Genomic DNA, 72089 nt, shown 5'->3' on the forward strand with positions numbered 1-72089 from the left:
AGGTTCCCCGAATCTTCCCGCTCCACCTCAACGCCGTGCACAAAAAGCAGACGCAACGACCAACAAATGGTCCAAGTTGGCTATTGAACTGCGTGAATTATTTTTTCTACACTTGCAGAATCCCAAGGCTTGAGCCTAACCCAAACACATCGTAGAAGAGGGAAGGCATAAGTAGCATATGCAACCTGGAAGATGTTCAAGGAAGGAAACAAGGAGAAAATAGGATCATGACTGGAAGGGTTTCAAACATTGAAGTCCTATAGAACAAAAAAGTCATTCAACAGGATTTTTTTAAATGTTGTTTCTTATCCTTGCAATGTAGTATGTTCTTCAGTAAAATCCATATTCCTTATCAAAATACTTCTGGATCTATGGCCACACTTTTGAGATGATATTCAGGTGGGCAGAAGTAGAACAAAAGTAGGCCTGGAAACATCTATGTTACTTGTTTTTTTTATTTTTTTGTAATTTAAATTCCATTAATTAACATATCGTGTATTATTGGCTTCAGAGGTAGAGGTCAGTGATTTCTCAGTCTTATATAACACCCAGTGCTCATTACATCACATGCCCTCCTTAATGTCCCTCCTTTTTAAGTTAAAAAAAAAACTTACTAATAAAATTAAAAGCAGAATATTAGGAAAAATAAAATTAAATAATATGTAGTCTGTATGAGGCAGAAAATAAGCCAAATATCAAGGAAGCATAAAAAACAAGATTATAGAAGAAAGTCCTAACGTATCACTTAAGACAACAACTAATAAATGGGTTAAAATACGAAGATACTCAAAGTGATTTATGAAAACAAAACAAAATAATCTAAAAAGTGACATAAAAAGGGTGAACGAAGATGATATACACAAAATATCCAACAAAAACAAATGGGAGTTAACAATAAAAGAAACCGAACACAGAACATAAAATAGACAGAAAGCCGTTTTGTAAGGCTGTTATGCAGTCTACGAATAATCATATGTTGCATAACATATAATCAAATACGTAAATAAAAATGTTGGAAGTGAAGGAAACACAAGAATAACACCCATAATAAAATTAATGTTTATTGAGCATATTATGTACCAGACACTGCCAACTGCTGCATCACTATTACCTCTTAATCTAATGAAGTAGGAGATTATTATTTTTGCTTTGTAAATGGAGACACTAAACGTTACGGACATAAACTAAGTTGACTAAAGTGACAGAGCTGGTATAGATAGATAGACAGATGATAGGTAGGTAGCTCGATAAATACAGAAATAGGTCTGCATATATAATATAGATGTATATATGAACATATATGCAAAAAGTCTAAAGTATACTAGCAAGTTTAAGTATGACCGAGGTGCATTAAGCCTTGGTTGACTCTGGAATGCCCTTCCTCACCTGTCAGTAGTTTAGCAAGAAGCCAGCTTCTCAAGTGTAGGAGTTTTCAGTGAAAGATCAGGGGACCTCTGGCTAATTCCTGAGGCTGGGCTCCAAAGGCTCTCCTTTTCTTACAGAGCCTCTTACCCTCACTTTCAAGGCCCCTCTGTTGCATAGGCCACTGGGCATTTTCTGTCCCTTTTAACCACCCTGTAAATAGGTAAAGCAGCCAAGCAGAGGAGACCCTCTACTGGTGTGTCCAGCTGTATCATACCAGGTCCTTCTCTCATCAGGATAAGAGTCGAGGAGACGGTGGCTGTTCTCCTGCTTCTCTGATTCTAAGTGTCCATTGAACACAAATGGTGCCAGTCCACACCCCTTTGTGTGACAAAAAATTAATGTATTGTCCACCGTAACCAAGGAGAGTTCATGAAGGCTGGTGATGGGTAGTAAGGAGGGCACATATTGCATGGTGCACTGGGTGTTATGCACAAGTAATGAATCATGGAACTTTACATCAAAAACTGGGGATGTACTGTATGGTGACTAACGTAATATAATAAAAAAAATTATTAAGAAAAAAAGAAAATACATTTTAAAAATCACTTTAATAGGTTGAAGGAGAACAATAATCTCCAGGAATGCCAAAATGGCCTTCGATAAAATTCAAAGCCTATTGTTCAAGACAAATCAGGAACCAGTGAATCTTTTCTCTATAATAAAAGAAATCATGTAAGAACCACCAGTCAATACCCTAATAACGGAATGTGGATGCCTTTCATTTAAAATAGGTAATAAGGCAAAGATTTTCATTGTTGTTGTTGTTTTTAAAGAAGCTCATTGTTATTCACATTATTTAAGTTTGGGAAATTCTAGCCAACCTATAGGAAGCAGAATAAAATAATATATGAAGCAGAAATTTAAAATTACGACTACTGGCCAATAACATGATTTTGTGAAAAATTCTAGATTTCAAGTTCTTTAATTCAGCCTTGACTAAAATTAGAGGAAAAATCAGAGGCCACACAATTTTTGAGAGTTGACTCTTTCAGGGATTAAGACACTCTGGCCTACAGATCCCATTGTTCCAGAGTATAAAACACTAAGCTTGCTATTGCATTTCATGATATAGACCAGAAGAGCCAGAAGAGACTTAGACATGGTTGCCTAAACCATATAAACTATACCATATCAACCATGGTATACTCATCCATATAAACATGAGGGATGTTGGGGTGAAGGTCCTTCCTAGCAGGTTTTTTTTTTTTTTATCCTCTATCTTGTCATCAGCATTTTGAAGCAGGCCTAGTTTGTTTGCAAGAAGCTCTCCTGTGTGAAATCTATTTGAAATTCAATGAAATAATTCTCATAGAACCATTAACCTTGAAACTATAATGTTTTTTCACTTGCTTGCTATAGGAGACTGCCGTCTTTCCTGTTTTATTATGTACGTGTCATATGAAGTCAAACTTTCAGTGGTTAACATACACTTTAGCTTCAATGATCTTGTTATAATTATTAGTTAATTCAACTATTCACTAATTCAACTAGTGGAAGCCTTGTATTAATTATGGAACAAGAAAACTAGATGGTGATTATAGAATTAACATTTTAAAAATGTGAAGTAGAATCTTAAAAAATTGCTTAAAATCTTCAGCGCTGATAAGATTTCTAAAAGTCAGGCATATAAAGTTAAGTACATTTTTAAAGTATATTCTATATACCAGATGTATCCACTAATAATTTATTTTAAAGTTCTTATTCTTGTGATCGTTGCCAAAAAGATTAAATAACTAGAATAAACTTTCAAGATATGTATGCAGGAACTAACGAAAAAAAATCTTAGAAGTTTTATTGATGGCAATAGAAGAAGAATTGAGTAAATGGAGAGGCAAACCATGTTCGTGCATTGGCGAGTTTAAATAATTTAAAAATTGTTTCAGAATAATTTTTCGATGGAAATCCCAAAGTTTGTTTTTTTTCTTCTGAAATTTGACAGCGTAGAGTAATAAAGTGACATAAATACCCAAGAAAGTTTAGAAAAAGAAGAGCAGTACACGATATGGATGTACATTAGAAAGCTATAATAATTAAAACGATCCTTTCTAGAACGAAAAGCATCAGGTGGATCACTGGAGTAGAATAAGTCACAGAACCTGTTTCTATACATACAAGCTTGCGCTCTGATAAAAAAATCATTGCAGATTACTGGATGTTAAGGAAGTAAATGCTGCTGGGACAATTCATTAACCATCTAGAAAGTAATAAAAACCCCAGTATGTCAAGAAAAATTCGTAGATAGATTAAAATGTTATATGTGAAGTGTTGATTGTGTCACACGTATTTGAAAAGGCAAACGTAGAATTTATAAAAGCAAAGACCATTTGCGTATGTTGTTTTAGAACAAGGATTTTCTGAACATAAGGCAATGGATAAGATTTGACCACATGAAGACAAAAATGGGCATGTCAAAAGCTAAAAAAGAAAATGAAAAAATACAGGCAACAAGTGTGGCATGTCATATGCTTTTACAACGAGGTTTTTCAAATAAAAAAGGAAATACCCAAAAAACGTAGAATGGAGGCTTCACATAGCTCAAGTTGCTAATAAACATAATAAAAATACTCGACTTCGATAGCAAGCCAAAAAAACAAACTAAAACAAAAATGAGAGCCTATCTTTCTTTTATCAAGTTTTTTTCAGATTTGGAAATGCCGCCCACTCCAAGGGGGCCTTGGAGAAGGCGCTCGCTCACGCGCTACTGCCAACAGAGAAGTCGGCATAGACCTCCAGGAAATACATTGCTAAACCTCACAAGAGGTTAAAATAAATTCATACCCTTTCACTCAATGATTTCGGCTTGAAGAATTAAAGTTAAGTGTAGTCAAATATGTGGAAAAGAGCTACCATCAAATCATCACAGGATTGTTTATAACAGTAGAGGTGAATAAACTAGTGGTCTCCAATAATAAGGTGGTCAAATAAACCAAGATGTCTCCAGCTTATTGGCTCTCATAAAGCTATTAACAATTACTTAAAAAAAATTTGACCAAGTTCTGGAGTCATAACGTGCAAGATACAGAGCTGGATATAGAGCTTAATGCCATACATACAATATCCACTTATCATCACGCTATCTGTCATCTAAGCAAAATACTGATAATGTTTATCACTGGGAGGTAGAATTATTATATTTTTATCTACTTATCTATGACTTCCAAGCCCTCCAATGGAGTACTTTGTAGGGAGTGGGCAGAGTTTCTCACCACTACTTAGATGTGGGAAAAACAAACAGAATCAATTTTATGTTTATTCAGTCACTCGTTCACTTCTAATATTTCTTTACTATCATGTCTTCTTCCTTACAAGCTCCCCTTCCTACTGGATCATCGAGGAACTTAACTTTGTCAATGGACACTATCTCAGTGTCGTCGTCGTCATCTTCTTTTCTTTTCTTTTTAGGATTTATTTATTTATTTGAGAGACAGAGAGAGAAAAAGAGAGAGCACAAGTGGGAGGGACAGGGAGAGGGAGGGGGAATCTCAATCTCAATCTCCGTGCTCAGAAACCCAACGCAGGGCTCCATCTTGGACCCTGAGATCACGAGCCAAAACCAAGAGTCAGAGGCTCAACAGACTGCACCACCCAGGGGCCCCTCAGTGTCTTCGTTTTTAAACCATTTCCTTTTAGTTCATCATGGTTGCCTTCAGGTTAACGTTCAAGTTTTCAGAGCTGAACCTATACTTTTGTCCTTCCAAAGATGAGTCTTGGTGGGTGGGGGAGGGCCTTGTTCCCTCAGGAGGATGGAGAAGGGCCCTTGTACCTTCAGTCCAGTGCGGTCTTACTCTCTTGGAAGTGACGATTAGGTGAGTCTCTGTCAATAATAGGCAATCTCTGGAAGATGATGACCCATCTGTGGTTATTGCCTGCGGCTGGTAACATGTGGGCTGCTCTCTCCTCATGGGTTGGAGCGCTGCTTTGAGTTATATGTAACCTGAAAAGCAGCTCAGATTTGCCATTTGGCACCTATTCCTCAGCAACAGCATCTCTCCTTTGTCCTTACTACAGGGCTGCACACCCCACTTCTAGGACAACCGGTATCATCAGCCACTTTCCATATCCTTTCACAAAGCAAACAGGATTTTTTCCAGATGACTTCCAGGCTACGCAGGAGCCCAGCAAGTCTCTGAACAGATTAATTCTGGTCCCCTCTTTGCCGAAATTTGTCCTAGCATTTTACTATTCGTTAGGTAAGTGTGGGGTCCACCTGCAGGAATGGTCTAATCCCCAAATCCCAAATGGGCAGGTGGAATTCAGAAAAATAGAGAACACTTTAGGAGAATAGAAATTGTCTGACATTTCATAAGTATAATAATACCCATTATACTTTAATGTGGGGGTCCTGTTACTTCTGTTCATGTTTAAACCGCACTATGAGTTAATCTCCTTATAGATCACTATTAAAATAGTGTGTGTATTGGAATAGCTAAACTCAAAGTTCTGTCCAGGTACAAAATTCTATGAGAAGCACACATGTTTCAGTGAGAGTTATCAACTTGCTCTGGTTTTCCTGGGGCTTTACCGGTGTTAACTCTGAAAAGTCCCATGTTCTGAGAACCCTACAGAACCAGGCAGCCCAGGATGGCTGGTCACCTTGCTTTCTGCCTATATTTGAATGTTCATTCAGTGATCTAATAAAGGTAATTTCATGTTCTAAGTTCCAAGCTGGGAATCTAGGATATTGATAGCACATTCCCATCAGCACCTTCTCTAAAATTTCAGGATGAATTCCTCTCTCCCTTCCATGGACAGTAAAAAGGAACAGAAGACCCTTGGCCTTTGATGGGCAAAATTTAAGGTTACGCAACTGAACCTCGTTTTGGGATAACTCAGAGTCTTCAGTGCTCGAGGGTCACCATCTGAAACTGATATTGGAGGTTTATTAATAGATCATAGCTTTGGCTGACTTTCATAAAGTCTTCATTTTCAACTTTCTTTTCCAATTTTATTGAAGTGCAATTGACAAATAAAACCAGAATGTATTTAAAGTGTACAACATGACTATTTGATGTAGATATAACTAAGCAGAACATTTTAATAAAAATTTTAAACTTATGTTTCTTTTATTATTTGCCTCTTTTTGAAAGGACACGTAGGAAAGAGTGTTGTGAACTCTTGCTTGTTTGCTGGGAGACAATGTGGTGTCGTGGAAGAAATAATCAGCTTTAGGTTAAATATTCCTAGTTCTAATCCCACCTGTGATCTTCTGATATTTTCTGTGTGATATCTAGGAATTCTCGATCTCTTAGAACGTAATTTATTTCATCTAGAAAATGTCTCATAGCTTACTGTGTTAAGTGCTAGAAAAACTAGAAATAATATATGTAAACTGCCTAGCTCAGTGGCCGGCAAATACTATGTGCTTCATAGAAGTGGGGGCATTTATTTGTGATGTTGAATTCTTATTTAGGTTTTGGTAATTCTCCTCTTCCAAACTTCACTCAAGGCAAAATCTGTACCTTCAATATACTTTGGAAGCAAACTCAATCCCCGTTCAAGTGCTGGCTATTCAGTAAATGTGGTGTTTCGGATGTAGACCACAATATTGACCTCCTTTTCAGAATTATTTCTATTATGCAAGTGGTAATGGAAAATTAACAAGGGCAAGTTTTTGCAGTGCACTCTTCAAAGATCAGTATTAGTTCACCATGGTGGTTGGTGTGACCTAACCTGCTGGATGGAAATCTCCTTTAGACTCAACGCTTTAGTAAAAAATAAAACAGAGTACGTATGCAGTAGTGGCACGTCAAAAAAGCTTCTATTTGATATAGAATGGACCCCCGAGTCCTGATTGGAGCTGTTGGGAAGCTCGTGGGCAGGTTAAATGATGTAAATGCCAGTCAGTGCATGGATCCAGGTTTCTCACCTGGTAGGTAACGAGGTGAGTCATGTCTGTGCCTTGGGGAGGTGCTAAGGGAGGAAGTATTGGGCACCTGTGGCTCCTCACCTGTCTTTGATCTTGGGTGTATCCTTTGCCTCCTGATTATTATTTGTTTGTTTGCTTGCTTTTTGTCTTTTGAGTTTAGTTTTAGTTTTGTGTTGTTTTGTTTTGGGTTTTTTGTATTAGAACAAAGACTATGCCAGAGTTTCTCCACTCTTAAAATCTGGGCCAAACTATAGGGTCTAGTTCAACCACCTACTTACCTGTTAAGAAAAAAACTATCAAAGTGTCAGCAATTTCTTTTTTTTTTTAAAAGATTTTATTTATTTATTTGACAGAGATAGAGACAGCCAGCGAGAGAGGGAACACAAGCAGGGGGAGTGGGAGAGGAAGAAGCAGGCTCATAGCAGAGGAGCCTGATGTGGGGCTCGATCCCACAACGCCAGAATCACGCCCTGAGCCGAAGGCAGATGCTTAACCACTGTGCCACCCAGGCGCCCCCAAAGTGTCAGCAATTTCTACCAAAAAAAAAATACTAATAAAAAAATAAAGAACAAGTTAGTATCATTAGTTCTCAAGATAATAAATTATTTCACTAATTCACTTGCTAGACAGTCACATATTTCTAAAATATCTTAATTGCAAGGCCATCATAATATTTTCAGAAACATATAAGGAAGTCTGAGGGAGGAGGCCATTTTCCCGAACTTCTTACTACTCAGAATGTAAAAATATTCAGAACTAAAAGGAAGGATTCTTGAAATCTGAGCTTGAGACTTTATTTTATTGCATAATTTAGGAGAGTGACATGGTTGACTCAGTCTGGGAAAGCTTTCAGAATTCTGGTATGAGGATTCTCTCAAATCCCTCCTCCCCCTCAAGACCTAGTGTCTATGTGTTCATATCGGGGCACTTGGCAGCAGACAATGATCTAGAAGCAATCAAGGAAAGTGGCTATTAAAAGCTCACAGGCTTACTGGAGGGAGAAAAATGACTTTTGCTAAAAGCTAAATCTCTAAATATCCCCGAAGCTGTTTCCCTCTTGACCTCTACGTGTGGCCCTCTGTATGCATATTCACACTTTTCCCCTGATGTGTGTGTGCATGTGTGTGTTTTGCAATAATCTTTACACACATTTAAATTTAACACTTGGTGAGCACTTAAATGGCTGAGTTAAACAAGAAGTCACTTGAGCAATTTTGGCTCCTTGCCATTCCTCGGGATTTCATCAATTGGGGAATAATGTGCAGGACAGAAGCCAACCCCTAATTGTTTTTTTTAATTAGACCATTTAGATGGCTAAGCCAGCCTGGAGACCCTGTTTCTCTGCTTCCCCTCACCTGGATAGGATGGCTTTGTTGGAACCTATTTCTCCAGAACCTTTGTAATTTTAGACCATGGGATGGAGCCGAGGATGAACTAGGGCCTTCACACCATTTGGCTTTGATTTTCAGGAGTATTTCTCAGGTAGTCCCTTATTTTCCCTTTTGTTCTGCCCAGGATCTGTGAAAACTGATCTTCTCTTCCCTTCTGCTGTCAAGCAGAAGGTTAATGGTCACTATGAATCCATAAAAAAGCTTGTCACCTTTCAAGGGTGGTACATTTATAGATATTTTCTGAGGGCTAAGGGAATGAGTATTATTGATGGAGTCTCCTCTCTGCCACCTGCTAGACGAGAAAGTGTTCAACTGTCAAATGATCATAAACTTGCAACGACAATGGAAAACAGCATTTTGTGGCACATTAAAACTACACATGGAATTGCTCTGATAGACTGAATCTTCTGGAAGTCATTGGGTAATAACTTCCCTGCCTATTCAGGGACAGCAATGTTTGCCTTCTCCTCGCGTTGGGGATTACATTACAGGGGTGACGTGAGCCTACGCCTTCTCTGAGCTCCAATAAGAGGTGCAAATGAACAGTTGGAATACTTGCAACTTGGCTTGGTCAAATGTGATGAGTTCTTTTTATCACCATTTTAAAATAGCTCCTCGATATTCAACCAAATGTAACCTAAATGCATTTGAATATTGGAAAGGGAGCCATAGGCCTGAATGAGGCCAAATCCTCAGGCAGGTTGCTAATGAGATTAGGGAATCCAAGATCCCTCATAAATTCTACTGGCTTCTCTGTGGTGGAAACACAGATTTGGATCACAGGCTGGGAGAGGCGGAAGGGGTGTTTTGAATGAGGGTCTCTCAACAAGCCTGCCTCACCATTGCCATAGAAGCTGAAGTTTTACTTTCCAACTTGAGTGTACGCACCCGGGGTACACAAAGACGGGACCTTGGACCCTGAATCTGATTTTCATAAGGTGTCAGATTCAGCAGGGACCTTTCCCTCCACCTGGCCCAATTCCTGCCTGTTGGAGAAATGACAAGATTTGCCCAAGTGGTACAACAGAGCAAGTCAGTGGCAGGGTTGGGGCTGTGCTACAGGGCCTTCACCCACCGACTTCTCTTGTGTCCTTTTCCCACCCCCACTGGGAACCGACCGAACTACCGGTTACTTCTGCATACTGTATAGTATTCCATTGCATAAATGCCAAAGAATTGATGTAACCTCTGTTTTGCTTCCATTAAAATTTTTTTTAAAATTAGGAGTAACTTGACAGGTATTCTTAGAGCTAAATATTTATACAGGTACTGTTTTCATTGGAATAAAAGAATACGAAAGAAATGCTACATTAAAGACCATGTACTTGAAAGAAGACTTTAGAGACAAACTGTTAAAACTTCTCAGAAAGATTTACTTGTTTCCATTTTCATCAGTGGCGGGGGTTGGAGGGTGGGGGGAGGGGTGTTGTTTTCCCAAACCCTCATCAGAGACAAGCATAGTAACCACTGCTGACTTTTCCCTGTGTATTCTAGGCAGGACGTCATGCCCCTAGAGCACAGCCAGACTTCCTGGGTGGAATGGGAGCTCTGACACTTGCTACTTTGTGACCATTGGCAACTAACTTAACTTCTCTGTGTATATGAAATGGAGCCCATTATAGGAACCCAACCCTAGGGGTGCCTGTGTGGCTCAGTCGTTAAGCGTCTGCCTTTGGCTCAGGTTATGATCCCAGGGTCCTGCACCGGGCTCCCTGCTCGATGGGAAGCCTGCTTCTCCCTCTCCCACTCCTCCTGCTTGTGTTCCCTCTCTCGCTGTCTCTCTCTCTGTCAAATAAATAAATAAAATCTTAAAAAAAAAAAAAGGAACCCAACCCTAAGATTCCAATATTTAGCCCATTCTTATAGTCAAATATTCTTTTTCTTTTCTTAATTTATGAGAATACTTTATATGCTAGGAATATTACTCCTTTGCTTCTCACATATTGCAAATAATCACCATCTTTTCAAATGAGAAAATACGTCATTAAATTTGAGATGCTTTGTTACATAGCGATAGAAACAAATACACTACCCACCCTGCGTCCTCCTTTGCATAGACTGCTATTTCTTCTCTGTGCTTCCACCCAAGGTGTGTACTTTGATAATGCCCTGACCTTGTTTCATTGAAATTGTCTCACTGCAGGTTGGTCTCCCTCAGCAAACAGTGGGTTCTATGAGAGCTAGAGGCCACATTTCCTTCAACCTTTCTGTCCTTGGAGTCCAACAGGCATTTGGAGAATGCTGAACCAGACCCCCACTATCAGGATGAGAACTAGCAGAATTACGTCTCCACGGCTGGTCAAGGCTCTCTGGCCAGCAGCATCTTTCATACAGAGCTAAGAACACTTCCAAGCATTCACACAAGTCTAAACTTGGCAGTGCTACAGTAGAGGTGTGTTTTTGTTGTTGTTGCTGCTGCTGCTGCTTTGGTTTTGTTTTGTTTTGTTTTGTTTTGTTTAATTGCTTAAGCATATAGAAAGAGCACCTGACTTCCAGTGTCTTCTACCAATTCACCATGTGATCCCGGGTATGCCACCAGACCTCTCTGAGCCATACTTTACTCATCTGTAAATGAAATATGTGGAGTCCCTGGGTGATCTCTAAGGCCATTTAATTTCCAGCATTTTATACTTCCAGGAGGCTTCAAGCTGCAGAATACATATATTTGAAAGAAAAGAGGACAAAGTACCAAGAAAAGGAGTTAAATACCATACTCGGATTTAACAACCTATACCTGGGGGCTTCCTACTCAATGAAGAAGAGAAACAACAAAACCCAAAAATAATTATGAAAACAACATCAAAGTAGCCTTCCCTCAAGAGGACAGCGTGCATGATAAGAACATCTCAGGTCTCTTATTACGTGGGTTAAAACGTTCGTTACTCTGGTCATCTGTAATCTGGCTTTTTAGATACAGCCAAAGCTACAGAAGAACTGAGTTTTACAGGAAAGGATAAGAAATCAACAGAGTGCAGGTTAGAGTTATGGAGGCGATGCCTCTGTTATGTTTATTCGGAGCCAGAGTCCTGCCCACTTAGCTCATTTCTGTATGAAAGTGAAAGTCATCAGCCTCAGCGCCTGAAAGCATGAGCTGGTGCTTCAAAGCGCCGTGTTTCAGAAAGGTCACAGAGGGCCGCCCCAGCGGCAAGGGGAATTTTGCAAGTGATGTGTGTCACATTTGCATATGATAATTAGTTTCTCTATAAATACAATTTGTTCTGCAGATTAACATTTTGTGTCCTCATTAGACAGCAAACATTTCCATATTAAACCCACAAAGCTGCCAGAGTTGGCTCTGCTTGCATTGCATGATAGCATTTATACCTCTGTTTATACTGATGCCAATTAGGAGTGTTAAGTCTTGGAAGAATAAAGGAGATCACTAATGCTATTAATATAAATAGTAATAATAATGCCGAGAAGCTTTTGCAAACCTTGTTAACTTCAAAGATCATTAGCAATAAAGTAGCTCTTGCTTGTAAATGGCCGTGTTCTTAGGCACATAAAGTATCAGCGTGTCTAGAATGCTTTGCTCTGTATACTGAAGTTGGTTCCTGGCTTAGGTCATGAGTCCGTGGGCTGTAACACGGAGCCTGCAGTTAAAATACTGTTTCCTTTTGCTAAATGCTTTAGTCCAATGAGGAAGTCAGATGTGCTTTAGCCACGAGAAATAACAATTTGCCTACCTTGTTTTCAGCTCAGTGCACTACACTTTGCTCTCATTCCTGAAGCCAATTTCTTCAAGGTGATGAGGTGAGGTATTTGATGGTCCCATAAAAGGTTTTTAAAAGCAGGATGCCCCAGAATTCCTCGTGGGAGGATTTCGTGTTCACTGGACCAGAAAGAAAAGTTCTCTGGTGCGGGGAACATCCAGGGACACAGAAGACGGCGATGGACACATGGGATTGGGGACTGTGTTCCTCATCTCCTTCATCATGATTGACTTGATGCTGAATGGACAAGGCTGCTTCAAAGAAACAGTCGCTGGTGAGTTCCGGAGCCGAAATGGATGGCTGCACGGATATGAAGACTGAAGGTCACTCACCCCGGCTCAGTGACAGGGGATGGAAGATCCCACAGTCACCGTTGATAAGAACAGTTCCTGCAGAAATCAACCCACTTAACTTTTCTACATAAGGTGGTTTTGGGGGAGGGGGCACTATGATGTACTATATATACTTAGGTTCAGCAATTTTTTTTTAAAGATTTTATTTATTTATTTGACAGAAACAGAGACGGCCAGCGAGAGAGGGAACACAAGCAGGGGGAGTGGGAGAGGAAGAAGCAGGCTCATAGCAGAGGAGCCTGATGTGGGGCTCGATCCCGGAACGCCGGGATCACACCCTGAGCCGAAGGCAGACGCTTAACCGCTGTGCCACCCAGGCGCCCCTAGGTTCAGCAATTTTTTTAAAAAGCTTTGGTTAAGGCACCGAACAAATTCAATTCAAATGTAAACACTTTACTCCTGAAGTTTGGGCTGTGAGACAAGGGAATTATACTAAAATGACTGATTTTATATCATTTGAGAAGTCAGGCTTAAAGTCAGACAGAAGTCGCTTTGCTTCACAGCTCTGCCGTTTACTTGCGGTGTGATTTTGGATATGATGGATCCACTAAATTTTACTTTTCTCGTCTGGAAAATGAGAATAAGAACCCTACCTGCCTCAGAGGATTATTATGAGGATTGAATGAGTTACCCCGGTGTTAATGCAGTGCTGTGCCCATAGACAGGCTCGGTAGAGAAAAGCTAGGGTTCTCATTACGACATAATCATGTTTCCTGAGGCTGGCAAGTAACAGTAACAAAATGGCATGTCTCCTAGCAGATTTATAAGAACCGCAGGCCTCCTCGGATGCTCCCCAGAGGTATCTCCCATGCGCCAGATGCAGACCCTCTCCTCTTGGCCATCCCTCCCAGTGCACCATTTCTCCCTCCCACTCTCACTGCTCCATAAACAAACTCGCCACCCTGATACTGCTTTCCCCACCAGGCCTCCTGCTTGGCTTCTGCCCTGCTGGAAGCCCGTGCTGTCCCTTCTAGTCTGATATGATCTGATCTTCTCTCCTGCTTCTCCGTCCTGGGTGGTGGTGTCCAACACCACCCAACTTCCAAAATCGTGTTGCCTTGTAGTTTCAACGTTGACCAGAGATTTCTGTGATCTTGGCCTTTGATCCTGAGTGTTCCTTCTCCCCAAGTTTGGCACAAGTTCCTCCAGGCAGAAAACGGGATCCACAGAACGAGCTGAACCCGTGTCCCTGAACATTCCTTTCTTTGCATGCTGATTTATGGCTCCTGAAGGATGACTTTTGGTTGGTTAACTAGTTGTTTGCTGATTTCCCTATGAAGCTCTTTCGTCCTCCCCATAAACAGACACCCTGCTGGTCCGTTCCTGTTGTTCATGTTTGAATCCTCAAGGTGGATTACATGCAAGACTCCCAAGCTGGAATTTCTGCTATACGTTTCTAGGTGTAGAAAGGAACAAGGGACATTTAATATACAGAAGAGAAAGTTTAGGAGGGATGTGTTAATGTCTCAAAGTACCTGAAGGGTTGCCCTGTGGAAGGAAAGATTAATATGCTTCTGACAACTAAAACAATGGGTAAAGGCTATAGAAAAAAAAAGATATTAGCTACATTTAAGCAGGAGTAGTCTAATAGTCATGGCTGTACAGGATGGCAGCTCTGGGAGAAAATGAGCTCTCCAATTCTAGAGGTATTCAAGCAAAGGCTGAATGATAACTGGTGGGATGGCCAATAAGGGGGATTCAAGAATCAGATGGACTAAATGGCCTTGAACCATGGTGGCTCTAAATTTCCCCCTTAACAGGATCTTTAGGCACAAATACAATTTGAAAGGCATGTTAGAAAGTGAGGGAGGCTTTGGTGATTGTCTTGAAGCTATGATTTGTATAAAGCTTTACATAAGATTAACAAGTATCAAGTATCCTTATCAAAGCATGAAGTGATAGGCTGAAGGTGAATATTTACTCATTCCTCAAGCACTTTTCGAACACTTACTATGTGGCAGTCCCTTTTCTAGGTTTTGGGGTAGACTGGGGAGCAAACCAAAGTTTCTCTTGAGTTTATATTCTAGTTGGAGGCAGGGAAGGACCTGTAGAGAAAAGAAAAGTAGATGCAAGAAAAGGTGGGTATACGTTAAGACCCTCTGCCAACTTTGCTTTTTCACCACTTCTCCTGGAGTCTGTTTGTCTTTAGAGTTTCCCTGAGACACTATTCTCTAGCACCTCTCTAACCAGATAAAGGGGAAAGAGTTGATGGATGAGAGCTAAATCTCTGATCCTAAGAGATGTGATCCTACCAGCTGTTTATCTCCCTGGACTCAACAGGGGAAGAGCAAGAACTCTCTCATTCACATAGTAGATGCTTAATAAAAAAAACACACACACAGTAAAAGAACGTAGAATATGTTACTAAGGGGCCTCATATAAATCCTTCTCTGTATCACTTAAGAGGAAAAAGGATATAAAATCATCTTTCTGGGTCAGATGTGGCAGACAAGTGGGTCAGATGGTCTTTTAGTTCCTGTGAATGTCTGCAACTTTTCGAGGACCACGCCTTGCATTTCCCTTGGAGTCTCTCATGGCATTGGATCTTCTAACCCCCACAGTTTCCATCACAGAATGGATTCTTGGAAGTGAAACAGGCCTGTTAAAAAACTCTTCTTTATGCAATGAAGGATGTAAGGAAACTGGAGGAGGTTCAAAGAAGAATAACAAGAATGATTAAGGGGCTGAGAGCATGATTTATGTTGAATGATTAAAAGGATTAAACATGCAGAACTTGGCCAATGCTACATACTTAGCTATAAAAAAAAAATCAAAATTAAGTGCCAAAGCTCTCAGCTCCCATGAAAAATACAAATTTGCATATAATTTGGCACATACTTCGATATGAAGTTCAGCAGAGCCTTACTGAGGCAGCATTCACACGATGCCAAACCCCACTAGTCTGTTTGGTCAGTTTAAAGTATAGTCTGGTCACATAGTAAAAACTTACTATTTGACCTAATTGAATAGACGATTGAATCACAGTGTCCACCCAGGGCCACATCCACACGTGATGGATGTGTATAGTATATAAAACAGTGTAATACATCACCATTCTCCCAAGAGTCACAGACTGGAATCCCTGTAGGGGCAAACAGGTAGCCAGATGAGAGAATGAGCCGAGCTTGGAACGTGCACAGTCCATCGAAAGGGGGCAGCTGCTGTGGTTTCCAGCTCATTGTTGCCACGAGAAATTTTGGCCAAAGGTTGCCAGATCTTCTTGTCTATCAAATGAAACCAGTGATTCAGGGAGCTTGCAGCAAGTAAGTAATGAGAACCCAGCTCACAGAGGAGTTGCTGGTGGAGCTGGTACCCCCGAGTGACACAACTTCAGAGGGGAAAGAGGGAGCTAGAAGGGGGGGGCGGGGGGGCAGCAGATAGGAATGTATGTGAGGAGGCAACTAAGTGGCGTTCATTAGAGCTTAAAAATTCAGATGGTACCATTAAAAAAATCTACTGACTTAATTTTAAAAAGTAAACACTGCTAGGAAAGTCATTCTAGGGATCCCAGGTTGTCCCCTCTTATCTGGCTCACTTCTTCATTTCTGACTTAGAAAGCTTGAGGTCTGAAGACAGGAAAAGACACTCTCAAAAGCATAGTGAGGAAATTATCAGAACAAGATCTGAGTAGGAGTGGTAGACTGTCAGAGGATATTGGGGTTCTGTTCTGATTCTGCTGTCTGGGTAAGTTGCATCTGAGCTCAGAACTTCTAAGTTTTCCAGCTCTGTCTATCTGCTAAATAAAGAGGCTGGACAACATGGGTTTATGATTTCCTCGTGACTCTCAGCCCTGTACTCTATCAGGATCCTTGTGAGGGGAAATACATCTAAGAATTTTACAGTTATAGTCCCAGCATGCACAGGCACATAGATACATAACTTTCATTCATGTGCAAGCTGAACTTGAATGAGGCATTACTGACTATGAGGGAAGGGTATTTTTTTTTATAGGACCATGTAGGTTTGTTGAGGTTGTGCACTGCAAAATTCTAGGGGTGTCAATGTGAAGTGCATGTTCTGTATGTGGCACGGAAAGGAGATATCAGCTTAACAGTGTGAGCCCTGAAACACAGAGGAGCTCTGGTGTTGGAATTCTGACACCACGGCTCACAGTCTAATTCCATTTGCCAATTGTGGAGATTTCTTTTACATGCTTGCTGCCCCACCTGCAGCTACAATGGCTTTGAGAGAGAGAGAGAATCAGAGAAGAATTCTGATGAAAAATGGAAAATGATTACAGTTTCAAAAGAGTATTGTCCATTCTAACAGGTGGACACAATTTTGAGTAAAGGAGAGCAGTTGTCATTTTGAGAAAGGGAACATTTGGATTAAACACCCTGAAAAATTGTGACAGCGAGAATTATGAGATTGGGGAAATATGTACTAAGGGAAGTGCTGGAAACTCCGTCCCTGGAGCCATTTGAAAATCAACAGGATAAGGAACTAAAAAATCTATTCTAGGAAAGAATCCTCCATTGATTCTCCAGGGCCTGCGGGATGATATAATGGGTCTACTCCCTCTCTAATTGCTAGAGTTCTTAGCCTTTATGTATTTTCCAGGGTTTTTATAATGCTGCTGTTAGACCAGCACTGCACCCTCTCCAAAAAAGGGGGAAAAACAAACGCCAAACAAACCCTAAACTAGTTGCTCCAAGGAGCATAGAGATGCTCCCAAACGGAAATTGCGTGTCATAAAATTCTCCAGTGAGAACTTCATTATTTCCCGAAGGCAGTCTACCAAGATGAGAAACATCGTTATCATTTTACTTCATTTATCCAGTGTTCTCTTTCCGGTTTATTTTCATTTCAGGGGAGAAAAACCAATGGGACTGTAAACCTCATAGCTCTGGTTGAAAAGGATTTGTACTTTTTTTTTTTTTGCCCCTTCTGCTCACAGATATTCCACCAGGAAGAGCGGCTCTCTCGTGGTGAATTGGTAAGAGCAGGATTAGGGCACCACGAGGGGAAATAGAGGCCTCCACACCTGCCCTCTGAATGCGGGAATTGTACGAATTCCTCTGGGGCTCCAGAACTGAATTGTTGGGTTCTCTCCAGAAAGCCGGTTTAATGAGTCAGTGAGAATACGTCCTGGCTGTGTACGGAGGCGTTGGCGATGGTGCTTTATTTCCTTCTCCATACATATCATTGTGTGACCTCGTTTAGTTATGGATACAGAGATGGTAGAAATTGGAGTCTTACTGAGGGAATCTGGAGATTCCTTCTTACATAAAAAGTCTAGGATGCCCAGTTTCCACAGTCCAGGGTTCTCTCTCTATGGCCGTAGCGACAAGGGGGCTTAGTAGTATCATCCAGAATCATGTCTACAATGTGATGAGAGGAACAGATATTTCCATGAAATTTGGATGTCACACTAACTATAATTTGCCTTTTGGTTTAAAAAAAAAAAAAAAGTGGAAGGGCGCCTGGGTGGCTCAGTCAATTAAGCGTCTGACTCTTGATTTCGGCTCAGGTCATGATCTCAGGGGTGTGAGATCGAGCCCCACGTTGGGCTCGGTGCTGGCCATGGAGAGTTTACGATTCTCCCTCTCCCTCTGCCCCTCCCTTCTCTCCCTCTCTCAAAAAAAAGAAAGAAAGAAAGAAAGAAAGAAAGAAAGAAAGAAAGAAAGAAAAATCTAGTCTAACATTCACTCTCATTTTATCTGAGTCGTAGAAATGGGTCCACAGCCCGATACCCTTCAATGGTTAACAGCCATCCTTACTTTTGTCTACATATTAAGAAGCTCAGGCACCTGGGTGGCTCAGTTGGTCTGCCTTTGGCTCAGGTCATGATCCTGGAGTCATGGGATCGAGTCCCACATTGCAGGGAGCCTGCTTCTCCCTATACGCCTCACCCCGCTCTCACGCTTATCCTGTCTCTCTCAAATAAATAAATGAATAAATAAATAAAATCTTTATGAAAATGTTATAAAAAATAAAAAAAAGAAACTATAATTAGAAACCAACACTTTATTATAAAGTTTTTTTGCCCCAATTGCTTTATGTGAGTGGTAATTTGTAAACTCACAAAATTGTTTTTCTAGCAAATATTTCTTTAGAGACTTCCAGCTTTATATAGTGTGAAATGGAGAAACCACACTTGTGTCAATGAAGGCCGCAGAGCGCCCCTCGTGGCCAGAAATTCCAAAATGAAAGAATTAAGGCTCCTAAATCCAGGGCCTGGGAATCTAGAACAAATTGGGGAAGAGGGGCCTCAAGGAAGGACCAAGTTCAGTTTGGTTTTGTATGATGACAATTGACGGCTAGCACCTCTTCTTTATTGCCTCCTTTAGAGTCTGAGATAGCGAACCTCCGAAACTCTCCTGTTCATCTTGTCATTTAAAATTGAAAAAACAAACACCACGACAAAGTGCTGGTATTTGATGGGGATTTTCAAAACTGTATGATTCCGACTCAGTGTAGCCTCATTCTTGGCCCTCCTTGCCGTCCCTGTTTCTGCTCCCCTTTGGACATTTCTGGATCTGGTTTTGACTCAGGAACATTTCTCCAGGAAATTTTGGGGTCTTTCTTTTCCAATCTCCAGTCCTTCCTCCATTGCCTCCATCAATAAACATATCCCTTTGCCTCTAGTCTAGGGCCAAAGCCAGTATGTTACAGTGATGGTGTCACAAAATGCCTGGTGATGTCATAAAGCATTGGGAGATCTGGCAAAGCAGCGATTCTTGCTTTTACGTCCCCGGGAAATTATTGGTACCCAAAGGGCCATCACATCTTCTGTAAATGCACCAGTTGTTGTAGAAATAGGGCCTAGTTAACTTCGGGCATTTACATGTTTGGCTAATTTCTATAAAATGCCCTGTACAGAATACAGATTCGAGGAGACGAAGTTATAAAAATGGGGTGGGGTGAGAGGAGACATGCCAATGAAAACAGACAATGTGGATTTTAATCCTTTCCACAGGAATTCAGGCAAAAGGGGAATAAAATAATTCTATAGGGTCACTTGTAATTCAGCTTAAACTAAGCTCAGGAAACGGAATATTTCTCAGAAGGCTGATTTATGCACTTAGAGTAACTAAGTCCCAAGTGCCATAGGAAGTAATACAACTTCGAGCGATGTCCTCGCCTGTGTGCTCACACGAACTGCCTGAATCCATTTCTAACTTCTCTTTAAAACCTTTCAGAGTCAGTTCTACTGGGAATGTTCGAGTCCTAGATTCTCCGTTAGCAGAGGCTGCTGCAGGAAAGGAAGTCCAGGGACCTAGGTAGGCTCTATATTATAAACAAGTTGTGTTCCAAAGTGTGCCTGGGAAGCATTTCTTTGGAAACCTAAACACATTTTCTGTAAAGAAACAGAGGTAGACACAGTTAGGCCCTCTGGCTCTTAAAATGCTCCGAAGCCTATTTAAACCAGATGCAGGTCAAATCCCCTTTACTACATAAAAACTAGAGAGCAGTCACATAACCATACAAAACTGGGGGGGGGGGTGTCAGATTTAATAAACTTTTTTTTTTTTCATTTTTCTCTCCCCCCTTCCCTGTATCCCTTAATTAGAAAAGGGTAAGAGATGGAAGGAAATTTGATGGATTCCTGATTGCGGTTTCTCAACACTTTCAAAGATTTTAGAGACCAATGGCATAGTTTATTTATTATAATTAATTTTGCTTTGGGCACCTGGGTGGCTCAGTTGGTTCAGCATTTGACTCCATCTCAGGGTCATGAGTTCAAGCCCTGCACTGAGCTCTGCACTGGGCATGGAGCCTACTTAAAAAAAATTATATATATATTTATATACATATGTATATATACAGATGTATATATATACATATACCTCTTGGCATGTGGATTATTTTGAGCTAAGGCCATTTAGGACCAGCCTTGCAGGAAAAGCTCTAAAAGCTGGGTACAAGTTTTCCTTTAGCAAAGGAAATTCTCGTTTGTAAAAGTGCCATTCTCCCTTAACTCCAAGGGGACTCCTCACAATTTCTATCCATGGTGAAGTCCTTGACTTAAACCTGCATAACAAACCTTACTATGCAACCCTTCCTTACCATCCCTCCCTGACTTCCTTCCTCAATCCGCCAGAAGCCCAAGCCCCTTTTCCCTTTGTTTAGCCTAAAATGGTAAGCCCCAGCTGTACCCGGTCCCTTGGGTCCCTCATCACTGGGTGTCCCATGTGCATGTATGATGCAGTGTTAAAAACGTGTTTGTCTTTCTCTTGTGAAAAAAACAAAAAACAAAAAACAAAAAATAAAAACAACTACTTTTGCTTCACTATGCAGAGTTTATCTTTTCTAATAGAGAAAATAGCAAGAAAACGGATCAGCAAAGGAAGAAAAGAAACCTCTAGCAATTTCTGTGGGAAGGAGGCCCGTGTTGGGGGTAGCTGTTGTTGTCGCTAAGTCAGGGTATCTTGGAACTAAGTGTCTCAAAGTCGGACTTACTTGGAACCATCAAGCTTTGCTTTGTGCCTTGGCTCCAGAAACTTCACTCACCCAGTTCTTTATTAGGCATGCTAATAAAAAGTGAAATAAAAACATTTCTGGCAACCTAAGAATCTTTCTCTCAAAGTGCCCCGCGTGGTGGTACAGAGTGGAACTAATACATCCCAAACAAAGGGCTTGGATCCTTCACAGACTGGATAAGAAGACCTTGATAACTCAGTTGACTGTATTTGGAATTTTCCTGTTTCCTCCTGAACGGAGTTGGGGAACTGAATGGAGTGCTTATCTGAGAAGTGTCAGAACCTTTTAACAATGTTATTACAAGGATGTTGGTAAAGCAGAGTGAAGATTTTGGCAGGTACAGATGGGATTATATTTGACTGAATGTATTTTCTTGCTACGTGTTAATCTGTACTTTTCTAGTATTGAGCTTTTAAGGAGGTCAGATAAAGGCCTATCAGAAACTCTGTTAACCCTCTCCTTCGCATCCCTTGTCAGGAATCTAGCATCCCAGCTGTGACATGGGTGGAATGAAGTGATTTCTGTTGAATGTCTGGGAGAAATTACTCTACAGTAGGAATCATAGCAGAAGTCTGCCTACGAAAGAAGTCTCCAGAATATTCCACACAGGGCGAAGGGATGGGGTGATGGATGGTTTCTAACGGTTAACATCCAACTTCAAGTGAAAATCATTTGAAAGAATCCCAGCTGGGATTCACAGGCCCCTAATGAGAGAGAACGCTGAAATCAGAAGTATATCTGCATGAAAAAGTGTAATTCAGGGGGAGAGGACTCTAAAAGGGCCCAGACAGAGCAGGTTGGAGTTTTGGAGGAACAATACCATTTCCACAAGGTCTTAAATCTTCTTGGCCCACTGACAGAATTTTAAAATCTCTTTCCCCATTTAAGCCAGAGCAATTTTCTAGTACATAAATAATTTAAACTCAAAAGATGAAAAGAAAACCCTTACACAAGAGTAACTAAAATGGTCATAAAAAGAGAAGCAATTTTCTTCTCAACCAATAAGGTTGCTGTAGCAGTTCACAGCACCTGAAAACATGTCACAGTGTACTTTGTACCAAGGAGGTTTCCAATGAAGTCAGGTTTTTAAAGTATGCAGTTGAAAGGCAGAGGGGAGAGCACATGGTCAAGAACAAATGCAAAGGAATGACAGGAAACTGGGTAAGAACAGAATCAAAAGGATAACCCAGAGAAAGAGAAAAGTGATTGGAAAATGGGACACCCAAAATTAGTGATGAACAGATAATAACAAACAAGGGAAGGGTAGGGATGGTACATTGAGGACGGATGGCAGGCAGGAAACCGAGCTGTTCTACTCCCTTGGGGTTCACTTTTCAGTAATGAAGAAAAGTGTCTTCAAGCTAGAAAGAATAAAATAAGCATGGTAAAGAAGAAACTGAAGCCTAAAATAGGGGAGCTACTACAAAACGCATCTTTTATTTCATTTTTTTTAAGATTATTTATTTATTTATTTATTTGAGTGAAAAAGACAAAGACAGCGACAGACAGAAAGCACAAGCTCAAGCTGGGAGGAGAGGGAGGAGAGGGGAAAGCAGACTCCCCGCTGAGCAGGAAGCCAGACATGGGGCTGGATCCCAGGACACTGGGATCATGACCTGAGCCAAAGGCAGATGCTTAACCGACTGATCCACCCAGGTGCCCCAAAAGGCATCTAACTTTTTAACTATATCTAAATCTTTAGGTTCAGAAACATTATATCCTATGATACGGAACTTTGCAGATAGGACTTCTTTAAAAATACTTTTATTATGAAATAAGTATAGATCCATAAAAATCCACAAAGAAATTTCCAGGGAGGCCCTTAACGTTTGCAGGTGGGATTTTAAACCATTGACCACATTTCTTTTTTTTTTTTTTTTTTAAGATTTTATTTATTTATTTGACAGAGATAGAGACAGCCAGCGAGAGAGGGAACACAAGCAGGGGGAGTGGGAGAGGAAGAAGCAGGCTCCCAGCAGAGGAGCCTGATGTGGGGCTTGATCCCAGAACGCCGGGATCACGCCCTGAGCCGAAGGCAGACGCTTAACCGCTGTGCCACCCAGGGGCCCCTTTGACCACATTTCTGAAGACGTATGAGGAATGAGAAGAATGGTACCAGAAGACTGACACATGAGCAAATAATTTCAGAATCATCAAAAATGGTGGGAAGGTAATTTCTGAGATCTATTATTGGGTGAGCCTGTAATAAATCTCTTGATAAATTCTAGGAATGGTTGATCGATGTTTTCAGTATATGTGAAGCAGTGATACTGGGAATAATGCTAAGAAGAAGATGGGCCATTTCTTTTTTTCTGAAGAGAATCTCTTGACTGATAAGCCAAGGGACTATTCACCTCCAATATATGTTTTCCCTCCAGCTATTCGAAAAAGTCTTTCATTATATGTTTGTTGACAAATTGGTTTTAACTATAGTTTAGAGGATTTCATTGCTAGTACTGAGAGATCAATGAAACGGTATCAAAATGGAAGTCGTTTCCAATGACCTGCACCCCAGGGTCTTGGCACTAGCTTGGATGACTGAGTGAAGACTCAAAAATGACTTTGGCTGTTGGAATACTAGGTTGAAACCAAAATGAATTCTGGTAATTTTTAAAGAATCCTACCATAGAATTACAGGATGTGAGAAATGTGTTTTAACAGCAATAATTATGAAAAGACTTTGGAGTTCTAGTTGACATCTTAATACGAACACAAATGAGAAAAACCAGAGTAATTTTAAAATGTTATGTGTGTTAACAAAGGAGACGATAGATACTTTACACTGTCAAAACCTACCTAGAATATTGTGATCTATTGTAAGTCCCAATTTTTAGAGGGACAATGACAAGTCATTACTCATTCAGACAAAGATGAGTGTTCTGGAGACACTCATTTTAAGAGAGAGACCAAAGCAGCTGGGTTTGTCATCGCTGTCCTCATATATGGGAATGGTTACCATGGAGAGAAGGATTGGATTAATTCTCTGTGGCCTACGGTATAGAAACAGTGTTAATATGTGGAAGATACAGTATTTACCTTAAAATAAGGAAAATATTTTACTCATTAGGAACAGGGGTCAGAGACCATATTTTAATAGGTCAATGAATTTGTTTGAAGCATAAGAGGGAGACCTTGAAGGAAGATACAAGTGTGGGAATCAACAGCATGTAGCTCCAATGAGATAACCAGAAAGTGGGTCAGAACAGGCACACATTTCCTGGGATTCATTTCATCCTAGGGAGTCTTTTTTTCTGACTTCAGAGAAGCCACAGTTTGTTTGTATGTGCAATTCTCTGGAGAGATGGTCTATAACAGTCCACAGATTCCCAAAGATTCCACAGCCTTAAAACGTAAACTTTCCTTGTGTAAGATCAGAAAATAATTTTGACTAAACAGGGGACACTTTAGGAGCACAAGCTTTTAGAGTGTAGGTGAAGGAATGAGAAGAAACTGTCATCGAGACCTGAGGACAATTGGGCAAGGACATAGTGATCGCGTTCAATGGAAGGAACTTTGAAATTGTGGGAGTCAGCAGCAGTTCAAATGCTTTGGAAAGGTTTCGTAAAACAAAAATTATACCATGCCTGGAAGAGGTGTGACATACATATCGAACAAGGTAAATGATGTGCAAAGCAACAATACAAGAGCTGTCAGAAAGCCAAGTGGCAGACTAATTTAAAATACATGGTGTAGAAAAGGGCTGTAGGGTCAAATGAAGGTAAGTTTTAGTGGGGAGAGCCGGAGGTTTAAGGAGACCCTTGTGGAGGCAGCGGGACACATGCTAGATCTGAGAGTCGAAACACCCTTTCTTTCTTTCTTTTCTTTTCTTTTTTAATCCAAAATGGCCATTTCAACTTTCTTCTTATTATGTCTCCTGGGTAAAAACACATCCTTCACATGAGAAGTATCTAAGTGTTTGAAAATGACTATTAAGTCACCCCTTGATCTTCTTGCCTCTAACGTCAAGAGTTCCCAGTCTTCATGGAACAGGCTATCTCCAGTGAAGAGCCTTGCAGAACTTGATTAGGAGTCAGGATTTGACATGAGGGGAAATAAAGCCTTTGCCAGGCTCTGATTAAGAGTTCTATCATGACCCAAAAAAGAAAAGAAAATTTAAAGAAGAGCATTTTGAGTCACAACGTTGAATGTGAATAGATCGGGAAGAGGCCAACTGTCAGTCCCTCACGACTGGTCTCGGGGCAGGGCCATGCACACAGGAAGGATGGGGGGACCAGAGAAACACTGCAGAAGGAGGGTTGCAGAGCTTGGTGATGTGCAGATGTGTGATGCATGAGGTATCAGAGATTGAACTCTCCTTGACTTCGTAATGTACTTAGCAGCCCCGGTCCTCACACAGGTGCAGCTTGGAGAAAAGACTAGTCACAGCTTTTTACTACATGTGAAGTACAGATGCGCGATAGCCATGGGGGGAAATAGGGAAACCAAGGGCATGTTCCTGATGGAGAGCAAGGAAGACCAAAGGTACATCTTGACTGGATTTTGTGTTCTGGTTACTGAAATGAAAGAGACGACATCCAAGAGGGCCTGGAGGGACTGTTACAGAGTGAGACTGTGGAAGTCCTTTAAGGGTTAGCTTGTGTTCTGAGCAGAGGAAGCCTAGGGTGGAGCATGGCAACCTTCTCTCACACTCTGTATGGGGAGGGGAGAGGAGGATAGAGAAGAGGGTACTAGTTACCTGGTAAAGTAACTTAAACTATCTGACGTTTGTTGAGCCTCTATTAGATGTCAGGCACTTCATATACATTTTTTTGTCTAAACCTTAAAATAACCATAGAAGGAAGAATAAGACAAGGGGGAGGTACACTGTGGATCCAGTGAACACCCTATAGACGGTCTCCACTGTTAATTAATAGTCCTTGGAAAGGCTCCTTTCTGGGGAGAAATAGCATCCTCTCTGTGCAGGAAGTGTGTACCTTCTCTGAGACAAGGAAACACTCAAAATAAGGAATTGGGAAACTTTAGGGGAAAATGCTAGTCTTGGAATATCATCTGTGTTAAGATAAGATTTTATGATCAAAGAATATTTGATCACAGAGCAGACAGGACCACAAGAGTTCCCATAGTCTCCTCCCTCTATGAAAAGAGAGTGTTATCAGTAGACCACCTTTTACAATGGACCGGGACCCAGGTAGAAGGAGGGCTGGAACTGAGGTGGTGACATGTTCTAGGTGCTTTGGTCCTGTGGGTCTCTGACGGTTTGGGAACCCTGAGGACCCTGGAGTTCTCGCTCTGACTTCTACAAGTTACAGGAATGTTGGATGGACTGCCACCGTAAATACACAAGGTATCAACGTGCATACACAGACGTCTTCGATACCCATTTATTTGACCCTTCCTGTCCCAGGTGAGGAGACAGGACATCTACAGCCCACACTCGCTCAAGACCAGTGGAAGATTCAGATGATGGCAAGGATTGAGTAAGCCACCTTCTCTCAGGGATGTAGCCCTTGAAAGGAAAGCGGTTGCTCGCTTCCAGAACTTGCTAGAAAATAAATGTAGCTAATCCTTTCATGCTGGGTAGATTTCGCTGCATTTCCCAAGGGACTAATATTTCTTCTCAGGGTTTTTTTGTTTTGTTTTGTTTTTTTTCTTGAAATCCTTGTGAATGTCTGAGAAGAGGTCTCTACAGAGAAAACTACCTCAGTCACAGGCACAAGGGCCTCTGAATTATGTTGCAATTTCTGGTGTGAATGCTATGTTAATGTAGTGTCATGGGTGACAATGAAAATGCACCCAAGTCACAAAATTCAAATTTATGACTTTAGCAACAGTCTTTACTTCTCCCACTCTGGTGTGCTCAGTGTTTTATGTTGTTGTACTTCCAGGGAAATTTATGCCTCGATGTGCATTGTGAGTGAGTTATGGTTACTCTGAGAACCTTAATTTTGCATTTCCTGACTTCTGTGTGTTCAAAGGGACAACTTTTCAAAAATGGCCTCCAAAAAAGGCACCGCAGACCAGCTGATGCTGTGCAATTGCTGTGCCTGTGGAATGGGAGTGATGAACCTCCATGGCTGGGGCTTCTTTGAGTCTGTTTCCCGTCTGCAGTTTACAGGAGCAGAGGGAGATGGGCCAGGGTAGGGTGGGGCTTGGCAGCCTCAGGTGGATGTTCAGTCCAGGCGACAAGTCTGAGGCACTGGAAAAGGGAAAGAACATGGATTAATTGTTGTTTGTTGTTATGGGGGTTTTCATTTATTGCACACCTCCTGCAATCCAGGAATTGGTCTAAGAATTTCACTTCCGTTTTCATGCTAGCTTGCTCTTCACCCTTTAAAGTAGGTTCTACCATCCCAACCATGGACACCAGAACACTGAATGAAGTCGAAAATACATAAATCACCCAACGTCGTGTGAGCAGCACAGGCAGACCTCGGTTCTAGTTCCGTTGATCCCGGAGCCCATGTTCCACCCTGGGCTACTTCTCCAGTGACCAAGACCTGAGCCCTGATTCCAGCTCCGTCCCTGCTAGCTGCGCCGTCTTTCCCAAGACTCTAACCCTGGTTTCCTCTGGTGAAACAAGGATAGTACAGAGCTAACAGACTTCTGTTGGCTTAAGCGGGACCAAGTTTGTTATTTTGCTGTTGTTACTGGTGCTCTCTGTGCAGAACGTCCCACTCGTGGTATTGGCCTAGCCAAAAGGAAATGGTCAAGTCAGAAAAATTTACCACTATTTTTCCCTGGTTATAAGCTACACGAGGGCAGAATTTTTGCCTGTTTTGCTCATTACGTATATCCAATGCCTAGAAGAGTGCTTGGCGCGTAGACACTCGGTCTCATGTGCTGACTGACGGAGTGATTTGTATCATGCCACCTCCCACTCCAACCTCTCTCTCCTGTCTCCTACTATCTCAGGCACAGCTGTGTGCTCTGTACTTTGGACATCTTACGTCTTCTTGCAGAAACGGCTTGTCTTGCCCAATTGCTGTGGCAACTTACTTTCTATTTGGGGACTTCCGTACCACACTGGAAACAATTTAGTGTGTTTCTACTCTTGGAAGTTTGCAAAGCAATGGGGGTTTTCTGAATCCTGTGTCTAAACCCGATGCGATTCTAATGGTGGACTTTTTGATGCTGTAGGCAGGCTTTGGGAGGTAGCTTTTGGAGACTGATATTTGGGACCCCTAAAATTAAACTAGGCCTAGATCCACCCTTGTCCCTGTCCAACAGCAACTGGGCCAAACCCGCCACATCAGACTCTGTTGCCCACAGGAGACCCGGCTACCCCCACAAGCCGTGGTTTTTAAGAAGTGTTGAAGTTTGTATGTCTTAGCACCTTTGCAATTGCTTTAGTTTCTTCTGCCTCTCAGAGGATTTTTCTCATGTGCCCTTACCCTGCTAAAAGAGCTCTTCAAGTTTCTGACATTAGTTCTTGTGTTTCTAAGCCCTACAGACAGCAAACAGCCCAATGCCCTACTAATGGCGTTCATACTGATATTCTTGGGGTTTGGAGCACTGTGCTGCCCTGTGTCATCATCTCTGTTTCACTCAGCAGGAGCAAATGGTCCCAATATCATTATCCTTCTGGCTAGGTTTAAAATTCACTCCTCGTAAAACCACTGCCTGGCATTTCCATAAACAACCCATTGCCTCTAGCTCCTAAGGTCTCACTGTATGCCATGCTTCCTATTAAGGCTAACTTCCTCCAAGACAGCGTTCTTGCTCCTGATTACTCCTCAACTCCCTCGGCCCTCCCCGCTTCCTAAGGATTCTGGCTCAATTTTTCTCTGAGATTAAAAAAAGGCAAGGTTATAAACCCGGAGAAGAGGTCATTTGTAATGGTGAAAGCAAGCTCTTGGGGTTTGAATCACAACCTCGCCACTTAATATCGACGTGACAAAGACCAGACTGTTTCAGCTCTCTGAGACCCAGTTTCTCATCTGTTGAATGGATAACAATGCCTTTTGTGTAGGAATTGGCCCATTGGTGGGTAAGCACCCATTGAAAGTTCACTATCCCTCACGAAGGAGACTTATACTGTAAGTTTCCTGGAAGAAGTATTTTATTGATAGTAAGAGAAAACTTAAAAGGGGGAACTGGGTGCCTTAGTCGGCTGAGTGGCTGACTCTTGATTTTGGCTCAGGTCCTGACCTCAGCGTTGTGACTTCAAGCCCGCTTTGGGCTCCACACTGGGTGTGCAGCCTACTTGAAAAAAAAAAAAAAAAAGCTATCAGCTAGATTTCTTTTTTCTTTTTTGAAAGAACGGAGAGGGAAAAGATTGCAGAAAGAAATATTTTCATAACTGTGGGAATTACTGTGTTTATTAATTTGATTTTCTTAATGACCAGTGAAGTAAAAATTTTATTTTGGTTTTGTACCTTGTGTGTGTGTGTATGTTTCTCTTGAGCTTAAAGTTCCTTATCATGTCAGGAGCAGTGATTTCATTCGTCCCTTTCAGTAAAAACTTAGGGAGTATCTATTGTATGCCTGCTACTCTGTAAAATCCTGGCTAAAACAGAGTGCCTTGTAGTCGAACCAGAAAATCACAATAAATGATTATAATGCATTGTGACAAATGCCACCATAGTGCCTCATCCAAGTTCATTTTTGTGGCCTCCTGTTCCTGTTTCAGGAAATGGAAGCATTTATGGGAGATGTTCTGAAGGGAATTTCCCCTGGCTCTTCTCCATGTCAGAGGGGGACATTTCTTTTGAAGTGTCTCTTTTTATCGGAAGACAAAGCTATCCAGAAGGCGGCTTGCGGAAGCCTCGGGCAGTTGTAGCCACAGGAGGGAGGTCAGGAATATTGTTCTGTTGTAATTAATTAAAGAACCCTCAGAAGGTTGTCTAATGCCAGAGAGGTGTGCCATGCATTTGAGGCAAGATTTTGGGGTTTGGGGTTTTGTCTTCTCTATAAGTATATGGAGATGCAGCAGGGATGTTTGAATGTGTGATGTCAAAGGACGGGTGGTAGCAAGCACAGACGTCTGTGTAATGAATGGGCCGCGTTCCGGTCTGTCCAGCCGTTCAAAGCCAGCGTTGTTTGTTTGGGTGGCTACAGAGCCCTTTGGAACCCGAGGCTCCGCACGTACACATGGGCCCACACACACCTTTACAAGGTGACCCTGTTCCTCAGCTGAATGCAGTCACACATTCAGCAAGTGACTTGAAAAGAGCCTCAGTATGTGGAATGTCAGTGAATTTGGGGGACAGTCCCAATTCCAAATTCTAAATTTTCAGATTCCATTTCAAACCATGTGTCCTGAGTCGGGGTCACAAATACATGATCTCCACGTGAATATTGCATCTACTCAGTGTTCTTCTCCTGGCACATGAGACGCTGACTCGGTGGTGTTTCTTTGCCACCCTATAGCCCTGCTTTTCCCTTCGTCCTTGGTGGCCCCCTCCCCATGTCAGCTCTCCTGTCCAGGATGCCCTTGTGAACTCTCTGTCTGGGCTGAGGCACTTCTCATTCCCAACCTGAGGCACCATTTGCCCCTAGAGACTGCAGTGGTGTTAGGGTGGGCGAGGACAGGGCTGCGACAAGAGGTCTCTGGACATCCTCCCAGTTGCACAGTTTCAGCACCCCCAGCCCACATCCCCCCATGAGTGGAAATTAAGCGAACAGTCTGGAAGGCACAGGTTAGGCATTCCTACAACCCCGTGTCCTACTCCAGCTGTGAGTCTCCTTGTGTGCCCCTGAGTAAGTCCTTGAACTCCTCTGTGACTCAGGTCTCCTCACTGTGCTGGCTTCATAGCATGGCTGTGAGGATGAGAGTCCCTGTTATAATATATGTAATTAGAAAAGGGACTGGAAAATAGGCCACGCACAATATAAGTGTTTGCTTTTACTAGTGTGATGACTACTATTACTACAACAATTCGTTACCATTAGGGTAAGTGCTCAAACGTTCTCAGTGGAACACACAGAACCACACGTAGGCTGGGGAAGTGCCTGAGCACTGGGAAGGTAAGAAAAGTAAAGAAGCTCACTTTAAAAAAGACCAGGGGCACCTGGGTGGCTCAGTCGGTTGAGTGTCCAACTTTTGGTTCTGGCTCAGGTAATGATCTCAGGGTCATGAGATCGAGCCTGGAGACGGGCTCCACACTCAGCACAGAGTCTGCTTGAGATTCTCTCTCTCCCTCTCCCTCTGCCCCTCCCCCTGCTTGCACTCACTCTCTCTCTAAAATAAATAAATAAATAAATCTTTAAAATAAAAAATATAAAAAAGACTCAAAAAGCCCACATAAACATAAATTTAAAAGACCAGAGCCCTCTTTTCCCTGCACCGTGTAGGGCAAGTTAATGATGAGGGCTGTCAGGACGCTTGTGGATCCCACGGGGCTATTCCAGCAACTCACATCTGTTCTAGAGTCTGTTCTTGCATCTTCTTTTGTCCCAGCTTGCACTGCCACCCTCTACCCCATCACGTTGCCAGCTGTCACTCTCCACTCTGACTCAGCCAGCAGGCATCTTAAAAATCAACACAGGGAAATCCACGGCCAAGCATCACAACTTTATCTAATGTCTTTGCTCTTTGTACTCTACGGCACAAGGTTCCCTCCGGTGAAGTGTGGGCCCTTCTCAGCAACCCCCCTTTTCATTCCCCCATCAACTCCATAAGGGACCATGACGAGGAAGATGCAATTTGGCTTAGAATTTGAGCTTTGATTTTTTTTTACCCAAGAAATTATGTATTTCTAAGTATTGGTCTTTAGTTCTACTATTTGAATCTGGATGATAGGTTCATATACTTCCTGTCTATTCCGATTACTGGTAACTTAGGTGATTGTTTTTCAGGTTGTTTTGTTTTACTTAAACTCTAACCTTCTTCTCTGACCCTTGAGTTATTTTTTTCAAGGGATCAGCCAATTTGTGTTTGGTTGTCTAGAAAAAAAAAGGTGTCTTACAGCGATTAGATAGAGGCCAACTTGCTTTCAGAAAATGTAATTTTCTTAAGATACTGGAGCGTGCTGACTTCCTTTCTCTGACACAAATACTATGCCTTATCTAGACCTACTAATGAGATTAACCTAGAAAACGGATCTGCAAAACAGAGAGGTTTAAAAACTTTGATGTTTACCCAGTTAAAAAAAAAGTCTGTGAAATTGTAAATTTAAAAAAAATCTAGGTGGTAAAAAAGAATGGTTGAATAATGTTCATTACATTTAGAATTTCAGGCCAAAAATACAAAAAGGAAAAAAAAATGGGAGGGAATACCAGTCCAGAAAAAGTAAAAACAGGTTGCCATCACCAGCGCCTGCCACTGCCCAGCAAGGCTCACGCTGGCCTTTGAAGGCACATTCTAGATGTCATGGCATCAGGCAAACAACAGACAACTGCCTGATCACTGTGACTTTTGCCACGGTCCCTGCTCACGTTAGAACATACCAAGTGTGTATAATGAACGCGTGCCTGTTTTCAGGAAAGTAGAAGTTAGAACAGCAGGTGGACAGAAAGGAAAATTTTACTCTTATTCTGTTCCAAAGATACGTGATGTTTGCCTCAATCCTCTGCTCTCCGTTTATGACACATAGCCTTTTTTAGTTCTAGACACTGTCACACGTAGGCATTTATCACCATTTAGTGTACTATATCTTGTGTCTTATCTATTTTCTTTATTTTCTGCCCCCCTCCACTAGAATCAAGCACAGTGACGGTGGGGATGTTTTGTCTATTTTGTTCACCACTGTATCTCCATCCCTAAGATGGTGCCTGACACACAGTTAGGGCTCCGTAAATACTGACTGAGTGATCCTGTGATTCCCTCACAGTTCCCAAACCAAACACCACTTCCTCTAACCTCCAACAGAGAGCAGAGACACTCAGGCATAGTTACCTTTCTTAGAGTCATGGGTCTTTTGAGACTAAGAAATTAGAAGGTCACCTAGTCCAACCCCCTAATTCCACTGATAAAGAAGTGAAGGTCCAGAATATCATCAAGTTGTCCAGACACATAGTAAATTAATAAAATAACCAGGAGTAGGAATCAGGACACCTGACCCACTGCTCCCTCCCTTTCACCTGCTGGAACAGCAGTGACTCGCTCCATCGTAACAGCACAATCCTCAGGGTTTCTCTTAGGTTAAGGGCTCAGTGATGCTGAACCTGCTGGGGAGCCCCTTGGTGCTCTGTCTATTAGTGTTAGAGTTAGCTCTTTCTCCATCCAGGAGAAAGGATTCGACATGATTGAGGCCTTAGAATCAGCCAGTGGGGCTTCAGACAGACACGCATATTCTCTGTCTCCCTCCGTCAGGTTCTAGCTCAAACCCCACCCGTTCCATGATGTTTTCTCCTGTAAATCCAGCCCGTATGGATGTTGCATTTCTCCGAGGTGCTGAGGTAACATCAAATGCCTTTAGAAGCCAATGCAGTAATGCAAATGGGGAAAGAGCCCAGGGCAGGAGCAAAGGCCCAGGACCTTTCTATTTTTAGGGAAGCTGAAGTTTCTGGTTGCCACTGGCCTCTACCTTTCCACTCCTGCCTTTCAGGAATTAATAGGAAGAGTGATCTCCAGGGGCAGAGACTTGCACTCTCCATCTTGGACACCATCTCTCCTCTGGGTGCCTCACCCATGCAGCTTGTCCTATGGACTGTCCACACCACAGCTGACGGGGTCCTATCAGAATCCTTGAAGGGGAGCACAAGGGGAGCACAAGCACACTTTGAGGTGAGTAGGCAGAAGTTTCCTTACTCTCCTCCTCTTGCAGACCCAGGGGCAGTCTTAGTCCCACTCTGGAGACTGCCTTTTCACTGTATTTCCGTCTGGCTTCCATCAAGCTGGCTTTCCTAAATCCCTTGGAGAAGGGGGCTCTTTCCTTTCTGCAGTCAGGCCTGCCTCTGTTGGCCTTCAGGGTGGAACTGCTGTTCCTTCAGCCTCATTTCTCACCAATCCCACTGTTCCTTCTTCATCATTCTCTGCCCATCAATGGTTGGAAATGACATCCCAGAGAAGTCTCTGTCAGGACGGGAGACTACCACCCTCCCTGGAGCAGCTGTCCTTCACCTTCCCAACCTCATCTTGGGCCTTCTTGTTTGTTCTCTCACATTCTTTCTTGCTTTGGAGGCTTTGCCAAAAGCCTATTCTCTTAGCACCTCACTCTGGATGAAGCTTCTTCAAACTTCCTTTGGTTTGGGGGAAAAGCCACATTCCATCTTTTTTTGCTCTCTGTGATTTGAAGATGGAACTGAAGATTTCCACCTCTTTGAGCTATGAGTCTCCTCCTAAGGAATCTATGATAACCATTAGCATATGAAAAAGCTGCCACCATCGTTCTCTGAGGGGGTTATCTTTCTCTTACCAGTGAGAGAACTGTAGGGTATACACAGTCACTTTATGAAAAATCCCTGTCCCTTGGGTAGTATTTGACACGTCAGTCCCTTTGTAAGGACATCTTTAATGCAGCAAAATTTGATATTTTGTCAATGAAAATTTATGAATTACTCGTCTGGAGCTTTTCTGTGTTGACGTCTGTGGGCAAGGTCAGGTAATGATTACTAAAGACAAGATGGAGACTGAATTTGGCCTCATGGTACGGACCTAGAGCACCACGTAAAAGGTCCTGGAATTTATCCCAGAGAAAATACATTTATTTGGGTAGGAGCGCTAAGTTTTAGACTTAAATCACTGACATAGCAAGATGGGAAGATGGGTTTTAAAAAGAGATGCCAGAATTAGGAAGACTGGCTGTGGCCACAGGGATAGAAAAAAGTAACAGATTCAAGAGACATTTCAGAAAAATCATTGACAGGATTTCAGGTTAGTAAGGAAAAGGGAAGAATTACATTTTATGGTGAAAACTTAAGATATGAGAAGGAAGGGAATCCAATTTATTATGATCTTTTTAAAAAGGAAAAGTCACTGTATCCCCTGTTATTTAAAGTGATTGAACTCGATAACCTTAAGGAAAAGCACCTGTCAGCTGTCCCTGAGCCTTCTGCGTTGTACCCTACAAACATGAGGATTTCCTTTCCTCAGTAATTGACCTTCACTCTCAGAATGGCATTATTCTCACTCTGAGAACCATCCCTTTCTGACTGAGATTCTCATCTGGGCTAAACTTAGCTCTTTGTTAGCCATTGTTCCTTTAATCAAGTTGGGTTTTTTTGTTTTGTGATGCTTTTCTTTGCCTCTAGCACTCCCACCGTCCCATTCATGTATCCCTCTCTACCCTCCCACCACATTGGAGTTAAGTGTCCACACACACTTGACCTCACTTGGCCACACTTGGATTTAATATGCACAATGTGGTATTTCACCTTCATTTTTGGAGGATATAGAGTTCTAGATGGGTAACTTTGCTCTGCCAGTGCTTTAAAAATGTTGTTCCATTTTTCTAGCTTGTATTATTTTTGATGAGTAGTCTGCAAATTTCCCTTATTTGTTCTGTTTTATTATGTCTTATTGTAAAGCCTCTTCTTTCCTATGGCTGTTGTGAATATTTAATCTTTAGCTCCGATTTCTAGCAACTTGAATATGGATGTGATTATCTTCCTTGTGGTTTGTTGAACTTCTTGGAGCTGTTGGTTTATAGTTTTCAAAAGCCTTTACAATTTCTTGGCCATTATTTTTTCAATTTTTTTTCTTTCTCCATCTCTTTTTGGACTCCGATAACATACATGTTAGACTGCTGATTATTGTCACATAGGTCACTGAGTCTCTGTGAATATTTTTCAGGCTTTTTCATTTCTATTCCTCAGTTTGTATAGCTTTCCATCCATCCTGTCTTATTCTCTCTACTGATTTTGAGTGTCCTGTTTCTACAGATCCAGTACCCTCCCAGACTCGGATCTGTGGTATCTTCTCCCCAACTTCCTCCAGATCCTCCATGTTGTTAAATTGTTTTTTTAAAAAATGACTGATGTGAGCATCATAGTTTCTCTTCTTTCTCTTCTCCCTCTTTGGATTACTGACATCATTATCTTTGCTTAGTTTCTTGTCTCCCCAGCTAGTTTCCACAATATATATTGCCAAAATTTAAGCTTCCTAATGTAAACTTAGATCATATCACTTCCCTATTTAAAAATCATCCATGTTTCCTCAGAGCCTACAGATGAAATAAAAACTTTAGTTTTTCACTCAGGGTCCTCCCCAATTTAGTCACAGGCTTGCTCTCTGATCGTGTTTCTCAGTACTTCCATTTATGTACCCTAGCTTCAAGAAATTCAGAAATATTACTGAGAGCTTAAAATGCATGTCCTGAAGAGTTCTCAAACCCCTCAGATTTATTGCTTTGCTTTGTCTATTCCATTGCCTCTGTCTGAGTGTCTATACCAGTAGTTCATGTGTTCAGACCCAGTCTGTGAATTAAAATTCACTTTGATGGCTAACTTCTGTATGAGATCTTTCTCTCCTCCATTTTAAAGTTTTCTTTCTGACCACTGACAGCTTTGGCAGTTGCTCTATCCATATTGAATTGGAGCATAACACTTGTATTATAACCTTGCATTATAGTTATTTGCAAACATATATTATATTCTTGCATGTCCTGATAAATAATTTTCCTGGAGGGAGAATTCAAGTTCAACATTCTATCTTTTACATCCCTTGCATAGCACACTGTTGACTCTTGATAAATATTAACAGAATAAATATTTTACTTCTCTGAGCCCCATGATGCAATCATCTAACACTATAATTTTCCCTGCAAATAAATATATTGCTTACTAACATTTACATCTAGTATTTTTTCTTCAGTTTACCTTTTAATATTCACAGATATTCATATTTATCATGGTGAAGTTATAATCTGACATTGTTCTCAATATGATCTTGTGTATTTTAAGAAGCTTGAAATAAAAACAGTCAAAAGATCTGGAAGCCTACAGGCTCTCTTCTTAATCATGTATCTTGGCAGTGAGAGTTGCAATATGTTGCCACCTATTAATTAAATTTGTTCTCTGGTGAATTAGCCTAGAGAGAGAATATTTTCTTAAAAAAAAAATGAACCAAGTAGGATGAGGAGGATAATAAGTCTAGGAAACCGCTCAGGTAATCAGAACCTGTGATGTAGCAATGCTGGGGCCATACCATTTTCCCAGTGGCTGTGAGAAAACTGCAGGGAGGCACGGAAGCCAAGAAAGAACCTACGAATTCTGGCTGGAAAATCACCACTAAAACATTACACTGCTTCACAACATATTAATGAATAATATTGAACCAAAAGGAACAGTCAATTATGAGTTTGATCAAAATGAGAGTATTAGATACAGATGAAATTTTAGAGACCATCTAGATTCTAGAATATCACTATCTGTTACTGCACACAGATCTCTGAAATTCTGTTGACAGTTTTGTACCTTAATTCTGGAAAAAATATGCATACATACAAAATTAGCCTTAGGTCTAGACCTTTGATTCAGAACACATTTCCTCATTACAGGTAAAAACAATGCATCTCAGGAAGAGCTGGCAATTTGCTAAAATGCATATAGAAAGTTAGTGACAGAGATGTAGTATCACCACGAAGTGTCTCCAGAACTCAAGCCCCATCCTGGGTTTTATCCAACACATTTTCTCTCATGTGTAGTGTCCAACAAATAAAGTAGTTAATTTTATTTGAATAAAACTCATTTGTCTTTATGCTCTCTAGGAAGGAAAATGAAATAAAAATTGAATGTCTTTGGTGTCAGGCACTGTGCCAGGTCCTTTCACATATGTGATTTTACCTCTCCAACAACCAAAGGTATTATTCTTACTTTATATTTAAAAAATGACCCTTGGGACTCCTGGGTGGCTCAGTCAATTGAGTGTCCAACTCTTGATTTCAGCTCAGGTCATGATCTTCAGGTGGTGAGATTGAGCCCCACACTGGGCCCTGCATGATCAGCACAGAGTCTGCTTGAGTTTCTCTCTCCCTACCCCCACTCACATGCTCTCTTTCTCTCTAATAAATAAATTCCTTAAAAAAATAAAATAAAAAATGACCCTCAACAATGTAGGGACAGAGGGAACATACCTCAATGTCATGAAGGCCATATATGAAAGACCCACAGCTAATATCACCCTCAATGGGGAAAGACTGAGAGCTTTTCCTCTACAGTCCGCAACAAGGCAGGGATGTCCACTCTCACCATTCTTACTTCACATAGTACTGGAAGTCCTAGCCTCAGCAATCAGAAAACAAAAAGAAATAAAAGGCATACAATAGGCAAGGGAGAAGTCAAACTTTCACAATTGCAGATGACATGATACTCTATGTAGAAAACCTGTAAGACTCCACCAAAAACTACTGGAACTGACATACGAATTCAGCCAAGTGGCAGGATATAACATCAACATACAGAAATCTGTTGAATTTCTATATACAAATAATGAAGCAGCAGAAAAATCAAGGAATATATCCCATTTACAATTGTACAAAAAAGCCATAAGATACTTAGGAATATATCTAAACAAAGAGGTAAAAAATATGTGCTCTGGGGCGCCTGGGTGGCACAGTGGTTAAGCGTCTGCCTTCAGCTCAGGGCGTGATCCCGGCGTTGTGGGATCAAGCCCCACATCAGGCTCCTCTGCTGTGAGCCTGCTTCTTCCTCTCCCACTCCACCTGCTTGTGTTCCCTCTCTCGCTGGCTGTCTCTATCTCTGTTGAATAAATAAATAAAATCTTTAAAAAAAAAATATGTGCTCTGAAAACTATAGAACACTTCTGAAAGAAATTGAGGAAGACACAAAGAAATGGAAAAACATCCCATGCTCTTGGGTTGGAAGAACAAATTTTGTTAAAATGTCCATACTACTCAAAACAATCTATACATTTAATGCAATCCTTATCAAATGCCACCAGCATTTTTCACAGAGCTAAAACAATCCTAAAATTTGTGTGGAACCATAAAAGACCCTGAATAGCCAAAGCAATCTTGAAAAAGAAAAGCAGAGCTGTAGGCATCACAATTCCCGACTTCAAGGTGTATTACAAAGCTGTAGTCATCAAGACAGTATGGTACTGGCACAAAAACAGACACACAGATCAATGGAACAGAATAAAGAACCCAGAAAGGGACCCACAACTATATGATTGACCAATCTTTGACAAAGCAGAAAAGAATATCCAATAGAAAAAAGTATCTTCAACAAATGTTGTTGGGAAAACTGGACAACAGCATGCAGAACAATAAAACTGGACCACTTTCTTATGCCATACCATACATAAAAATAAATTCAAAATGAATGAAAGACCCAAATGTGAGATAGGAAACCATCAAAATCCTAGCGGACAGAACAGGCAGCTACCTCTTTGACCTCAGCCATAGCAACTTCTTAGTAGACACGTCTCCGGAGGCAAGGGAAACAAAAGCAAAAATGAACTATTGGGACTTAATCCAGATAAAAAGATTCTGCATGGCGAAAAAGGCAATCAACAAAACTAAAAGGCAACCTATGGCAATGGGAGAAGACATCTGCAAATGACATATCTAATAAAGGGTTAGTATCCAAAATCTATAAAGAACTTATCAAATTCAACAGCCAAAATTAAATAACCCAGTTAAGAAATGGGCAGGAACGCCTGGGTGGTGCAGTCGTTGGGCGTCTGCCTTCAGCTCAGGGCGTGATCCCGGCGTTATGGGATCGAGCCCCACATCAGGCTCCTTCGCTATGAGCCTGCCTCTTCCTCTCCCACTCCCCCTGCTTGTGTTCCCTCTCTCGCTGGCTGTGTCTATCTCTGTCAAATAAATAAATAAAATCTTAAAAAAAGAGAAAAAGAAATGGGCAGGAGACATGAACAGACATTTTTTCCAAAGAAGACATCTGGATGGCTGACAGACACATGAAAAGATGTTCAACATCACTCATCATCAGGGAAATACAAATCAAAACCACAATGAGATACCACCTCACTCCTGTCAGAGTGGCTAAAATCAACAACACAGGAAACAACAGGAGTGGCAATGTGGAGAAGGGGGAAACTTCTCGCACTGTTGGTGGGAATACAAACTAGTGCAGCCATTCTGGAAAATAGTATGGAAGTTCCTCAAAAAGTTAAAAATAGAACCCAGCAGTTGCATTACTAGGTATTTACCCAAAAGACACAAAAAATACTGATTCGAAGGGGGGACATGCACCCTGATTTTTATGGCGGCATTATCAACAATAGCCAAATTATGTAAAGAGCCCAAATGTACATTGACTGATGAATGGATGAAGAAGTTGTGGTATATATACACAATGGAATGTTACTCAACCATCAAAAAGAATGAAATCTTGCCATTTGCAATGACATGGATGAAGCTAGAGTGTATTATGCTAAGCAAAATAAGCTAGAGAAAGACAAAAGGATTTCACTCATGTGGAACTTAAGAAACAAAACACATGAACATGGGGGAAGGGGGAAAAAAAGGGGAAGCAAACCATAAGAGACTCATAACGATAGAGAACAAACTGAGGATTGATGGAGGGAGGAGGGTGGGGGATGGGCTAAATGGGTGATGAGTATTAAGGACGGCACTTGTGATGAGCACTGGGTGTTATACATAAGTGATGAGTCACTAAATTCTATACCTGAAACCAATTCTACCATATGTTAGCTAACTAGAATTTAAATAAAAAATTGAAATACAGAAAAGAAAGAGAAATCAAGTGACTTACCCAAATTTATACAGATACAAAATAGGGCTCAGATATGAATCCACAATCTTACCTCAATCCAGTGTTCTTTCTTCTATGCCTTCTTACCTTTCATTATGCTAAGCTAACTCTCTGGGAAAGCTTTTCTTAATCTGGAAAACGAGGTTTACTGATAACACTCCAGCAACTATGATTAAGTACATTTAAAGGAAAATAACTTTATAATATAGAAGACCTACCAACAGAATTTATCAGGAATGTCTGGATCTGTCCTTACCTTTTTGGCACAATTTTTCCAGTTATTATTCCAATCAAGTTTACCTACCTCTCCTCTCTTTGTTTAAAACACCAGCCCCAAAGCTGACCACACAGCTGATAGAACAATTTTGGAGAGCCACCTATCAATATATATCAAAAGTCTTAATATTTTGCCTTGTACTTTGTCTCAATAATTCTAGTTCTACCAATTTATCCTAAGGAAATTATTTCACAACAAACATCAGAAAGTGTACCATGATTTATGTCTAAAATTGTTTTTTTATTATGTTGTTAGCCACCATAGAGTATTATGATATAAAAGTTATAATATGAGACAAACTAAGTATTTAGCAATAGAAAACTATGTATGGCATGTTTAAACAATGTAAAATATGCAGCTATTAGAAATGATGTTGTAGACATATATTTATTGGCACAGAAATAGGTTCATGGTATAATTTTTGAGCTGAATGTGATTGTATTGATTGACTTATTTTTCTCATTCTTTTGAAGTCTATATATATGTTATATATATATTATATATTATTACATATTATATTTTACCTACTTTTTTTCATTTTATTTTCCCTACTTTCTTATTGACACATGCCAATTTTTTCCTTTCTTTTTCTTTTTGATATTGTTATGATTCTCATGTCCTTTTAAGAATCCAGACAACAGGGGCGCCTGGGTGGCTTAGTTGTTAAGCGTCTGCCTTAGGCTCAGGTCATGATCCCAGAATACTGGGATGAGCCCTGCACGGAGCCCCGTATCGCATTTAGGCTCCCTGCTCAGTGAGAGGCCTGCTTCTCCCTCTCCCACTCCCCCTGCTTGTGTTCCCTCTCTCGCTGTCTCTTTCTCTGTCAAATAAATAAATAAGATCGTTAAAAAATAAATGAAAATTAAAAATTAAAAAAAAAGAATCCAAGCAACATCTCTATGTTAGATACTTCTCTTCTAACTCTCTTCTTCATCCAAAGGAGGAGTGATCTATGCTTTTTCTTTCCATCTTTTGGGAACCTTTCTTACCTGGCATGTTACATTCTGCCTACAGTATGATAATAGGAAACCCCATGATCTAGGTCAGTCAGTTTAGCTCTTGAAATGTAAAGGAGAGATTGTAAAACTAGAAAACTGTTTTCTTCACTCAAAAAACTTTGGCTTTCTTTTTTTTTTTTTTTAATTTTATTTATTTATTTGACAGAGAGAGAGCACAAGTGGGTGCTGAGAGAGAGAGCCGCTGAGCAGAGAGTCTGATGCAGGGCAGGATACCAGGACCCTGGGATCATGACCTGAGCCAAACTGTGCCACCCAGGCACCTCCTCCAAACCTTGACTTTCAAGACAAATTCTTTGCTGTGGAATCAGTAATTGGGAGATGGGCATTAAGGAGGGGACTTGAAGCAATGAGCACTGTGTGTTTCAGGCAACTGATGAATCACTAAATTGTACCTCTGAAACTAATAATACAGTATATATTAGTTAAATTGAATTTAAATTAAAAAGTTAAAGAAAAAAATTATATTTTGGAAAAAATTTGTATTTTTGAAGTCAAAATCTGAATATTGCCTCTTTGTTTCCCTTTGTATCCTGCTTTAAAATTCTATTTTTTCCCAAGTCAATGGAGGCCTCTGGATGAATACAAAAGCATACTATATATTTTTAAATGTTACCCTTATTAAATATTAACTTTATAGCTTAATTTCAAAAAGAAAAGGATATTTATAATGCATTTTCCAATACAAGAACATGTTATATCGTTTAAAGCACTTAAGTTTTGTATTTCCAGAAATGTTATTTTCATAATCATCTATCTATACGTATGTTCATGATTACATTTACTGGTAAGTAGTTCATAGTAGTGGTTGCTATTTTAACTGTGATTTTTTTTAATTTTATTTTAAAATTTTTGACAGTGTTTAGAAAAGCAGTTGATTTTGTAGGTTGATCTTATGTATAAGCTACTTTGTTGAAATATTTTACCTTTTCTAATCTTTTTCTTGGAGATGGAGAGTGATTCTTCTCTTCTACGTCCTTGTCAGCAAATGGTGACAGTCCTTTCTCTTCTTTCTCGATATTCATTCCTCTTATTTCTTGTGTGTTTTGCATTAGTTAGAACCTTAAAGAAAGAAAATGTTAGAATATAGCATTGATACAAGATACCTTTCTCTCTCTTTCTCACTCTAACTTAACTGTAAATGCTTCTAATATTTTACCACTAAATGCAACATTTCTGCTAGATACCCATTCAGGCTATAGGATTTTCTTTCGGTTCCTAGTGACTAGTGGTTTCATTAATTATTTATGTTTTTATCAGGAATGGGTGACATCTATCATTGAGATGACCATGACTTTCTCCTCCTTTAATATTTGATCTAGTGAATTATATGGATTAATTTTCCAATGTTGGAAACATCTTATATTCTTCAGTAAATCCTACTTGTCATGGTATATTACTAGATTTAATTTGCAAATACTTCAGTATTTTGTATCACAATGTTGGTTGGTGACACTGGTGTATAGTTGGGAACTTGTCCATCAATTTCTATGCTTTGGAATGGTTGTAACATAAGAATTATTTTTTCCTGGATGTTTTGGCACAATATAATGCCAACGGAGAAAAGCAATTTATAGTCCATTATGTACAATATGATCTGTTTTTTGAAAATATAAATGCATATATGAAAAATCTGGATGAATATTTCAAAGATTAATAATATTTCCACAGAGCTAATTATGGTTGTTTTTCTCTTTTCTTTTTGCTAAACTATAATTTTTTACTTGTTTTTGCTGGATATGAATTTTTGGGGGAAAAATAGGGGTATGAAATTGTATGTAGGTACAAAAGCATATAAAAGCAGTGACTAGAAACCACTTAGTCTGGTAATATGCTCCCAGGCCCTCTAAGATAGTACACCTTGCACTGTTGGTTGGATTTCTCTGTGCCAAACCTTCCTGTACCCAGGTAACACATCCCTATTTCTAGAACTTTCTCTCCACATCTGTACTCATTTCCAACTTTTATCCTGGCTTCTTCTACTTTAACCTTTTCATAGACCTACTAACAATACTGTCTTTATGGATACTGTAACCTGTTTTTTCCTGATTTGGAGGCATTCTTCGTGTATGCAGTGCCTCCTATCCCCCTTATCTTCCCATGGCTTCACTCATGTCATCAAAACCATAGTTTGCCTCTGGTTTGGGAGTTGGCACTTGCTCTGCTAAAGGGAAGAGGGCTACTGAAGAGTTTCTGGGTTTCTTTTCCTTGGGTCTCTTGCTGGCTATTTCAGATACCAACTTTGCTTCATTTAGATATAAGACCCATGAGGATTCCACACTGGCCACTGACTGAAATTTACTTTTATTTTTGACTTGACAACAAAATAATCATTTTCCCAAGTGAATCTATTGACTAAGGATGAAGTAGTTACAGAGTTCCTATTTATGTTCTTTCCAAAGTTTTCTCTTATACTTTAGAGTTAGGGTTCTCAGCAGTTTTCACAGCCATTTAGAAATAACCTAAGGCAGCAAATATCATCTACTTCAATAGCCTGAACTAGCTTAGGCTTAAGCATATTGCAGCTTGGGGAATCCTCCTCACCGTATCTATTCTTTCTTTATGGGCTCCAGATACTGTCTGATGAGTAGCCTCAGAATGGCCAAATCAGCAAACACACTGCCAGCACAGAATCTCCTTGGTCAAAATGGTGTTCCTTCCCATCAGCTCACTCTTGCAGGTCTAACAAAGTTGACTTCCTGGGTGTATGGGAAATAAGTCTTCCCTTCCCTCTATCTGTTTGCCATAATGTAGTTTTAGTCTCTATTTATGTCTCATATTTAAGGACCCTCCTCTGAAATCTACCAAACTAGTCTTGATCAAGTGGATAGGTGGTTGGAGTTTCTTATGACAGTTCCAGACAGTCTTCCCACCCAGGGTCATTAGCCTCACCTAGATGGGGTTCCAAACAGAGTGACCATATTGTTTAGTGGTTAGGACTATGGGGCTGGAATAGATAACGTGGGTTCAAACTGGGCTCCACAAATTTAATCATGTGTATTTGAGCAAATTCAGCCTTCTTCACCCTCTTTCTTATTCTGTAAAATTGGAGAAAATAATGGCTTCAGGTTTTTTAGAATAGAAAGTAAGAATATGAATATAAAGCTCTTAGCAGAATGTCTGGCTGTGGCAAGTCCTCAGTAAATGCTATTATTATGGTTTGAAGTGTGCTTGAGACAATGTTCAGAAGCAGTTGCTGCTGGCTCTGGGGTTTGCTTCCCAACTTCATTGCTTGCACTGTCCAAATACATCGTATTTGTCCATTGAGTAATGCCACTTCTGGTCCACAGGTGCAGTTTTGCTCTCCATAACAACCCGTTTTTTTTTTTTTTAAACAACTATGCAGATGACACAAACATTCTGTCCTCATGGTTCATCAGTCTCCTTATTGGCAAGGATCTTCTCTTCCTCTTGTGCTTTGTTATTTGTGCTCAAGGCCACAATCCAGCTCTCATTACCGCCCCCCCCCCGCAAAGATTTATTTATTTATTTTAGAGAGAGAGAACATGCACTCGTGTAAGTGGGGGGAAGGGCAGAGGGAGAGAATCTCAAGCCAACTCCCTGCTGAGCAGGGTGCCCAACATGGAGCTTGATCTCACAACCCATGAGATCATGACCTGAGCTGAAACCAAGAGTCAGATGCTTAACTGACTGAGACACCCAGGCACCTCACTCTTTACTTCTGAAACTATTCATTATTATTCACTTCTTAATACAACCTACGCCCTTTCTCCTGACTTTTCTAACATGCCCTCACTTCCAACAATAGTTGGACCTCACCAAATCCTTTCCAATGCCATGTCCTGTCATTTTCCATTCACTGAACTATTCCTTTGTTCTCCTGTCTCTGTATTCATCCTAGGGTTCATGATCTTTCATTACAGCCTTGCCCTAGTCCATTTTTTCTCCCATTGCACTTACTCCCAAAAATGTCAGCTCTTAGACTGATCCAACCTCTAGTCTTCAGTGCTCAGAAAACCTTTATGGAAAGAAAGAAAGTTGAGATGCCTAGGGTGAACAAGAGAAAGCAAAAATCTCTCCCTGTGAGGGAGGGTATTTCAGATGATCTTGCTACAGGCTTTTCAGAGATATATGTATATTCCCTAAATGACCCAACTTCCTATTTCTTCCTAAAGCCTAAGCAAAGGGTTGTTTTATGCCTGACTGTTTGCTTATTTATGCTATTATTTATTTTTTTAAATGTAGCCATGTGGAATAAGCCAGACAAAATTGACTTCATTTAGGAAGTTATGCATTTTTATCTTCCTTAGAATGACTGTTTTTCTTTGTTTAGCTCCTTATAGTGGAGAATCCATATCCTAATATTAGAGCAATATTAATGCCTATACATATTCATATATGTATATATATATTTTGGTAATCTAGCATCATAGTCTTAAGGTTGCTGACTCATAGCATTACTTGGAAATGAATTTGAATCTTGGAAAATTATGAAGTTCCGTTTGTAATTTTCTAAACCTCTGAAGCTAAAATTTAAAATGTAAATTTTATAAGATTAGACTTCAAAAGACTTTACTGCAATATAACACTTACCAACTATTGGGGGGGTGACTATATAATGTTTTTCATAATTACATCTTAGTTCCTTTTCAAATATTCCAATAAGCCATTTGAAAAGTGTGTGTGTGTGTGTGTGTGTGTGTGTAGGCAATATTAGCAAGGAAGTCAGAATATTTCTTACGGGAAAAATAAATTCAAAGCAGCAAATAATATTGTCTACTGTGTGCCAGGTCCAGATTTCTCACTAAATTTTGAAAAAAGCTAGATCTAGCATTTTTTTTAAATAAAAGAGATAAGGCTCAAGTTTTTTTCTTTCCATACAAGCTTGCTTTCTAAATCCCAGTCATGATTTTTTTTTTTAAGGCACTTTCCAAATACCGCATAAATGGCTCGCTCTGTGCTGAGTTGTAGAATGAGGGCAGGTCAGCAGGAGACCTGTGTTTGGCAGAACTCAAACCAATCCACCTGCCTTTGTTAAGAACTTTTATTATCTGCAAAATTCATCTTTGGCACTTTCTTTTCTAGGTAAATTCATCACTCTGCTTACTTAAGAAATGAAAAAGCTAAAATGATATTCTTTGCCAGCTCTTTTCTTTTATGAATATAGTTGCACTTTTCACAAAAAAAGAATTTAATTTGGGGTGGTTCTGTCACTACCAGTAAAGAGAAGGAGAGAGGTGGAGATTAAGGGAAAGAAAGAGGTAAGAGGAGAATTGAATGCAAGAGGGAACAGCAGTAAAGCATCTACATGGCAACCCCCCACCTTATCCACGGAGGATGTGTTCTGAGACCCTCAATGGATGCCTGAAACCGCAGATCGTACAAAATCCTATATGTACTGTTTTTTCCTATACTTACATACCTGTGATAAAGTTTATTTTATAAATTAGGCACAGTAAGAGATTAACAACAATAAGTGATAAAATAGAGCAATTATAACAATATGCTGAATAAAAGTATATGAATGTGGTCTTTCTCTTTCTCAAGACATCTTTCCTGTAGCGTACTTACCCATCTTCTTGTGATGATGCTGTGAGATGATAATTGCCCACATGGTAAGAGAAGTGAGGTGAGTGTCCTGGCGTTGTGACGTGGACGCTGTGACGTGGTCGCTCTGACGTAACGTTCGGCGACCATTGACGTTCTGACTTCTGATGATTGGTCAGAAGGAGGAGCCGCTGCTCTGGGACCACGGTTGACGGTGGGTAACTGAAACCTCTGAAAGCAAAACCAAAACTGCAGATAAGAAGGAACTGCTGCTATTGTGTGCCTAGCATCATGCTCGGAGCCTTCGCGGGTGTGGAAGAAATAAAGTCAGACACTTCCACACCTGACCGTCGGCACTTCATCTCCCGTGGCCGCCATGCACAGGTAAGCAATGAGACATACCGCTGATGATTCTTGGTTTTTGTTTTTGTTTTTTTAAGCTTTTATTTATTTATTTGACAGAGACAGAGAGAGAGCCAGCGAGAGAGGGAACACAAACAGGGGGAGTGGGAGAGGAGAAGCAGGCTTCCTGCAGAGCAGGGAGCCCAACTTGGGGCTCGATCCCAGAACCCTAGGTTCATGACCTGAGCCGAAGGCAGATGCTCAATGACTGGGCCACCCAGGCGCCCCTTGGGTTGTTTTTTTGTTTTGTTTTGTTTTGTTCTTTATCAGTGCTGTTTTTGCTCACAAAATCTCCTGCAGCTTATCACATTCAGTCAAGCCAGGGAATATCACTGCTTCATTCACCTCTGTGTCCCCAGCACCTGCCTGATGGGTGCTCAAATATATGTTGAATAATAAATTGATAAGTAAAACAACCATAAGCATCCAAGTAAAGACTTGCAGTGAGGAGTCACATAAACAGGTGGAGAATTTAAAAGCGATCTGGGTGAAGAGCAAGTTGTTGAGTCTGTCCGGATTTCGCAGTTTGAATTAATTTCTGAGTGTGGTGTTGGTACAGGCTGAAGACAATACTGGTACCTTTAACTTAACTTCATTCTCCACTGCCTTTGTGATAGTCTTCAAACTATTTGTTTGCCAATTATTCAAATTCTTCCCATTTGTGAATATGTCACGTGACTATTTCTAGCTGGTGAGTTTAAGTGGACGTGATACATGTCATTTTTGAGTAGAGCAGTTAGCTGGTAAGGTAAGACCCTCCAGAGCTCTATGTTTTCTTTAGCCACAGTTACTGACAGTGTTTTCCGTAGCGACTAATCTATCAACCTAGGCCCCCAAGCAGACATTGGCAAGTAGAATGGAGGTCCCAGCTGACTTTCAATGACATGTAAAATGAGCTAGAAACAAATCTTTGTTGTTCTAAAGCTCGGAGATGTGGGTGGTGGTTTACTGTAAGATAATGTAGCCTATCTTGATGGATATACTTCCCACCTGAAGTACATAAGTAGGCCTGCCCCAAGTTTTCCCCGGTCTTCATCCTTGTTCTTTGTGTTCCCCTTACCTGATTTATTCTTTCCTTTCTTCCCACTTACTGAAATCCTAACCCTTCTTTAAAGACCCAACTTGAGAGAGTCCTACTTCCTTCAAAACTTTCCGTGACCATTTCAGTACTCAGAGCTGAGTCCTTCCTCTGAGTTCCTGAAGTCCTGTTTATAAGTGCTATTTGTTTCTTATCTATTGCTTTGCATGATAATTTTTTAAATGAGCACATATGTCCCCATTGAAATACAAAACTCTTGAAACCATCAGATGTCATGTTTATCATTCGTTGAATCACTCAAACCCCTCTTAATTTGAATGGATTACCCACAGCATTAATGTGTTCATTTATTCAGTCTGCCAATAGATATTTAATAAGTGCCTACTATGTGCGTGGAAGAGACTGGTTAGTTGTTAAACCTTTTTGCTTTTCCTCCTGTGCACATAGCTAGACCACATCTCTCAGTCTCTCTTATAGTTACATATAATCATGTGACTGAGTTTGGGCCAATGAAGTTGGGGTAGAATGATGTTGAGTGAGTTGTCTCTTGATATATTAAAGTCTCTTGCTCTATCTTTTACTTTCTTTATTGATTCTGGGACATGCTTAGAATTGACATGTTAATGATAGCAGAGCCTCCATCAGCATGACTCCCTGAATGACTATATGGGAAAGAGCTACCATCTGTCCCATCGATCTACTATTTGGAATTTGAGTGAATAAAACTTCCATTGTTGTAAACCATTGATAATCAGGATTTTATCTGTTATAGCTGCTAGCATTATCTTAACAAAGAGATTTGAGAGTGAGGGATTATCTTTTTTTTTTTAGATTTCATTTTTTTTTTTTTTGAAGAGATAGAGACGGCCAGCGAGAGAGGGAACACAAGCAGGGGGAGTGGGAGAGGAAGCAGGCTCATAGCGGAGGAGCCTGGTGTGGGGCTCGATCCCACAACGCCGGGATCACGCCCTGAGCCGAAGACAGACGCTTAACGACTGTGCCACCCAGGCGCCCCAGTCATTTTAACACCACAGTCAGGATGTTCTTATTGAGAAGGTAATATCTGAGCAGACTTGTAAGAGCAGATGGTGGGAGCCCTGTGGATACATGGAGAAAGAATGGTCTAGGCAGAAAAAACAATGTGTGCAAATGCCCCTGTGTTTCCCTGGCATGGTCAAAAGTTAGCAATTACCTCCATGTGACTGGAGCAAAGAGTGGTGGATGAAGTAAATGAGAGGGAAGGTATTGCCAGGTTTTTGAGGGCTTGAGTGCCCTAAGATACTATTCTAGGCAATCGACCTAGTCTTGTACCTCAAATGCCCATTATCTTCTTTTTCCCAAGCCCATGTTAAATTATATAACTGCTCTTGAATATCTTATCTTGAAGTAACTGTAATATAAATGAAATATCCTGATTATAATCCTCCATACCACACGTTTAAACTTCAAACTCTGTCTTAATATTCCTTTGCAGGTATTGCAAAATTCATGTGCCCCATGTAGGTTCAGAAGAAAGAGTTCATGCAGCTTGCCAATCCTGATAAATCCGGCCACAAACACAACTAAATCATGACTTTTTCTACAAGAGCACAGAACTTAAAATCAGTCCATACTTCATACAAACTCATAGGATGCTAGTGACTGCTGTCAGCTACCAGTGCAACGGGAGGTCAACCTGAGATGTCTCAATATTTTATTCCACTCTGGAATTTGTTCCAACAGTTGTCTCTCCAGGTGAGCTTCAGGTCAAAAAGATAACTAAATAGCTTTTCTTTCATTCTCTAAATATAATTAAGTCATGAGGTTTTCTAGACATGGCTATTAGTATGTCATTTTCTCTTACCTTAATATCTGAATAGCATTAAGTTTAAATGGTTTCTTTTACTATAGTTAGTAAATGACCAGTAGTAGAAAAATGAATGAGCAAATGCCAGAGAGGTAATTTATAAAAGGAAAAAGTAAAATGCCTAGTGGATATGTGGAAAATATTTAACTAACCCAGAAATAAAAATTGCATGGGTATACCATTTTTTAGAATTTATCGAATTGGTAAAGTTTTAATAAAATAAATCGTAATGATCCTTTTCTACAAACATAGAGGAAAACTTGTTTTATCATACATTAGTGGGATGATGTAAGCTAGAAAAAAAGAGAACAATTTTGCAATATATGTTGGAATCCTTAAAAATTTATGTATTTCCTAGCTCTGCCCATGAAAGGGTCTAAGATTAGTAATACCATAGTGGCAACAAACACACACGGTCCCCAGATCTTGGTTACTGAATACAATTCTCCAGTTAAAGGAATCAAGAGAAATGATTGATTACAGGGCTGGGTGTGGAAAATACCAAATAAGAACCCTGGGACATCTTGTAGTGCCAGAAGTAAGGAAGGATAAACAAAAAACATAGGAGCCAGACAGAGAAAGACAAATACTCCATGGTATCACTTACACGTAGAATCTAGGGGGAAAAAAAGTCAAATTCATAGAAACAGAGAGTAGATTGGTGGTTGCTGGGGGCTAGAGGGTGAAATAGGAAGAGGTTGGTAAAAGAGTAAACTTTCAGTTATAAGTTGAAAGAGGTCTGAGGATCTAATTTATGGCATGGTGACAATAGTTGATAATATTGTATTATATAATTGAAATTTGCTAAGAGAATAAATCCTAAGTGTTTTTACCCCCTTCCTCTAAAAAAGCTATTAAATGAGCTGATAGATGTGTTCATTAACTTGGTAGGAATCCTTTCATTATATATATGCCTATCAAATCATCATGCTGTACATGTTAAATATATTATTATTTTACTGGTGAATTATACCTCAGTAAAGCTGGAAAAACATAGAAGCCAATCTGAAAGAGTTGGCCAAAGCTAGAATACTATAAGGAAGAAATAAATAAATGTTGTATTGAATTATAATCCAAAGAATAAAACAAATGTCCATGAATCCATACAGATGTAAATCAATCAGTCAATCAGTCAATGGGGGAGAGGAAATCTTTCTTACAGGACAATTCCAAAGAATTTATGGAGGTACTATTCCCTTTGGGAGGTAGAGCTTAATGTCCCTTCCCTTGAGTGCTGACTGGACTTTGTGATTTGCTTGCAAAGAATGAAGTATGGAAAAGGAAATATAGTAACTTTACAGTGGAGACATCTGGCAGACACCACTCTTACCAAGTGGTCAAGGTTAACATCACCAGTAATAAATCATGATGATATCACATACCCTCTGATAGGATGCAATGAGAAGGGCTCCTCACCTCTCTGGTATTGTTCCCTGAAACTCATAACCCCACTCATGAGCATGAGAAAACCCCAAATGAGGGACATTCGACAAAATACTTCACAAATACCCTTCAAAAATATCAAGGTCTTGTAAAGCAAGGAAAACCTAAATGTCACAGAACTGAGGAGACAAAGGAGACATGATGACTAAAGGTAATATAGGATCTTGTACTGGCTCCTGGAACAGAAAAGGACTTTATTGGAAGAACTGGTGCAATCTAAGTAAAGTCTAAGGTTTAGTAAAAATAATGATAATAACAATAAACCAAATCACAAAAAAATCCTTTGTGCAAACAGTATCGTTCATCGGTGTTTATGCTGTGGAAACAATTATGACATGTGTCAGTGGCTCTCGAAGTTTAGCCTACAACAGACTCACCTGGAGGGACAGCTCTAACCAGATTGCGGGGCCCCTCTCCCAGAACCTCATTCAGTATGTCTGGAGGGTGGAGGGAAGTGGGGAGTGTTGGTCTTGCAACTCGTTCCCAGGTGCTGCTGCCGCCCTGGTGTGGAAACCACACATTGACAACACTGACATCTGCAGATGCTTCCTACAAGGGTGTTTACTGTAATTATCTCTTGGATTATATAATTTTTGTTTTATTATCTTTTCATTAGTGTCTTCAAATCTTTAAAAATGTTCTTAGATGTTTCAAATGTTTCCGTAATATGTATGTGTTGCTTTTGTAATAAGAGAAAACCATAGTTTTAAGTTAAAAATGTAGCTCTTTTTCACATGAGATTCTTAGTCCTGAAATGAGATTTTTGCATTCTTGAGGGCAGATTGATGCACAAGAGATGCTATTGGTGGCTGCTTTTAAAAGATTAATATTCAATTTATTAAAGTGAAAAATTGAAAAACTTCATTTTCCCTTAAGCTTTTAAGTTCAACCTAAAAATAGTATTATTATAGTTATAAATCTAGTAACATTTAACAATCGCTTCCAAGGAAACTTTGATTAATATTTTTATATTCTCCTAAATATTCTGTCCCATTAACAAACTTGGCTAAACTCTCCTAAAATGTTTTAAACTGCATTTATAAATGTAACATAATAGATTCTATTTTCACATATTTTAAATAAATGTTCAGCAAGCAAAACTTTCCCATCTACTTTGACGTTGCATGTAAATCTATTAAATTATACTTTAAAAATATAGAGAATCTAAGTTCTTCAAAAATGTTCTAATGTTATTTATAAACTAAGCCAAAAACTTATACTGTTTAACTTAAAATCCAAGTCTAAAATAATGACTCAGTTATATGTGTTACATTTTACTTGTAAGACTAATCTTTCAGAATTTCAAAATGTCAAATTTAAAAAAATATGACAATTATTTTAAATGCCAAAAACCCAAGATTATTCCTAACCCTAAAAACTGAAAATAAATCATCAGTTCTTTGGGTCTAATTTACTTCTTCCTGTAAGTACTGTTATGGGCTGGATTATATTACCTTCAAATTTATATATTGATGTTATAACCTTCAGTACCTCAGAATGTGATCTCATTTGGAGACAGAGTCTTTACAGAGTTGACTAAGTTAAAATGGGTCTGGGGTGGGGGTAATACCATAAGAAGGCAGAGAGGAGACCACGCTGACTGTTTCACAAGTTAGGGAGAGCTGATAAAATGAAAGCTAATAACTGAAAGGAAACAGTATGAGGACGTAAAAATAACTTAACTCCTCACTTGGAAGACAGACTGTGTTAGTAGGGAAACACCCTAGAGAAGTTATACATTCATCCTTTCTCACCATTAGAAACACATTCGCTTGGTCTAGCAGAGTCCACTGTTAGCCAATTCACAACGCTTGAGTAAGACAGACAAGACACAGTTTCTCTGGTCTTCAGCTGCCATACTTATAAAATGAGGACAATAATTGTAGCAAACACCGTGCATCTTTGCACCCCACTCCCATCTTTTGGGAACTCACTATTCCCCCAGGACTTCAGAAGGCAGGCACCTTCAGCTTTCTGCCTGAGGGCTTTCTGTGGCCACCCAACTATAAAACCCAGGGAGTTAACTGCTTCCAGGAACAGCTTTCAACTATTAACGGAAGTTAGTGGGTAGATACCCCTGCTAGTTCAACCCAACTCAGCTGTCTCCCAGAAATGCCCATGGATTGGATCCCAGTTACCTCCAGTGGTAATTTGCTCATCAATATGCCTTTTACTGGTTTCACTTCCCCACTTCCCTAAGGATCCTGCCTAGAATTACCTCCCAAAGACACTCTGCACTCAAGTTCTTGATATGAGGTCTATATCTGTGAGAACCCAATCTAAGACAGTAAAGTACAATTTACGAGATTATGTCAGAAGAGAGAAAACTAAACTTGGATATTTGGGGGGAGTTGAGGAGGCAGTCTTCTATTGTGTAGCGGAAAGAACAGTGAACTTGGAGTCAGAAAACTTGGATAGTCACCCTGACTCTATCCCATGTTAAATGGTAAACTTTGAAAAATGGAGGTAATAAGTGATAACGAAATGAGATTATCCATGCCAAAATGTCTAGTACTAGTAGGTACTCAAGAAGTACTAATCCTCCTCCTCTTTGTTCTTATCTTCATGTTATTAATACAGAGTTGGAAAGACAGTGAGATGTCATAGATAAAAGCTTTGTGTCAGACTGGCTTTAATCTGACTCCAATGAGCATATGATCTTGCGCCAGGTACTCAATAAAAGAAATAGTAGCTTTTTCTCTCTTCCACAACTAGGAGTATAAAAAGCCTTTGTCTTAAAAAAGATGGGGGAGGATTAATCCTCACTAACAGATGCCCTAAATATTTATGATATAATCAAAACTACAATCTGGAATTTAAACATGACTCCCACTCATCTCCAATTAAAAGCTACTTTAAAATTGTGGGATATGTAAAGTATTGGAACATAAATTCATTGCAATCTGTTAGTGTGAATTTGAATGTTAGCCACCATAGATCATTCTTCTGAAACAGATTTGTCAAGACTTGTATCTCAGTGGTCAATCAACTATACTTGATAATGTTGAACTGGCCCTAGCCATATTGTACATGCAAACATTCACACACACGTACTTGTTTACTGATTTAACATGTATGTGACTGTTTCTCAGACAGTTTTTGTTGGTCACTTTAGCCCCCAAAATTCAAAGAACTTTGCCCAATTAACCAGAACTTAATTATTATTATTATTATTATTATTATTATTTACTGGATTTTTTCAGAATAGCCTTTTTTTTTTTAAATCACTCAGTGCTCATCACAGCAAGTGTGCTCCTTAATCCCCATCACTTATTTCATCCTTCCCTCCTGCTCCTGTCCCCTCTGGTAACTATCAGTCTGACAGAATTATTATTAATGCTGAGTTTTAAAATAGTCCATTCACTGAGATTAGCAGTGTGTTCATAACAAAGAAACATCATTTATTTTACCTATTTAAGCCAATCTTAATATGGATCTAAAATTTAAATCCTTAACTTTGTTTGCCATACTCTCCATTAAGAGATGGGCTTTGTCTGGGTGTTGTGCGTAAACGATGAATCATGGAGCACTACATTGGGAACTAATGAAGTACTGTATGGTGACTAACAGAACAGAATAATAAGAAAAGAGAGAGTGAGATGGGCTTTGAGAACACCAAAACCTTAATGTGATAGTGATCTCTATGAATTCAATCTTGAGGCATCACCTGCACACGGAAAATGAAAATAAACAATAAAAAAGCACTTACTCTATGTTATTGTATTAAGTACTTTACGTACAATATACCATTATGTTCTCATAAGCAATGTATAGTAGGAGGTCATCCCCTTTTTTTAGTTGAGGAAACGGAGCCTTAGGGAAGAGAAATAATTTGATGATGGCCTTAGGCTAGTATGTGTTTGAATGAGGATTTGAAATCGATGCCTGACTTCAAAATGTGTGCTTAACTAATAGGCTGTAATGATTCATGACTACACAAAATGTTGCCTGAAATTGCAAGGGCCTCACAATCTTCTTATCTTTTGTCTGAGTCCATGAACTCTGGGTCAAGGACTCTTTATTATGGTTTCTGCCACCTGTTTAAGCCTCCAGCTTCTTAGCTTCCCCAGAGTTTTATCCCTTCATTAAAAATCGCTGATCCCTTTCATCAACAAACCTGAGATGGCCTTGTTCAGTTTGACAGAAAAGACTCTGGATAAGGACCTAGTCCCCTTTCCATTCCAGCTTCATTCCCTTATTATCCTTCTTCTCTCCACTTCACACCTACACAATCAACCAAACAGAACTTCTTGCCATTCCCACTGTGTTCATTTCCTAAACTTGTCTTTAAAAAGTACTACAAACCAGGTAACAAAAAGCAGAAATGAATTGTCTCACAGTTCTGCTGGAAGTCTGAGACCCAGAAACTAGCAGCATGGTCACAACTCTGAGGGTCATGAGGGAGAATCTGACCCAGTCCACTTCCCGAGCTTCTGTGGTTGCTGGCGATCCTGGGTGTGCCTTGGCTTCTGCTGGACCTCCCTGAGCTCTGGCTGCATCCCCACAGTGTTCTCCCTGTGTGATTGTTTTGTCCAAATTTCCCCATTATATGATGTCTACCCTGCTCCAGTATAATCTCATCCTAAATTAACTAATTACATCTGCAATGACCCTCTTTCCGGTTATGGTCACTTTCTGTGGTGCTGAGGCTAGGACTTCAACATATGAATTTTAGGGGGACACAGTTCAACCTATACCACTTCCCAATATGCCAAGTGTTTCTGTGCTTTCAACCCCAGAGAAAGCTGTTCTAGACTCTTCTTCCCCTAACTCTTTATAGTGAATTCTCAACCTTTAAGCTATGTGAAATGTAAATTATTTTATGAAGATTAACTGCCCCACATAATTGGTTGTCCTCAAACCTAGAGGATGTACTTCCTGTTGTGTACAGCCCCCCTTACATGTGGGATTGTTATTTATCTGTCTCTTTTGAAACAGTAAGCGCTTCAAGGGCCGTATTCATGTCTTAATTTACTTTGTCTCTCCAGCGCTATTATATTGTCTGGTACATAGCAAGTGTGGAGTAACTGTTGTTAATTGAGTGAATAAGGCTAACATTCTCCTGTATTCTGTTATAGTCTTCCTAATTTTCTAGCAAGAAAGAGCCATACTGAAGCTATTAATCTTGCAAAACATGAGGCTTTCTGTTAAAGGATTTTGCTATTGAAAACTTTTGTTTTCCTAATAAAATAAAAGAAAGAGCTAACATGATTTTACTGATAGAACTGGTTGGTGGCACTTTTTTTTTATTAATAATATTTTTTATTATATTATGTTAGTCACCATACATTACATCCCTAGTTTTTGATGTAAAGCTCGATGATTCATTACTTGCGTGTAACACCCAGTGCTCCATGCAATACGTGCCCTCCTTACTACCCATCACCAGCCTATCCCATTCCCCCACCCCTCTCCCCTCTGAAGCCCTCAGTTTGTTTCCCAGAGTCCGTAGTCTCTCATGGTTCATTCCCCCTTCTGTTTACCCCCTTTCTTCTTCTCTTTCTTCTCCTACCGATCTTCCTACTTCTTATGTTCCATAAATGAGTGAAACCATATGATAATTGTGTTCAGTGTCTAAAATTTACCAAGTATTGACTTTATGCTATCTCCTACTTTCTGGCTAGTGTTTCGCCATTGCAGAGGTCAACTAGATGCTTGTGCAGCAGTCTGCAGGTTCATGCACACTCCTGACAATTTCTAAACAGGCTTGGTACCAGGCATGACAAGCCGTGGATTTTCCTTGTTACTTTCCGAAGGCCTGCCATCTCCATATATGTGCCCTGCTTGTTGTGTTTCCACAGACTCATACCAGTGGGAATTGGAAAGCAAACCTAGCTGAGTACCTCTTCAGGGGTGACACTGTAATGATAAATACGTAAGAGTCTACCGAGCAGAATCTCTGATGGAAATACATGGGCCAATGCAGTTCTGCTATCTCTCAGTCCTACTAGGATGCAAGCCACTTAGCAGTCACAAATGACTTCACCATAATGCAGTCAGCATTCCCAGAGTAGTGTGTTTCCACTCCTGTCAAGAAATGTGCTATGAAGGATAAATTAGCTGCTACAAGGTGGAGAACAGAAATAGCTCCTCAAACACTTTCGTTAAGCACTTGTTTAGAACCTTTACCTTGCCTGTCTCTGTCACGGGCAGCTGTTTTATTTGCTGACTTTAATACTGATGATTTGCATTCACAGAATAAGAGCTCCGAATTACTTTACAAATATTCTCATTAAAATTTAGACTGCTGTTGTGGAATAAACATGGTTGATTTCATTTTATTCATTTTTGGGGGGTGGGATCCTGAGTCTTTGAGTTTGATTTACCTACAAAATACAGTGATTTAATAATACACAAGATCGATAAAATGACTACAAGTAATGCAGTTTATGTTCTTAATGAAAACTGTAGAAATTCTATATCGTGATCTAAAATATAAGTTATTCCGATGCTGCTGCCACTCTCAGAACTGAGATCTGGACAGCCTAAGTGGTAGAAAAATAGAAATTTTGACTTCCAAGTTTCTTTTCAAAAATAGCCAAAAAGCTTCCAGAGTCACATCTAGTGAATACAGTGGGAAAAAAAAGCCCCTGCCCAACAGAAGTTGGAGTAAAAAAATAAAAAGGTGATTTATTTTCATGTATGCCTTGTAATTTGGCTTTCTGAAAATTTCCATTTTTCCAAAAATGTTTTCAAATATAACAGCATCACTGAAAAAAGTATATAGCCTCTTAAGAGATACATGTGTTAGTCAGTATTTGAATATGTAGGTTTGAGTACATTTTCTCGCCCCCCCCAAGTTTATTGAGATATAGTTGACATATAACGTTGTGTAAGTTTAAGGAGTACAGGTGATAATTTGTTAACACATATATATTGTGAAATGATCACCACAATAAGACTAGTTAATATATCTATTATTTATTATACATCACATAGCTACCATTTTTTGTAGTAAAAACATTTAATATCTACTTTCTTAGCGTCTTTCAAGTATGTCATACAGTAGTGTTAACTGTAGTTGCCGGACTGTACATAAATCCCCAGAACCTATAACTGGAAGTATATACCCTTTGACCAACATCTCCCCTTCACCCCTCAGCCCCTGTAAACCACCATCCTACTCCTTGTTTCTGAGTTTAGCTTTTTTTTAGAGTCCACATATAAGTGAGATAATACACTATTTGTCTTTCTCTGACTGACTTATTTTACTTAGAAATAGCCTTAAGGTCCATCCATGTTGTTGCATATGGCAGGATTTACTTCTTTCTTATGGGTGGACAGCATTCCACGTGTATCTATACCCTACTTTCTTTATCCATTCATCTGTGGATAGACACTTAGGTCGTTTCCATGTCTTGGCTATCGTGAATAATATTGCAGTGAACATAGGGGTGCAGATATCTCTTCAAGACAGTGATTGTATTTCCTTCAGAGGTTGGGTATGTTTTCTCTTAACAGTCCCCAGCCCTTGACCTCCACCTCATGCTGCTACCACCAGTGATTTTGTCCTAACTCTTCCCATACCCATGAAAGGCTGTGTATATCCATCTGAGTGTTCTGCACTTTGAGAAGACAGTACATTTTCTGCTTAATTTAATTAACTACTTTTTTCTTATATCACGCTTCGGCATGGTTATCTATTATGGACTCAGAGCCGGATCAAGGACTGGGCCAACCGTCCAAAATGCCAATCTTGTGGAGCAACAGATATTACTAGAGTGATTGAATGTTTCTGAAAATGAAAGAAGATTGGGAAAATTGTAATCATCCAAATTCTTCTTCATACTCTACTAATAATAGCAAATGTTCATTTGCAGTTCAACCTGTGCCAGGCACTGTTCTAAATGTACTAAGTTTGTTAACTTCTCTAAATCTCACAGTAACCCTATGATGTAGGTAGTAGTATTATTATTCCTGCTTTACAGATTTGGAAATTAAGGGACAGAGAAGTTAAATAATTGTCCAAAGTCACACAGCTAGGAAGTGGAAGAGCCTCTATCTTGTATGGAGAAACTGTGGATATTAGATGATCCCTACTTTTCTAAGAGGTTCAGAAACCTTTTAGAAAAGGGGTTAAGACCCCCCTGGGGTCATGGTTCAGAAACAAGATGTTTATTTAACTTACTAGGAACGGTCAGCGCAGAGAAAGGTAGGGGCTTTTGTCTGGCCGAGGGTGTGTATACGTGTCTGGGGCCAGAAATGACTGTACAGAACAAGGGGGAGAGTCTGAGCACAGCTGTCTGCTGCTGGAGTCCTTCTCTGTCCTTCCCCCAGGCTACTCTCAACCTCTCCTCCAATTAAATGTGAACAAATGATCCAAGAATACAAGTTTGAAGGGGCAAGTGTATTAGCCTGCTTGGGATGTTAAATTATTAGCCTGCATGAGGGGCCTATACATCTTTGTCAGAGGTTGCTCAGATTGAGTGTATTTTAATGGAACAAGGCTCCTGAAGTAATTTAAAAAGAGAAAGAAGAAAAAGAAGGGCAGAAGGCTCAGAGCAAAGTGATGCAGGTGCTAGCATCATGTTCTGATCAGAGGATGGGCCCGTCTCCTAATCCGCGAAAGCTCCTGCCAGGAGACTGTGTAATAGACTTGGTCTGCTTGTGTTTGTCCCATTGGGAAGGTACCAGGGTTGTTGCTGTACTGTCTTATGTTGCCAGAGTTGTTGCTGTAGCAGGGAGATTGTTTCCCTCTTTCAATGAAAGGTAAGTTGTTCGCATCAAGATTTTCACTGAAGTTTGTATACTTGTAGCTAAGCCATCATTAGGCAAGAAACCACAGGAACAGAATTTTATGTTAGGAAGAGCCAGTCTTTCTTGTATTGAGAAACTTGACTCATAGGGAGTCTATGAACAGATTTTTAGAAGCACCATTAGAAAACATGCTACAGTTAGGTTGTCTGACTTCAACCCCTGTGCCTTCCAATCTATCCTGCTTTTTGCATAAAAAACTGTTCCTTAAAGTTCTGTTTCTGTTTAGGAAATGATCATGAATATCAGTTGACTACATAATATACACTATGGTATGTATTTCCAAACTTCCATCAAATGCACTACACTTTTATCTACATTTCCCAAAAGCTTAACTTTGATACCTAACCAGAAAAATGTTTGTTTGGTCCCATCAGGGCCAAGTTGTACATGGACGAGATTACCAATTAGGTAGTATGATTTTAAGCAGGTCTGGTAAGGTTTGCAGTCCCCAGATATTTCTCTCATCCACTTGGATGCAGCCTGTTCTGTCATTATTAGCATTTCTTTCCACCGGTTCAGATTTTAATGTTAAGAGTTGCTCCGCCTTTAAGAGATACGCATTTCAAACTGTTAGCAGTTTCTTTTCAGTGTGAAGGATTTTTCCGAGTATGTATAACCTATAGATCAAGATCCAGAGAACGTGAGGAGCGTGAGGTGAAACCATCACTATATTACAGGGCAATGTGCATGTATGTGGGTTTCAGATAGTCTGAAACAAAACAAAACAAAACCTATCTATCTTCCAACTTACACAAAAAATCTAAGGATGATTAATTTCAGTAAACTAATTCATGAAAACCAAGAATCCAGGGGACAGTCTGTAAGCCAGACTGCTCTTTTATTTATGTTCAGAAGGAGGAGTATTTGGCCAGAGAGCTGTGATCCGTTATCTGGGTGAATCTAGTAACTGGACAGCCTGGACTTTCAAGGATTATACTGAATTTCAAATATTCGGTCACATTTTTCCTACAAATACACTCATATCTATGGAACTACAGTTGTCCAGATTGGCGTCCAGATTGTTAGGTTACAATATGTGGGAAAGGCCAACCCTACACGGAGAATAACCCTTTTAGTTAGATCATCTACCAAGGAAGGCATATCATATGCAGAGGTTTGCCTGGTGATCCTGGAGCCAGAGAAAAAGAAATATCCTCTACTCGGATGTAGAGAATCTGCCATCTTTTTGTCCTGTGCTTTTTTATCTTAGAGAAGAGTTCTATGAACCTTGTATCATGCTGTTTCTTAAAATCAAATTCCTTTGTCCTTGACCTTTGCCTGGGATCAGGTTCCAGAAAGCTCTGATAGTCATTCTTATTCTGTGATCAATCTTATTTCAATCGAATACAATCTCTCTTTCCTGTTTCTTGGCTAGTTTTACTCATCTATAATTCACAGTAGGTAATAACATTTTACATTCATAGATGCAGGTGTGCAAAGATGTGATTTTTTTTTAAACCGAACTTAATGTAGCTTGTAAGTACCCATTTCCATTATGTAGGCAAAAACTTCATCATATCAATTCAAAGTCATGATTTCATTACCAATTAAAACTATATCTTTCTGTGTCTGTTGACTCAACCTAGAAATTTCTCTACTTTGCTCGCTTTCTCTGATGTTATGTAAATATCAAGATGGCTAACTTATTCTGACTTACTGTCCTGGGGTCAGATGAGTGCTGTCTGGCCCACTGCTACACTCTGTCCTCTTTGACCATCACTGAGGTGTAGTGTGTCTCACGTGGTCTTGGTAATCCATTTTTGGTCCTGCCATATCTGCTGTAGTTATCTGAGACCCTGGCCTGGACCTCAGAGATCATTCTGCATCACCTCAACCCAACAGAAAAGATAATTAGCACTTCTGTGCTCCTCTTTGGGGGCTGGGGAATTCTTAGCATCACTGATTCCCCCACACACACATTGGGGTGCTCACATTAATCCCTGATTCCCAGATACCTCTGTGAGCTTCCACCGGACTTGGAGCTCTTTTCTGAGGCCTTCAGTTCCTCAGGCTACACCCTGGTAGGCCGGGCGACCTAGGACCTAGGATTTCTACCAATGTTTACATAATCCATCTTCAACTGTGGATTCATTCTAAGGTACCAACCAATTATTCCTGACCCCCTGATTCTTCCTTCCTGCTTTGGATGAACCTCTGTACCTTGGGGGTAGGAAACTGCTCTTTGATCATTACTCGTAAGTCCTTTCTCTGTGGTTCATGACATAAAGGGTCTGCTATGCGTCCTTCCTGGCTGTTAGCCCTTTGGAGCTTACTAAACCTCTATCAAAAATTCTAGTTCCTACAGGAGAAGGACTTGAATTGAGGGCTTCTATTTCAGCTATTTTCAAAAATGTCTGATTTGGTATTGGAAATTCAGTAATAATTTCCTTATTTCTGACTATTTCTGACCTCCCCTGGGGGTGGTGCATATGGAGGAGCGTTTTGGTTTTCTTGGGGCTGCTGTAAATAGGCTAAATTTCCTCTTCCCTTCTTTACCTTCAAATCTTTCTCTAAGGCTTATTTCCATAACAGTCATCACAAAATAGATCATTTTGTCATCTTTTTTTTTACATGCATTGCTTGTTACATTTATTAATTTGCCAAGGTCACTTAATTTAAGGATTGTAGCCCTATGAAAGGCAAAAGGCACGGGATGATTAAGGAGGTGGGTTTTATTCAGACTATTTATCGCACTAGGGAGACCATTCATTAATAAAGATTGTCTCAAAGAAGAGGGAGAAAAGCTGGGGTTTACAGAGGCAGGCAAATAAGAGTCATGAGAAGGAGGGACAGTTGAGTCTTAACGGAATTGGAGAAGAGGGTGGAAGCTATTCTTATCTTGGAACAGGGGAGGGCAGGGTGGTCCTTTGTGGTTAGCCATTACCCAGAACACAAAGGGGTGTAGGACTAAAGTTCGTTATCATTCCCCTTTTTGTTCAAGAAGACTATCAATCTCCATTCTATAAGATTATTCACTTAAAAAAATAAGCCTTTACAATAATCCTTTAGTAAAGCAGACAAATGTAAACATAAGCTCTTTTTTGAAAATCTTATGAATAAACCCATCAAACCTTAGCTAGCTTTGACTATGGTGAATAAAATTTCCTTTCCATGAACGTTCTACATCCCTTCTGGTTTTGTCCTACAAGATAATACCCAGTCATTTTACCTTAGAACAAAATCGCTCTCTTTTTCTTTCATGGAAACACATCCCACACACGTTGCCCAAGAGGTTGTACTGTCCTGCTGCTATGGCTCCTATTAGAGTCTCACTCATATATTACTTAACCTCCGTAACTTCCATTTCACAGAGAAAACTAGGAGGCAGAGAGCTGTGAACTGTCTGTCACATGCCAGTACTTTTCAGCAGATGAGCTGAGCTCGTTAATATACTTCCCACAGCTTCTTACAGCCATACACATCCTTAGAATACAACTTCTCAAAATGGTAAAAATGAACATGTTCATTGACAAACTCAAATGTACAGTCCCTCTGTAACACATAAAATAAAAGGCAAAAAGTACATAAAATTATGCTTATATATTCATGTTTCAGTGTTCCATCTTACTTTGAAGTGATCTGGGCATTCAATTATTATCTATTAATTAACTCAATTTAGTATAAATCCAAGGTTTTAAGTTTCCTAGACATACTATAAAACATAATTACCTTTAAAATAAAGTTTGTTATTACAATGACTTTATCTGGCTAAACACAAATTTACATTTTTCATATATTAAACATTAACAATCTTAAACATTACTGATACTGGCTTAATCAATCAGTAAACCTGTGTGAGTTCATGCAGAACATTTCCAAGTAGAACAAAAATCTACGTATATATTATTCTTAACAATAATCAGAGAAGACATGGCTATTTTCATTAAATGAAAAATATTAAATGGGTTTTGTTTGCCAAAGCTTTATCTAAAATTATATGAACTTGAATTCCTAAAGCATATCCAAGTTGTTTTCTATAAAGATAACTTTTAGTGTAGCACATTCAAGTATCTGAGACACGATTTCCTTAATTTCTGGGAATATGAGGAATATTCAATTTACGTTAAGTGCTAACTTATTGCTAAGCCATCAGAATAGAGCTCCTTTAAGAAATTGTATAATCTGATTTGGTAATACCATCTTTAGGTAGAGAAGTATTATACATCACACAATGAGAGGTAAAAGCCTTTCTGAATTACAGACGCATCGTCATGCGGGCATAGCAACACCTTATAGCTTCAAATCTAAAATTTCAGCCATGAGTCAAGCACAAGCACATAATTACAAAACTCACTGGTTCATATCAAAGATCTGTTTTCTTCACAGTGGGTATGAATCTTTAATTTATTTGAGCTCTATATAGACAGGTAGACAAACAAACAGAAAAGGTCCACAAACCAGATTATTGTTGTCTCTCACCCCAGAGAGCGATCTCTATCAACCATTGATCTGTTTATTGAGATCACCAAATGGTCAAAACATGAAACCAAAGAAGCCAGAACCAGAAATCACCTGAATACTCAAAAGACTCTAAGTCAAATCCTTGGCATGCTGCCAGTGGACAAGAATGCAGAGCAAGGCATGAGAAGTCAGACTCACTGACCTCTTACCCTGGGTGGAGCAAATGGGGATATGAAAACAGGGTGCAAGACTGTCCAAAGTAATGGCACCCCAACTGTGAAAGGCACATGTACTATAAATTAAGGAGATGATTTTTTTTTCAAGCTAATGCAATAGATGTAACTATCTTTAATGAGGAACATCTCAAAGATGAAAAGAAAATCTGTGAGAAAATGTGAGGTTTTATAGTGGCAAATAAATGAAGGCATCAGGAAGAAAAATGGACAGTTAGTCTTATGGGATTCAGGAGTCAGGACATTCTTATCTTGGAATATGCAAAGGCAACATGGTCCTTTGGGGTTAGCCATTTCCCAGAATATAAAGAAATGGGGAGATTTCTTGAAACCCCAGGGCTCAGATAAAGTTCAATACTATCACTACCTCATCTTCTAGTAGATTCTAAACTGGTATGGAGGTTTAGGAGTTAGGATAGGTGTGAGGGAGCAGAGTTGTATGATTTGGAAACATTACTCAAGTAATTTTGATTACAATACCTCCCAACGAAAATCTCTTATCCTGTAATTTCCCTCGGGTCAGAAATATGTGGTCATATCCCTTAGTGACATTGAGGAAGTTGCTGAATTTCCCTCAACATCTCTCTCCTAGTCAGCAAAATTAGCAGGTTGTGAACAAGTAAAATGATGTCCATTGTGTATTTATCCATAAGAATTAAAAGGTTGAAAACAACCTAAATGTATGTCAGTGGGGGAATGAATAAAATGTTTTATACTCACACAGTGGGATACAGCATGGCAGTTAAAATATATTAATCTGATTTACATACATCATCACAAATAGGTCTTAAATTTATTATGTTGAAGAAAGAAAGAAGAGAACGATACTAGCAGCATATAACCTATATAAATTTAAACTCACAATTCAGAAATAATACTATATATAGTGAATATATATATATATATATACATATCAATGAGAAACCAATTTAAAATGGATGACAGCTGGGCTAGTCATTTCCTAGCCACTAGCCATAGATGGCAAGCGAGCCCTCGGTGTGCTACTAATCTGAATTGCGATGGGCTGTAAGTATAAACTGCACACTGGTTTTGAAGATTTATGATTTAAAAAGGGAGTGAAAATAACACATTAACATTGTTTTATGTTGATTTCCAATTGCAATGATATTTGGGATATATTAGGTAATAATTTTAAATATATTAAAATTAATTCTTTTTGTGTGCGGGGGGGGTTTGATTTCTTTTCTTTTTAAAATGTGGCTTATAGGCACTTAAAATTACACATTTGGCTCACATTATATTTCTAGTGGACAGCACTGGCCTAGAAATTTACATCTCAAACCCAGCACCCTGGTTACCCTCAGGGGAAGGGGAAACAAGTAGCACTTGGGAGGATATTTAACAGGGTGTTTTTTTCAGGAAGGTTTAATTGTATTAAAGATTAAGGAGACTAGAAGTAAATCTGAAAAAAATATTACTACTTCTGTAGTATGAGCAGTGATTGCTATTCATGTCATTTTGTCTATGTTGTCTTTTTAATTTCTCAAGAGAAAAAATAAAACAGTTGGACCAAGTCTCCAAAAACTGACATAGCTCCCATTCCCATGTTTGACTAGAGAAAATGAACAGTATGCTGGAGTTTATTAAAAACTAGCTATGTAGCCTTAGATAAGTCACCCACTTTTTTTGTCCTTCATTTTTCTTTTCTATAAAATTGAGTAGTTAAAGAGAATTTCAAAGTCTCAAAACATCCTAATTTGTTTTTTACGTATAATTATAGGAGCCTAGTATGGCAAATATGTAATACATTACTGTGAAAAAGCTTGTATTTATCAAAAGAAATGTTTTTAATAGTGGCCATAACATTGACCTACCATATTCCATCCAACTAGCTTGATGGATTTGTTTCAGAGATTTGGTGTAAGTTTGGTTTAATCACCATGAAAATATTGGGTTCTTTTTCATTTCTTTATTTTTCTATAAAGAAATTTGCATCAGGAAACTTGGTGCCACAGACTATTACTCAGTTGTTGATATTATGTTAATGCTACATAATGTTGATGATAGTACTTGGGGGTAACTTTGTATGCAGTCTTTTCTCTGGACTCGCCATAAAGTATTTAGGCATAGATAAATGTTTAAAAAAGATGCTTTACCAAACATATTGACAAAAAAATAAAGGACTATATGGTATCACTGCCTATTACTGGGGCTTTTTTTAGGTTTTTCCCTTCAGTAGCAGAACTGGACAGAGTTTTCATCATAAGAATTTTTTTAGGTTTTTATTTATTTGTCAGAGAGAGAGCACAAGTAGGGAGAGCTACAGGCAGAAGGAGAAGCAGGCACCCTGCTGAGCAAGGTTCTTGGACTGGATCCCAGGGTTCTGGGATCATGACCTGAGCTGAAGGCAGACATTTAATCCACTGAGCCCCAGGTGTCCTTCCTGTTAACTGTTTCTAAACTCTTTCAAAACTTAAGTTGGTTCTCTTCATATGCAATAATTATTTTTCTTTATAATATGTCTTTCCAAAGCTACTAATTATAGCTTCCTATCTAAATGGGAGAGAGAAAAAAGTGACTCCTTCTCCCACTTCTGTTGCTTTTTCTCCTTATATTTCCTAATTCATCATTTTTTCTTGTTTTTATTTGTTCTTTTCTATTTAATGAGTATTTGGTTTGGTGATCCTGGGTCACTACTCATAGTTAGGTAAATATGAAAGCTAGACAAGAGCAGAAAACTTAGATAAATCTCACCTTACAATAATTTTTATCAAAATATGTTCAAAGGAGACTACATGGTAAGATACGGAGTCTATTTCTTCTGGGCAGATCACAGGAAAAAATGAAGAATAACTTCTTGTTAAGAGCTCTAAAACAAAGTTACCATTTTAACAGATGGAAAACCAAATTCTAGTTTTTCATAAACATAATATTTGGCAATAAAGAATACACAGAAAATTTTCCTTATGGATAAACCCATCAATACCCACTCAACTTTCAACTTTCATAAAAATGTTTAGGACATTTTATTGCTTCTTTTCAGACTGACATTATAAACCAAAGGAAATAAAAGTATCTTTTCTACAAACTTTCGATACCTTTCTGCATCCATGTAATGTTTTGTCTTTTACTATTCTCTGCAGGTTTTGAATTCTGGAACAACGAGACTCTTTAGGAAAAAAAAAACAAACTCATTTTATCTTGATAAACAAAAACACAGCCCATTACTTTCCCTACATATGCATACCTCTCCGTCACCATTGTTCTTGGTATACTATCAAAGTAAATACTATTTCACAGGGAAAATTAGAAAGTAAACAACCAAGATCTATCTGTCATATATAAGCATTTTTGCAAACTAGCAAAACTCATGAATACACATAACACATATTTCACAGCCGATCACTTCCCATCTACATGTTTCCTACAGTGGAAAAACTAAACATATTTATTAATGTGACCCAAACATATGGGTATTCCCCAGCATGTAAACACAGAGGCAAAGAATATCCGCTACAATTATGTTTAATAACTATGCTTTAAAATTTAGTCATACTTAAAATTATCTGGGTGTCCAATGATTATTCATTAATTTAATATTAGTCTAAAGCTTTATGGTATCTAAGGGTCTTGGATATTATGTTCAAGCTGATAGACTATAAATATGATTACTGGTGATAAAAAAAGTTTCAGAATAAAGACTCAAATTAATTGAACACGAACTAACATTTTCATAGTCTTCAGTATTATATAGTATTAGCTTTTTCTTGATAAATAATCCAATATATAAAAAATACTTAGAACATTAAGCTTAACTAGTTACTTTATGAGAAAACAAACTTTAATTTTACAAAAAAATATTCTCTTATATTTTGTGCTGATAAAATTTGAGAAAATCCCAGATTTATAGTTGAATTATTTTCTTTCTTAAACCTGAATTATGAAACCAAGGATTCATCTTAATTGTGTGAACTTGTATTCTTATATTAAAATATTTTTGAGCTAGTGGTTTCTGTAAGAATTTTTTTCTTTAGAGTCCCATATATTTTAAATTTATAAGATCAATTTCTTCCTTTTCTGAGTATTTTGAAAATAGTATCTCTAGGAATCAATATGAACAGAGCTCCTTTAATTCAAGATATATTATAATCTAATTTATTAAACCCTTTGGAGGTAGGAAAACATTTCATACTCAACAAGAAGAATCAAAAGTCTTCTTGAATTACAGACATACACGCAGAGAGATAGCTTATCATTTCAAGTATAGGTCAAAGTCAACACAGAAACACAAAAATTCACCGTCCAGAGTTTTTTTCTTACTCAGTGGCCACAAAATTCTTAATTGATTGAACTCACAAATAAACAGTTGACTAACAGATTGGAGTCTATGTTATTTCTCGTCTAACAGCAAAGAGATCTATTTTGTCCATCCAACAGATATCATCAAATGGCCAGACCATAAAACCAAAATCCCAATCATTGCTGCCACCAAATATTGAATAACTTACGAGCTGCTTATGGTAGAGAAAAAAGACACAACCACAAAATTAATAGAAAATGGGGAGAAAACCTAGAGAGTCAGCAAACTTAAAACTCTTGCCCCATGGAAGGAGCCAAAAAGAAAAACAAAGATCCAATTTCCATGCTTAAACAGCCCGCTTCTCCAGCAAAGCATTTTCTTGGATTCTGCCAGTGAGTCCCCTTGGTGATCTTGATACAACAAAAATGACATACCAAATTTGTCAGTTGACTTTTTTAAAAAAGTTTTTTATTGTGGAATATTTCAAAACATATATATATGCAAAAGATAGTATAATGAAATCCACATACCATTACTGAGCTCTAGCAATTGTCATGTCAATTTTCTTTCACGTAAATCCACACTACTTTCCCCTGAATCCCACCTCTGCCCCTATAATTTACCAGATACTATATCGTCAAGTATCTAGCAGATTTTAAATGTCACTAATGAGCCTATAACTATGTCTTATATATAATTTGTTTGGGTCAGAATTTAGACTAGGTCCACACATTACCTTTGGTTGATGTATCTCCAGTCTCGTTGGATCTATGAATTCATCTTCTATTTCTTTTTTTTTTTTTTTCCCCCTTTGCCTCTCATTTGAAATGTAGTTGAAGGGGCGCCTGGGTGGCACAGCGGTTGGGTGTCTGCCTTTGGCTCAGGGCGTGATCCCGGCGTTCTGGGATCGAGCCCCACATCAGGCTCCTCCGCTGTGAGCCTGCTTCTTCCTCTCCCACTCCCCCTGCTTGTGTTCCCTCTCTCCCTGGCTGTCTCTATCTCTGTCGAGTAAATAAATAAATAATCTTTAAAAAAAAATGAAAGGTAGTTGAAGAAACTGGGTCACAGATCCCTTAAATTTTTCCATATTCTATATTCTGCTGATTGCACCACCATAGTTTTGTTTAATACCGTTCTCTGTCCCCTATATTTTCTATAAACTAGTAATTATATCTAGATATTTGGTTAGATTCAGTTTTGATTTATTGGCAAGGATTCTGCTTAAGTTAAATTGCATTCTTCCATCAGGATGTACTTTGTCTCTCTTTTTTGTCATGCTAAAACCCATCACTGGGTTCGGATGTCGGCCTGAAACTTTCATTATTAAGCTTCCTTTTAGCTCTTTATCTAATGATTTTAGGTTGATGAGCAGTGTTAGATACATTATTTCATTAAGGATTGCAAAATGGTGATACTCTATCATACCTTTATGATTTATTAGCTGGAATAGTTCTATTAAGAAAAAGGTTTTTTTGAACAAAGAAGTGACATAATCAAAGTTGTACATTAGGAGAATAAATCTGATTATCTGTATGAAAAATGGGTAGGAAGGTGAGATGCTAGGGACAGAGATAGAATTCAGGATTTCTATGAGTCGTCACCTCCAGAGCCAAAGGGTGGCGTGGTGTAAAAGGTAAATGGGAAGGACAAAATTGACAAAAAATGCACCAAATGAAACCAAACTGGCAACTGGCTGCCAATTGAGAAGAAAGAAAATGAGAGTTGTTGGTGCTACCATCAGTGACACGGAGGAGTAGCGGTTTGGAGAAGGGAGAGATGATGGATATCACCCTGTCTGTTTTCATCTCTTTGTTAACACCGGTCTTCTCTCCCTGGTGCATTTTCTGTTGCTTTGGGCAGTCTGATTTTTAAGAGCTTCACAGTGATTTCTGTCAATTCCCTCAGGGACCTCCTTCATGATCTAATATTTCTCACCATCTGGAAGTGGAAAGATTTTCGACATCTAACCAGCATCATTATTCTTTACTTTTTCCTCTCTGAGCTGCAAACACAATCATTTCAGGAGTTTATGGCTAGGCATTTTGATCTTTTTAAGTTTGAGGGACCACTGGGATGACTCAGTTAATTTGGAATTCAGAAGGTTGTCTCTGAGGGTCTTTTAAATATACAAACAAGGGCATTTTATTCCATTCCACTGCCCCTACTTAACCTTTTTTTCTACCCCCTTACAA

General features: G+C 39.5%; 1 long non-coding RNA gene across 1 annotated transcript; it reads right to left on the reverse strand.

The window, feature by feature from the left end:
- Positions 1–26500: 26500 nt before the first annotated feature.
- Positions 26501–47743, reverse strand: LOC103681357. Its single transcript, XR_573274.1, has 3 exons — positions 47540–47743; positions 42934–43069; positions 26501–27329 (listed from the first exon to the last, which is right to left on the reverse strand). It is a non-coding gene; the product is annotated as an uncharacterized LOC103681357 (long non-coding RNA).
- Positions 47744–72089: the final 24346 nt, after the last annotated feature.

The sequence above is a fragment of the Ursus maritimus genome, unplaced genomic scaffold (genome assembly GCF_017311325.1).
Source record: "Ursus maritimus isolate PB19 unplaced genomic scaffold, ASM1731132v1 scaffold_28, whole genome shotgun sequence".
In the NCBI taxonomy this organism is placed as follows: Eukaryota; Metazoa; Chordata; class Mammalia; order Carnivora; family Ursidae; genus Ursus; species Ursus maritimus.